Source organism: Delphinapterus leucas, chromosome X (genome assembly GCF_059928025.1).
Source record: "Delphinapterus leucas isolate spDelLeu-1000000601 "Yukka" chromosome X, BTC_Dleu_Yukka2, whole genome shotgun sequence".
Taxonomy (NCBI): domain Eukaryota; kingdom Metazoa; phylum Chordata; class Mammalia; order Artiodactyla; family Monodontidae; genus Delphinapterus; species Delphinapterus leucas.
Window position 1 is genome coordinate 90,620,842 of NC_143150.1, and position 72,089 is coordinate 90,692,930.

General features: G+C 42.0%; 1 protein-coding gene and 2 pseudogenes across 1 annotated transcript; 2 read left to right on the plus strand and 1 right to left on the minus strand.

The window, feature by feature from the left end:
* Positions 1–19,518: 19,518 nt before the first annotated feature.
* On the plus strand, positions 19,519–22,533 carry LOC149744332 (U3 small nucleolar RNA-associated protein 25 homolog pseudogene; annotated as a pseudogene).
* Positions 22,534–31,155: 8,622 nt separating this feature from the next.
* On the minus strand, positions 31,156–35,074 carry LOC149744333 (CXXC-type zinc finger protein 1-like). The gene is made up of 9 exons (XM_089904933.1): positions 35,037–35,074; positions 34,244–34,352; positions 33,992–34,155; positions 33,404–33,611; positions 33,192–33,302; positions 32,818–32,867; positions 32,506–32,602; positions 31,400–31,552; positions 31,156–31,302 (listed from the first exon to the last, which is right to left on the minus strand). Exons 1-9 carry the CDS (start codon positions 35,072–35,074, stop codon positions 31,156–31,158), a joined length of 1,077 nt encoding a protein of 358 aa, XP_089761059.1.
* A 16,602-nt stretch (positions 35,075–51,676) lies between these two features.
* Positions 51,677–56,172, plus strand: LOC149744334 (U3 small nucleolar RNA-associated protein 25 homolog pseudogene; annotated as a pseudogene).
* Positions 56,173–72,089: the final 15,917 nt, after the last annotated feature.

Sequence of the window (72,089 nt, forward strand, 5' to 3'; positions counted from 1 at the left end):
GGGTGTCCTGCTGTTCACGGTGGATGCGCTCGAGCATTTTCTTGCCATGCTCCTCAGCAATGCAAGGGCTCTTCTGCCACTGCTGGATGAGCTTGGGCAGGATCGCATAGATGCGGCTGGAAGGGGAGACAGCAAGAATGGAATGCGTATGTGGAGGCATCAAAATAAGAAGAAATGGATGAGTGACCGAATGGTGGATGTTTAGGATAATGAATGGTAGATGAGTGAATGTTGGTGAATGCGTGCTTGGATGGTGGATGGTTGGGTGGATGGCTAGACAGCTGGGTGGGTAAGTGACTGTTGAGGGTGAATGAGTGGGTTGGTGGATGGAACGTGGATGGGTGGTTCAGCGGGTCGGTGGATGTAAGGGTGGATGGATAGGTGGGTGAGTGGACGAATGGTGGAGGATACATAGGTAGCGGGGTAGATGGACTTACAGCTGGCATAGATCATGCCCTACTTTATTCCCTGTTGCTTAACCTCCAGGTGCACTCACTCAGCTGCCAGCTTCATGCCACAGTCGTCCGAGCAGTACTTGGAGCCTGGCCGGGTGGGGTGCACACAGTCAGGTCCCAGGCACTGCCGCAGTGAGGTTGGGTGCTCGGCATCTGACTGCTCTGGGTCTTCTGACTTTTCCATGAGCTTCTGCTGCTTCTCCTTCTGTGAGACAAGAGTGGTCAAAGCAGGGGCAGGGGAATCAGTGTCAGCCCCCTAACCCTGTACTACTACCTTGCATTCTGCCCCCAACCTCTGCCTCCATGCCCCCCATTCCACCATTTCTGTCACCTTCCACTCCACTTTTTTCTTCAAATTCTTCCTTTTCTTCGTATCCATTGCCTGCTTCTGCAGTGCAGAATCTAGGAATGGGAAGTCCTCAGTGTCATTCATCCAGGGCTGTAGGCTAGAAAAATGCTGACAGGTCTCCCCAATTTGTTTCTTAAATGATCTCTGGACACTCCGTGCCTCCTCTCTCTTCATTGCTGAGCCTCCCCGCCTTCAATGTCCTTATCCTTCCACGCAGGGGCCCTGCCATACACTCATCAGGCTTTGATTGTCAAGAATCTCGTATATAAAAGTCCTGGTATAAGCTTCAGTACTGAGGCAGGTCCTTTTCAGGCAACAGCTGGTGTATGGCCTCCTTTACTGCCGATGGCATTGCCCCCACCTGGTACTTCTGGGACAGCTCAGACTTCTGTAGTTGAGGCAGGTGTGATCGAGTGAGCAGTTGTCAGGGGGACTATGGCAAAGTCTCTGAGAGTATCACAGTTAAGAACTGACGGGCAGACCCTCGCACCAGCTCCATTCCCCCAACCACCCTGTGTCCTAGATTCACCAGAGACCAGGGATTATAAGTAGCGCTCCTGTGCTGATGGAAGGAGGGCTCTGTGTCAGCACTAAGTGGGAGCGGATGGGCTCACCCTGCCCCAACACTCCTGGCCTCACCCTCTGGCCACTGTGGCTGGGGCCCACAGCACCTGCCTGGATACACTAGGTCTTGCCTGCCTGGGAATGACTGGCACCACCTGGCCCTGCTTGCCCACCTTATCCAGACACACTTGGCTAGTCCATCTGGCGGCATCTTGCCCAGTCGAATTCGTAAGGCCCTGCATATCCACCCAGAAAAGCTAGACTCCACCTCCTTACACTTAGAGGGCTCAGCCTGCCTTGTCCACCCTCCAGGACACACCTGCTACCCTGCTTGCCCTACACCACGGTCCCAGACAAGCCTCCTCTGCCCAGAAGGCCCAGCCCCTCAGACATGCTCCGCCCACCTTTCTGTCCCGCCCACTCTGCCTAATCTCTCCAGGCTCCATATGCCTGACTCTGCCTTCTTGGACACATTCTGTCTTGCCTTAAGGCTCCCAGCCCTGTGGGTCCCATGCGCTGCCAGGCCCTGCCCGCCTCCCAGACTCTCAGCCTCATAGACCCCTCCCCACTTCCTGTACATACTCTGTTCTGCCTTACCTCTCACATGCTGAGCCATGCCAAGCCCTGCCCCCTCCCCCACTTGCACGTGCCACGCTGTGCGCTGTCTGCCCTGACTCACTCACCTAGAATAATTTCACAATCTTTATTCTGAAAACTACTCCTACCTGAACCCAGTAACGCCTACTAAAATATATAAATATACAAATGTTTTTAAATGTTTGCGTGCATTTGCACACACACGCAAATCATTACTCTCAAAGATTAAAAGAGCAAGCACACACACAAAGAATACACACGTTTTGGTTAAGACAGTTATCAACCAGAGAACACATACTAGTTTCGAGCTACAGATGCAATATTAATAAAAACTCACCCTGGCCTTAGTCTTAAAGGAAGTCTGAACACTTTCCAATGAATAAGCATCACACAGGGCACAGATAAGTTGCGTTAGAAACAAAAGCCTTAACTTTTGAAAATTGAAAAGGCATTTCTAAACTCTTGGCAAAAAAAAAAAATAATAACGGAAATTAGAAAATACTTAGAACTTAACGAAAACGAAAACAATACATACCCAACTGTGCTCTCAGCTGACAATATAAGAAGACCGAAAATAATGATCTGAGCGCTCAACTCAAATTCGAACAAGTCCCCATACTGACTCCAAAGACACCCATTATCAACCCCCAAATCCCCTTCGACGACCCCGTCACCCACCCCTCCGTCTTCAAAGCCCTCACAAGATACCTCAGCGCCCGGAAGGCGCTACACAGAGAGCTTCAAGGCAGCTGAGGTAAAAATGGCAGCAAAGCGACTTCCGCTCCGGTATCGACCTTAGCGCCACCCCTTCCCGAAAGTACTGCGTTTCCACTTGCTCCAGACCCTTAATAACGGAGCTGCTGTACAGCCCAAAGTTTGAAACAAATGGTTACAGAGAAACCATAGTTACGTGCACGCTGTTCTGTGCGCCATGAAGGATACACTTGTTTCTTTTGACACCAGCGCCTCACTGCTTCACACATCAGAGTGATCTTCACCGCATTAGTGTATGTGGCAGGAAAACTGATCCCTTTATCATTTCCAATTATTTTGAATAATTTCATATTAGTACCATTTTACTATCTGCTGTTTAAATCATGAGGTAGGCAATGAGAAAACCAAAGGAAAACAAGTAAATCAGCTTTTAGAAGTCCAGAAAGTAGAAAAAGATTTATGGAAAGGCAGGAAAAATAGAAAGAAAAATGTAAGAAGGTAGTAATAAGTTCATATTTGAAATTTATACTTTATTACATAATCAGTAATAAAAAATTGTTAATGGGGTAAACTCTCCAGTTAAAGTCAGAGATTGTCATTTTGGATGAAAATTAACAAGTCTAGCCATATGCTTTTTATGCCAAACCTGGCAAACATAAGGATACAGAAACGTTTGAAATAAAAGGATGGAAGAAAATTTGCCAGGTACATGCTAATCAAAATAAAGCAAGGTCAATTATATTAATATCAGACTAAAAATACTAAGACAAAAAGTATCAATTGGGGTTCAAAGGGTCATTCTATAATGATTTGATTCACCATGAACATGTAAAAATTCCAATCTTATATAATACATGATTAAAATGATGTAAAATGAAAATAAATAAAAATATATTAGTAAAAGCAAAACAAAAGTAAAATAGAAAAAAACATTATCATTGTGAAAGATTACAATCACACTGCTCACCTTTCAGGACTCAGCTTTGGCATCACCGTCTGGGAAGCTCTCTCTGCTTCCTTTCCATCTGGATGACCAGCCTCTCTTCTGAATGAATTTATGGACATAATTATATAGCAAGGATGTTTCTTTTATTTTAATCTTGAAATTAAGAAGTAAATGGAGGCATTGTCTGAACCCCTCACACCTGTTTTGTCACACCCATCTTCCTCAACTAGAAATGAAGGCAGGGACAATGTTGGTCTTGCTCACTACTGGTTGCGCAGTGCCCAGCTTACACATGACACACAAGAGTGTCCAGTAGCCACTGATGATCAGGTGCCTTGCCTGGTGTTGTTGCAAAGTGGCAAATTACTGCAATTTATCTGGCTGCATATTATTCCTTGAAGATAAGAGCAAATAAATGCTGTAATTTACACTAGAGTTGCATCTAACTAATCATCATGTAGAAAAGCAAAGTTCAAAAATGTTAAGATGTTGCTGTTAAGAAGCTATTGTCCTGGTTCGAGCCTAGCCTCTAAAGACAGTATCCCCTGCTAACTCTTTACAGTTTTTATCAAATCCAGTTTAGGGATTGGGGCAAGAGGTGAGAAATTCGAGCTGAACTAAGAAGCAGTCTGTGAGCTCGAAAGAAAGCATTACTACCTCTCTATGGCTGTGAATGTTTATAAGCACTACTTGTTTTGTCCCAGCTAAACTTTTAACTTCCCTTTGAGTTATTTTTCATCACTGTGGCTCATTCAAAGAATCTCGGACAGCGTTTTGCTCTTCACCTCTGACTACAGACCTACTTCTCCAATATCTCCTGTCTCTTTACTGCTGATTTCTTTCATTCCCAGTTCCAAAGCCCTAGTTCAGGTTTCCTGTATTTTACATTATAATGAACTCCCACCTCTGAGATGTGGCTGGCTAATCCACTTTGCCTCCAGGGTTGTCTTCCCAAAGGGCCACAGATGAAAAAATTATGTCACCATTCTCCTTGGGAATCTTCCCTGGATTCCCAGGGTATTCAGAATCAGTTCTCCACTCTATGGTGTGCCCATCAAAGTTCTCTATGACAGGGCCCCACTTTCCTGTGATAGACAAATCCTCTTCCCAGGCCCTCCAGGTGTCAAACACTCAGGACATCCTGGATAGTCACTCTCTTGTCAATCCAGCATGGGCTTCCACATTCCAGGCCTTTGCTCAGGCTTGTCCTTCTCTTTTGCTTAGTCCTGCTCACCCTTCAAGACTCAGCTTTGGCATCACCATCTGGGAAGTTCCCTCTACTTCCTTTCCAACCAAGTGACCTGCTTCTCTTCTGAATGCACTTGTGGAAATAGTTATAATAGTGAGTGGTGTTCCTCTTATTTTAACCTTGGAATTATAAAGGATGGGGGAGAGTTGCCTGTACTTGTCTGTTTTGTATTTGTCTGCTTTTGCCTGTCAACTTTCTGCTTATCTTTCAAGGTTAAGCTCAGGTGCCTGCCCCACTGGGAAGCCTTCACCAAACCCCTTGCTCCTCCTTTTTCAGTTTTCTCACAACACCTCTGTCATTCTGCTTTGGGTCACTGCGTGGGATGCAGGTTTCTCTCCTCTACTAGACAGTTAAGGCAATGCTGGAGTGTGAATGACTCCCAGCACAGTGTTCCTACAACAGTTGTTGGTGATTCATATATTGGATGTTATAAAAACCAAAGTTTTAAGGTTTATTTTAAGAAATAGTCTTCACAAAGTGAGAGAGTGGCATGGACATATATACACTACCAAACGTAAAATAGATAGCTAGGGGGAAGCAGCCGCATAGCACAGGGAGATCAGCTCGGTGCTTTGTGACCACCTAAAGGGGTGGGATAGGGAGGGTGGGAGGGAGGGAGACGCAAGAGGGAAGAGATATGGGAACATATGTATATGTATAACTGATTCACTTTCTTATAAAGCAGAAACTAACACACCATTGTAAAGCAATTATACTCCAATAAAGATGTTTAAAAAAAGAGAAATGATAAAGGGAGTCCTGAAGGTTGAAATGAAAGGGCAATAGAGAGTAACCTGAAGCCATATGAAAAAATAAAGATCTCAGTAAAGGTAAATACATGGGCAATTATAAAAGGCAGAATTATTGTAACAACGGTGCATAACCACACTGTTTGTTTTCTACATGATTTAAGAGACTACTACATTAAAAAAAGCAATTATTAATCTAGAAGCTAGTATTATTATAACTTTGGTTTGTAACTCCACATTTTGTTATCTACATAATTTGACAGGCTAATGCATTCTTTAAAAATTATTAGCTTAAGTTTTTGAACACACAATGTATAAAGAAGTAATTTTGTGAAATCAACAACTGAAAGAGGTGGGGATGGGGCTATTAAAGGAGAAATTTGTATATGTTACTGAAATTAAGCTGGTGTAAATTCAAATTAGAGTGTAATAACGTTAGGATGTTAAATGAAACCCCCATGGTAACCACAAAGAAAATTGCTATAAAATATACACCAAAGGAAATAAGAAAGGAATTTTAAAATTTCATTACCAAAAAAAAAAAAAAACCCAACAACTAAACACAAAGGAAGACAGTGTTGCAGGGAAGGAGGGACAGAAAGCTAAAAGACATACAGAAAACAAATGCCAAAATGGAAGTAAGTCCCTCCTTATCAGTAATTATTTTAATGTAAATGGATTAAACTCTCCAATCAAAAGATAGAGATTGGCAGACACGATTTTTTTCAAAAAAGTGATCCAACTGTATGGGGTCTACAAGAAATTCATTTTGGATCCCTGAACACTAATAGGCTGAAAGTGAAAGTATGTAAAAGGTTATTCCATGCATAATAACCAAAAGAGAGCAGGGATGGCTATACGAGTATCAGACTAATAAATTTTCAGTTAAAAACTCTTGACAAGAGAAAAGGAAGGACATTATCTATTAATAAAAAGTTCAAAACAGTGAGAATATATAACAATTATAAACATTTACATGCCTAATAACGGACCATCAAAATATATGAAGAAAAATTGACAGAATTGAATGGAGAAATAGATAGTTCTACAGTAATAGTTGGAGACTTCAACACTCTACTCGCAATAATGAATACAACAACCAGACAAGAGATAACTAAGGAAACAGAGGACATGAACAACACAGTAAACAAACTCGATCTAACAGACATATACAGAACACTCTACCCACTACAGCAGAATACACATCCTTCACAAGTGTACATGGGACATATTCCAGGATAGACCACATGTTAGGCCACAGATTAAATCTCAATATTTTCTAAAAGTTAGATATCACACAGAGTATCTTTTCTAAAAACAATGGGAATGGGCATCATCAGGAAGTCTACAAGCAACAAATGCTGGAGAGGATGTGGAGAAAACGGAACCCTTTTGCACTGTTGGTGGGAATGTAAATTGATACAGCCGCTGTGGAGAACAGTATGGAGGTTCCTTAAAAAACTAAACATAGAATTACCATATGGCCCAGCAATCCCACTACTGGGCATATACCCAGAGAAAACCATAATTCAAGAAGACACATGCACCCCAATGTTCATTGCAGCACTATTTACAATAGCCAGGGCATGGAAGCAACCTAAATGCCCATCGACAGACGAATGGGTAAAGAAGATGTGGTACATATATACAATGGAATATTACTCAGCCATAAAAAGGAACGAAATTGTGTAATTTGTAGAGACGTGGATGGACCTAGAGACTGTCATACAGAGTGAAGTAAGGCAGAAAAGAAAAACAAATATCGTATATTAATGTATATATGTGGAATCTAGAAAAATGGTACAGATGAACTGGTTTGCAAGGCAGAAATAGAGACACAGATGTAGAGAACAAACGTATGGACACCAAGGGAGGAAAGTGGGGTGGGGGCGGTGGTGGTGGGATGAATTGGGAGATTGGGATTGACATATATACACTAATATTTATAAAATAGATAACTAATAAGAACCTGCTGTATAAAAAATAAGAATAAAATAAAATATTAAAAAAATAAAAACAATGGGATGAAATTAGAGATCAATAAAAGAAAGAAAACGGGAAAGTTCAGAAATCTGTGGAAGCTAAACAGCACACTTTTAAGCATCCAGTGGATCAATAAAGAAATCACAAGGGAATTTAGGAAATACTTAAGAGACAAATGAAAAAGAAAACATAACATATAAAAGCTTATGGAGGACTTCCCTAGAGGTGCAGTGGTTAAGAATCTGCCTGCCAGTGCAGGGGACATGGGTTCAATCCCTGGTCCAGGACGATCCCACATGCCATGGATCAACTAAGCCCGTGCACCACAACTACTGAGTCTGCGCTCTAGAGCCCATTAGCCACAAATACTGAGCCCACGCACCACAACTACTGAAGCCCATGCACCCTAGAGCCCACATACCACAACTACTGAGCCCGCGTGCTGCAACTACTGAAGCCTGGTGCCTGGAGCCCCTGTCCTGCAACAAGAGAAGCCACCACAATGAGAAGCCTGTGCACTGCAACAAAGAGTAGCCCCTGATTGCCACAACTAGAGAAAGCCTGTGCACAGCAACAAAGACCCAACACAGCCGAAAAATAAGTAAAATTAAGAAAAAGAAATGCTTATGTGACACTGTGAAAGCAATGCTAAGGGACAATTTATAGCTATAAACACATTAAAAAACAAGAAAGATCTCAAGTCAACATCTAACTTTACAACTTAAGGAACCTGTAAAAGAGGAAAAAATTAAATCCAAAGCTAGCGGAAGGAAAGAAATAATAAAGATTAGAGATAAAATGAAATAGAGAATAGAAAAGTGATAGAAAAGCAACAAAACCCAAAGTTGATTCTTGAAAAAATCAGCAAAATGGATAAACATTTAGCTAGATGGACTAAAAAAGAAACAGAGGATTCAAATTATTAAAATCAAAAATGAAAGTGAGTACATTATACTAATTCTACAGAAATAAAAAGAATTAAAAGAGAGTACTCTGAGCAATTGTATGCCAACAAATTGGATAACCTAAATGAAATGGACAAATCCCTAGAAAAACAAAGCCTACCAAGACTAAACCATGAAGAAATAGAAAATCTGAAGAGACCAATAATTAGTAAAAAGATTGAATCGGTAATCAAAAATCTCCCAAGAAAGGAAATCTCTGGGCCTAATAGCTTTCCCAATGAATTCTACCAAACATTTAAAGAAAAACTGACATCATTCCTTCTCAAGCTTTTCAAAAAAAAATTGAAGAGTAGGGAATGTTCCCTAATTCATTCTATGAGGCCAGCCTTATGCTGATCCCAAAGCCAGACAGACACTACAAGAAAAAAAAAATCAATCACAGACCAAAATCCCTCATGAACATTGATACAAAAATCGTCAACAATCCAAATTAACAGCATATTAGGATTATACAACATGATCGAGTGGGATTTATTTCTGGAATGCATGGTTGGCTCAACATGAAAACTGAACAATGTAATGCACCAACTTAACAAAATGAAAGGTCGAAAGCCAAATGGCCATTTCAATTGATGGAGAAAAAGCATTTGACAAAATTTAACACTCTTTCATGATAAAAAAAATCGACAAACTAGGAATTGAAAGAAACTACCTCAACATAGTAAGATTGATGTATGAAAATCCCACAGAAAATACCATACTCAGTGGTAAAAGACTGAAAACTTCCTCTAAGATCAGACACAAGGCAAGGATGCCCACCTTTGCTACTTCTATTCAATATAATAGTGGAAGTCCTGACAAGAGCAATTAGGCAAGAAAAAGAAATAAAAGGCATATAAATTGGAAAAGAAGTAAAATGATCTCTGTTCACAGATAATATGCTCTTATATGTAGAAAACCCTACATTCCATAGAGACACCACAAAAAAACCCTGTTAGAACTAATATACAAATTCAGCAAAGTAGCAAGACGTAAGGTCAGCACACAAAAATCAGTTGCATTTGTATGCACTAACAATGAACAATCCAAAAAGGAAATTTAAAAACCAATTGCATTTATAATATCAAAAGGAATAAAAATATTTAGGAATTAACTTAACCAAGGGAGTTAAAAGACTTGTACAATGAAAACTACAAAACATTTCTGAAAGAAAATAAAGACATAAATAAATGGAAAAATAACCCATGTTCATAGATTAGAAAACATAGTTAAGATGTCAATACTCATCTAGATTCAATGCAATCCTTATCAAAATCCCAATTTTTTTTCACACAAAAAAATACTAAAATTCATATAGAATCTCAAGGGACCTTGAATAGCCAAAACAATCTTGAAAAAGAAGAACAAAACTGGACGACTCACATTTCCTGATTTCAGTCTTACTACAAAGGTACAGTAATCAAAACAATATGGTACTGGCATAAAGACAAACATATAAGCCAATGGAATAGAACAGAGAATCCAGAAATAAACCCTTGTATATATGATCAAATGATTTTTGAGAAGGCTATCAAGACCATTCAGTGGGGGAAAAACAGCCATTTCAACAAATGGTGCTGGGAAAACTGAATATCCACATGGGAAAGAATGAAGTTGGATCCTTACCTAACACCATATTAAAAAAATAACTCAAAATGGATCCATGACCTAAATGTAAGATCTAAAACTCTAAGAACATAGGGCAAACACTTCACAACATTAGATTCAGCAATGGTTTCTTGGGTATGACACCAAAAGCATAGGCAACAACAACAACCAAAAAATTTGACAAATTGAACTTCATGAAAATTAAAAATTTTTGTGCATCAAAAGACACTATCAGGTCTTCCTTGGTGTGCAGTGGTTAAGCATCCACCTGCCAATGCAGGGGACATGGGTTCAAGCCCTGGTCCAGGAAGATCCCACATGCCATGGAGCAACAAAGCCCGTGTGCCACAACTACTGAGCCTGCGCTCTAGAGCCTGCAATCCACAACTACTGAGCCCACGTGCCACAATTACTGAAGCCCGCGCCTAGAGCCCAGGCTCCACAACAAGAGAAGCCACCACAATGAGAAGCCTGTGCACCGCAACAAACAGTAGCCCCAGCTTGCCACAACTAGAGAAAGCCCACGCACAGCAACGAAGACCCAATGCAGCCAAAAATAAATTAATTAATTTTTAAAAAGACACTATCAATAGAGTGAAAAAGGCAACACACAAAATGGGTGAAAATAATTGCAAATTCTATATTTGATAAGGGATTAATATCCAGAATATATAGAGAACTCCTAAAACTCAACAACAAAACAACCCAATTAAAAAGTGGGCATGGGACTTCCCTGGCAGTCCAGTGGTTAAGACTTTGTGCTTCCAATGCAGGGGTCACGGGTTCGATCCCTGGTCAGGGAACTAAGATCCCGTAAGCTGCACAGTGCGGCCAAAAAACAAAAGTGGGCAGAGGACCTGAATAGACATTTTCCAAGGAAGACACACAGATGGACAACAGGCACATGAAAATACACTCAACATCACTAATTGTTAGAGAAATGCAAATCCAAACTACATGTAATACCGCTTCACACTCATTAGCAGAGCTACTATCAAAAAACAGAAAATAACTAGTGTTGGCAAGGATGTGGAAAAATTGGAACCCTTGTGCACTGTTAGTGGGAATGTAAAATGTACAGCCACTATGGAAAAAAGTGTAACAGTTTCTCAAAAAATTAACAGTAGAACTACCATATGATCCAGCAATTCCACTTCTGGATATATATTCAAAAGAATTGAAAGCAGGGTCTTAAAGAGATATTTGTACTCCCATGTTTATAGCAGCTCTTAGAAAGAGCAATAACTCTGTTCTGCTCCTACCAGTACCGGGAATGTGGTCTTTTCAAGTCTGCCACTGAACTGGGGAGTTGGGGGTGGGAGTAGGGTAAGGTAAAATGCCACAGAACTTGCTGTTCGTACTGAGAGTCAGTATATGTTCTTGACTAAATGTTTCCCAGGTAACTGAAAAACTTTGGTTAATTTCCAGAGTTGTGAAAAAGTTGATTTTGACAATATTTTGCCAGTTTTTTCATTGCTCTTATGGAAGGGTGAAATTCCAGGGGTCCTTACTCCTCCATCTTTGCTAATAGTGCTCCCTTTTATCCTTTTTTACATCTTTAGGACCTGCAGTGATTTCACCTCTGTCATTCTTAATCTTAGTGACTAGTGTCTTCTCTCTTTTTTTCCTGATCATTCTGGTTAGAGGTTTCACAATTTTATTGATCTTCTCAAAGAACTAGCTTCTCGTTTCATTGATTTCCTCTATAGATTTTCTGGTTTCTATTTCATTGATTTCTGCTCTGATCTTTATTATTTCCCTTCTTCTAATTACTTTAGATTTAATTTGCTCGTACGGCTTTTGTTTCTTAAGAAGGAAGCTGAGATTACTGCTTTAAGAGCATTCTTAATTTCTAATATAAATGTTTAGTGCTCTTAATGTACCTCTAAATATTTCTTTAGCTGAATCCCCCAATTTTTATATGCTGTGCTTTCATTTTCATTTAGGTCAAAATATCTTATAATTTCAAGTTTTATTTCTTCTTTAACCTACAGATTATTTAGAAGTATGTAATTTAGTTTCAAAACATTTGGGGATTTTCCAGGGATCTTTCTGGTTTTGATGTCTAATTTAATTCAGTTCTGGTCCCAGGCCATACTTTGTATGATATGAATACTTTTAAATGTATTTGATTGGTTTCATGACCCTGAATATGGTCTATCTTGGTAAATGGGTTACATGTGCTCTTGTAAAGGAAGTGTAGTCTGCTGATATGCTCTATAAATGTCAATGAGGGCAAGTTGGTTGATAGTGTTATCCAAGTCTTCTATATCCTTACTTCTTCTCTTCTGTTTACTTATTCTAGTGATTATTGAGAGAAGGGTGTTGAAATATTGGACTGTAATTGTGGATTGATTTATTTCTCCTTCCAGTTCTATCAGGTTTCTCTTGACATTTTTTGAAGCTCTGTTATTAGGTCCCTAAACATTCAGGATTGTTATGTCCTTTTGATGAATTAACCCCTTTATTATTACAGAATAAACCTGTCGAGAGAAAACTGTGACTCTAAGAGTACTTAAAGATTTTACTCAACGGATGTGCATCAGTTAGAAACTTAAGAACAATAAACTTCCCAAGCTGAGGCAGGATTAATTTATATAGGGAAAGAAGGGCATATGACTGTGGTCTGTCCCAGGCTGCAATTTTTCTTATCTGTGACTGCTGAAAATTTGTGGTTGGAACCGTTGAGAGACTGTTCCAGTTTTCCATGCCTTCTTCTCAGGATCATAGGTGCAATCTCATGCCTGCAGCTTTCAGAACAGTTTTTTTAAAAACTGTTTCTGTAATTCTTAAAGTTTTTCAAAGTTCAGGAGAACAGGAGATTGAAAAAAGGGGGAGGGAAGAGAGAAGGGGAGATCAAGATGGCAGAGGAAGTTAAGCAAAATGAGAAGGCAGAGGAATTTTTTCAGATGAAAGAACAAGAGGAAACCCCTGAAAAAACAACTAATGAAACAGAAATTATTTATTATTATTAAAGAGTTCAAAGCATTAGCAATAAAATGCTAACCGAATTAAGGAAACAAATATATGAACACAGTGAGAATTTTAACAAGGAACAAGAAAATATTAAAAAGAAACAGGTAGAACTGAAGAATAAAATAACTAAAATGACAAATACACTAGGAGGAATTAACAGCGGACTAGGTGATACAGAAGAACACATAACTGATGTGGAAGATAGAAAAATGGAAATCACCCAATTAGAACAGCAGAGAGAAAGAGAAATGAAAAAGAAAACGAAAGCAACATACGAGATCTATGGGATAATATAAAACATGCCAACATCCGCATTATAGGGCTTCCAGAAGGAGAAAAGAGAGGAAAGGGAATTGAAGTGTATTTGAAGAAATTATGGTTGAAAACTTCTGAAACCTAAAGAAAGAAACAGATATCCAGGTACAGGAAGCACAGAGGGTCCCAAACAAGATGAACCCATACAGACTCACACCAAGATATATCATAATTAAAATGGAAAAAGTTAAAGATAAAGAGAGGACTCTAAAGGCGGCAAAGAAAAATGGAGTCAGTTACAAGGGAACCCCCGTAAGGCTCTCAGCTGATTTCTCTTCAGAAACTTTGCAGGCCAGAGGGAGTGGCATGATATATTCAAAGTCCTGAAAGGGAAAAACCTGCAACTTAGGATACCTTACCCAGCAAGATTACCGTTTAGAATAGAAAGAAAGATAAAGAATTTCTCAGACAAGCAAAAGCTAAAGGAATTCAGCAATATTAACCTCCCTAAAAGAATTATTGAAGAGTTTTCTCTAAAAAGAAAAGAAGCAAGAATCTATTGGAAAGGAAAAATCACAATAGGAAAGGCAAATATATAAAAGGATTGATGATCACTTAAATAAGCCAGTACATAGATTAAAAAACAATCCAAAAATATTTGTAAAAGCAATTGTAACTACAATTAACAGCAAAAGGATAAGCATGAACATGTAAAGTAGAACATCAAAATCACAAATTGTGGGGGAGGGAAGTAAAAAATGTACATCTTTTAGAATGTGTGTGAACTTAAATGATTATCAGTTTATAGCAAGTAGATACAATTATGGGTCAACATATATGAATCCCACGGTAACCACAAATCAAAAATCAACAATAGATACGCAAAAAAACAAAAAGAAAGGAACTCAGGCATACTACAAAAGAAAATCATCAAACCACAAAAAGAAAAAGAAATGAACAAAGAACTACAAAAAAATGAGAAAACAAGGAATTAAATGGTAATAAATACATACCTATCAATAATTACTTTAAATCTCAATGGACTAAATACTCCAAACAAAACAGGGTGGCTGACTGGATAAAAAAACAAGACCCTTCAATATGCTGCCTACAAGAGACTTCAGGGTGAGAAAACACACACAGAATGAAAGTGAGGGGATGGAAAAAGTTATTTTGTGCAAATGGAAATGACAAGAAAGCAGGGCTAGCAATACTCGTATCAAAATACACTTTAAAACAAAGGCTATAATGAAAGACAAAGAAGGGCATTATATAATGACAAAGGGATCAATAGAAGAAGAGGATACTACACTCGTTAACATATATGTGCCCAATACAGGAGCACCTAAATATGTAAAGCAAATACTGACAGACATAAAGGAAGAAATTGACAATAGTACAATAAGAGTAGGAGACTTTAACACCCCACTGACATCAACGGGCAGATCACTGAGACAGAAAATCAATAAAGCAATAGAGGTCCTAAATGACACAATAGACCAGTTGGACTTAATTGATATCTACAGGGCACTACGTTCAAAGAAAGCAGAATACACATTCTTTTCAGGTGCAAATGGAACGCTCTCCAGGATAGATCACATACTAAGTCACAAAACAAGCCTCAACAAATTTACGAGGATAGAAATTACTTCAAGTATCTTTTCTGACCACAAAGGCACAAAGCTAGAAAATAACTACAGAAAGAAAAAGGGGGAAAGAACAAACACGTGGAGACTAAACAACATGCTATTAAAAAAAAAGTCAACAATGAAATCAAAGAGGAAATCAGAAAATACCTCAAGACAAATGAAAATGAAAACACAATTTTCCAAAATCTGTGGGATGCAGCAAAATCAGTTCATAGCAGTACAGACCATTCACAAGAAATAAGAAAAATCTCAACTAAACAACCTAGCCTACCACATAAAAGAATTAGAAAAAGAAGAACACACAAAGCCCAAAGTCAGAAGTAGGAAGGAAATAATAAAGATCAGAGAGGAAGTAAATAAAATAGAGATAAAAAAACCAAAAAGGTAAATGAAACCAAGAGCTGGGTGTTAAAAAGGATAATGAAACTGATAAACTTTTAGCCAGGCTCACAAAGAAGAAAAGAGAGAGGACCCAAATAAACAAAATAAGAAATGAAAGAAGAGAGATAATAATGATATCACAGAGATTTAAAAAATCATAAGAGAGGGCTTCCCTGGTGGCACAGGGGTTGAGAGTCCGCCTGCCGATGCAGGGGACACAGGTTCGTGCCCCGGTCCGGGAAGATCCCACATGCCACGGAGCGGCTGGGCCCGTGAGCCATGGCCGCTGAGCCTGCCCGTCCGGAGCGTGTGCTCCACAACGGGAGAGGCCACAACAGTGAGAGACCCGCGTACCGCAAAAAAAAAAAAAAAAAAAAAAAAAAAAAAAATCATAAGAGAATACTGTGAACAGTTATATGCCAACAAATTGGACAACCTAGAAGAAATGGACAAATTTCTAGAAACATACAGCCTGCCAAGACAGAGTCAAGCAGAAACACAGTTTGAACAGACTGATCACTAGAAGTGAAATTGAATCTGTAATTAAAAAATATAAAACTTCCAGGAGGACCTTCAAGATGGCAGGGGAGTAAGACATGGAGATCACCTTCCTCCCCACAAATACATCTAAAATACATCTACACATGGAACAACTCCTACAGAACACCTACTGAACGCTGGCAGAAGACCTCAGACTTACAAAAAGGCAAGAAAATCTCCACGTAGCTGGGTAGGGCAAAAGAAAAAAGAAAAAAACAGAGACAAAAGAATAGGGACAGGACTTGCCCCTCTGGGAGGGAGCCGTGAAGGAGGAAAAGTTTCCACACACTAGGAAGCCCATTCACTGGCGGAGATGGGGGGTGGCCGGGCGGAAGCTTCGGAGCCATGCAAGAGAGCACAGCAACGGGGTGCGGAGGGCAAAGCAGAGAGAACCCCGCACAGAGGATTGGTGCCAACCAGCACTCCCCAGCCTGAGATGCTTTGTCTGTTCAGGGCAGGTGGCGGCTGGGCACTGAGGCTCAGGCTTCGGAGGTAAGACCCCAGGGAGAGGACTGGGGTTGGCTGCGTGAACACAGCCTGAAGGGGGCTAGTGCACCACAACTGAGGGAGTCTGGGAAAAAGCCTAGGCCTTCCTGAGAGGCAAGAGACCATTGTTGCAGGGTGCTCAAGGAGAGGGGCAATCCCACCATAGGAGCTTCTACCTACATGCACTCACAGACAGCAGGGCATCACCCATGCGAGCCGCAGCTGCTACCTAGGATCCCAGAGGCGGGTGCGACGGCTGCCGCCGAGGGTCCTGAGAGCAAGTGCAGGTCACTGCCCACACCCTCCTGGGAGCCTGTGCTGCCCACCACTGCCAAGGGTCCCATTATCTGGGGCCAACTTCCCTGGGAGAATGCATGGCATGCCTCAGGCTGTAGCAACTTCCTACTGGCCTCTGCCACTGCAGGCACTCCCCACACACCCCAACTGTGACAGCTGTATCCCTCCCTCTCCCCGGCCTGAGTGAGCAAGTGAGCCCTAATCAGCCTCTGCTTTCACTCCTCTTGGCTGGGCAGGAACAGATGCCTGAGGGTGGCTGACAGGCAGAGGAAGGGCCAAAACCAAAGGTGAACTCCAGGGGCTGTGCGACCAAAGAAGAGAAAGGGAAATCTCTCCGTGCAGCCACAGGAGCAGCGGATTAAACCCCTGCAATTGGCTTGGTAAAACCTGAATCTGTGAAATATCCGAAGAGAAAACGAGTGTTCCCACAATCGAGACTGTGGACTTTGGGGGCAACTGTGGACTTTGGAGACAAGTACATGCAGGAGTAAGGCCAGATCAGAGTCTGAGCTGGCCCCACAGTGCCACAGCAGGTCCAGAGACCTACCTAGAAGTATTGGAGGACCATTGTTTGGGGGTGCGCAAGGAGAGGGGATTCAGAGCACCGCCTAAACGAGCTCCAGAGACAAGCGTGAGCCGCAGCTATCAGTGTGGACGTGAGAGACGGGCATGAGACGCTAAGGCTGCTGCTGCAGCCACCAAGAAGCCTGTGTGCAAGCACAGGTCACTATCCACACCTCCTCTCCCGGGAGCCTGTGCAGCCCGCCACTGCCAGGGTCCCGGGATCCAGGGACAACTTTCCCAGGAGAACACACAGCGCGCCTCAGGCTGTTGCAATGTCACGCCGGCCTCTGCCACCACAGGTTTGCCCCGCATTCTGTACCCCTCCCTCCCCCTGGCTCGAGTGAGCCAGAGCCCCCGAATCAGCTGCTACTTTAACCCTAAACTGTCTGAGCGAAGAACAGACACCCTCAGGCGACCTACATGCAGACGTGGGGCCAAATCCAAAGCCGAACCCCAGGAGCCATGTAAAAAATAAGAGAAAGGGAAATTTCTCCCAGCAGCCTCAGGAGCAGTGGATTAAATCTTCACAATCAACTTGCATCTCTGGAATACCTGAATAGACAACAAATCATGCCAAAATTGAGGTAGTGGACCTTGGGAACAACTGTAGACTTGGAGTTTGCTTTCTGCATCTAATTTGTTTCTGGTTTTATGTTTATCTTAGTTTAGTATTTAGAGTTTATTATCATTGGTAGATATCTTTATTGATTTCGTTACTCTCTTCCTTTTTATATATATATATATTTTTTTCCTTTTTCTCCTTTTGTGAGTGTGTATGTGTATCCTTTGTGTGATTTTGTTTGTATAGCTTTGCTTTTACCATTTGTCCTAGGGTTCTGTCTGTCCGTTATTTTTTGCTTTTGGTTTTGTTTTTAGTATAGCTTTTAGGGCTTCATATCATTGGTGGATTTGTTTTCTTGGTTTGGCTGCTCTCTTCTTTCTTTCTTTAAAAATTTTTAATATTTCTTTATTTTAATAACTTTATTTTATTTTTTCTTTCTTTTCTCCTTCCTTCCCTTCTCTCTTTCTTTCTTTCCTTCTTTCTCTCTCTCTGTCCCTCTTTCTTCCTCCCTCCCCCCCTCCTTCCCTGCCTCCCTCCCTCTCTCCCTCTCTCTCTCTCGCTCTCTCTCTCTTTCTTTCTTTTTCTTTCTCCCTTTAATTCTGAGCCGTGTGGCTGACAGGATCTTGGTGCTCCAGCCAAGTGTCAGGCCTGTGCCTCTGAGGTGGGAAAGCCAAGATCAGGACATTGGACCACCAGAGACCTCCCAGCTCCACGTAATATCAAACGGTGAAAGCTCTCCCGGAGATCTCCATCTCAAAGCTAAGAGCCAGCTCCATTCAACAACCAGCAAGCTACAGTGCTGGACACCCTACAACTAGCAAGGCAGGAACACAACCCCACCCATTAGCAGAGAGGCTGCCTAAAATCATAATAAGGTCACAGACACCCCAAAACACCACCGGACACGGTCCTGCCCACCAGAAAGACAAGATCCAGCCTCATCCACAAGAACACAGGCACCAGTCCCCCCCACCAGGAAGCCCGCACAACCCACTGAACCAACCTTAGCCACTGGGGGCAGACACCAAAAACAACGGGAACTACGAACCTGCAGCCTGCAAACACAGTAAGTTAAGCAAAATGAGAAGACAGAGATATACACAGCAGATGAAGGAGCAAGGTAAAAACCCACCAGACCTAACAAATGAAGAGGAAATAGGCAGTCTACCTGAAAAAGAATTCAGAGTAATGATAGTAAAGATGATCCAAAATCTTGGAAATAGAATGGAGAAAATACAAGAAACGTTTAACAAGGACCTAGAAGAATTAAAGCGCAAAGAAACAATGATGAACAACACAATAAATGAAATACAAAATTCTCTAGAAGGAATCAATAGCAGAATAACTGAGGCAGAAGAACAGATAAGTGACCTGGAAGATAAAATAGTGGAAATAACTACCACAGAGCAGAATAAAGAAACAAGAATGAAAAGAATTGAGCTCCCAGCCCCGCCCACCCCGGCGGGTGAGCAGACAAGCCTCACGGGCTGATGTTGAACTATCCTTGCGTCTCTGGAATAAACCCCACTTGATCACGACTTCTTTAGAACTACAAGCTCCTGAACTGCTTTCGTCCACTGATCTTCTTTCTAAGTTACAAGAGAAGACAGCTTTACCAAATCTTTTATTTCAAAACATTGAACTTCTGTTTTCCACCTTCCAAGGGTTTCCAGAAAGGAAGCAAAACCACAGACTTGTCAACTGTCAGAGAGTTTAGATACTTCAAGTTCTGAAAGTGAAGCAGAGAGTGAACCAGAACAAGTTTCTGGTTACAACAGACTACTTGCCACATTAAAGGATGTTTCCGAGGAAGATGAGGAGGAGGAAGAGGAAGAAGACCGTGTTATAGATGAGACAGAAATGAATCTTGAAGATGGCGATAGTGACATCAGTGTGGAGGAAGAGACGGCAGCAGCGTCTACTGACATGCAGAAGAATGCGGCCTTACCTGCTGACCCTAAGGGAAAAGATGGGCACGGGCCACCTGGCACATCAGAGGAATCCCCAGAGGAGTTTACAGATGCAAAACATGAGTCACTCTTCAGCCTAGAAACCAACTTTCTCGAAGAGGAAAGAGAAGGCAACTGTTCTCTGAAAGCATTACAAGATCCATTTGCACAACATGTAAACAAAGAACTGAAAGAAAAAGAAATCCAGGCTGTTGCCACAAATCCCAAAACTACCCACCAGCTAAAATGGCCCATCCTGGGCCAGCTTGTCTTTTCATCCAGGTTTCGACAGTTGGAAACCGGAAACCTTTAAACCCCCAAAGGACATTGACTTAAAGTCACTTCATCTCCAGAAGCCTCTGGAATCCACCTGGATCAAGACCAACAGCCAGTTCCTCTCTGGTCCCCCAAATTCAAGTAGCCCCTTCACACCCCTCCAGAAAGAGCTCTTCTTAATTATGAATTCTTACCGGGACCTGTTCTACCCAGAAAGGACTGCCCTGAAGAATGGGGAAGAGATCCGCCACGTGTACTGCCTGCATGTGATAAATCACGTCCTCAAAGCCAATGCCCAGGTGCTTACCAACAACAGCAGACGCCGAAGCCAGAGACCTGGGGTGGGTGATGATGATGACTTCAGGGACCAAGGGCTAACGAGGCCCAAGGTGCTGATAGTGGTGCCATTCCGGGAAGCTGCTTTGCGGGTGGTACAGCTCTTCATCAGTCTTCTTGAGGGCGACAGCAAGAAGAAAATAATTGTAAGCAACAAAAAGAGGTTTAATGGAGAGTATGGCTCAGATCCCGAGGAGAGACCACCCAACCTGAAGAGGCCTGAGGATTATGAAGCTGTATTTGTCGGCAACATCGATGACCACTTCACGACTGGAGTGGCAATACTGCAGAGAAGCATCCGACTTTATGCCCCCTTCTATTCGTCAGACATCCTCATTGCCTCCCCTCTGGGCTTGAGGACCATCATTGGTGGTGGAGGAGAGAAGAAGAGAGATTTTGACTTTCTGTCTTCTATTGAGCTTCTCATCATTGATCAAGCTGACATTTACCTGATGCAGAACTGGGAGCATGTCTTGCATTTGATGAACCACATGGACCTACTGCCCTTGGACTCACATGGGGTGGACTTTTCTCGAGTGCGCATGTGGAGCCTCAATAATTGGTCCAAGTACTATCGTCAGACGCTGCTGTCTGGGGCCCTGCAGGATGCCCAGATCAACTCTGTGTTCATCAAATACTGTGTCAATGTGCAAGGCCAGGTGGCTGTGAGGAACGTCCCGATGACAGGCTGCATCAGTCATGTCCTGGTGCAGCTCCCACATGTCTTCCAGAGGATGGAAGCTGAAAACCTAGCTTCAGTGATTGATGCCAGGTTTAACTTTTTCGTCAACAAGATTTTGCCTCAGTATCGTGATGCAGTCATGTCTCACACGCTTATCTATGTCCCCTCCTATTTTGACTTTGTGCATCTCCAAAATTATTTCAAGAAGGAGGAAGTGAACTTCACTCATATCTGCGAGTACGCCCAGAAGTCTGGTGTCTCCAGGGCCAGAGACTTCTTCCTTCAAGGAGAGCAGCAGTTCCTGCTCCTCACAGAGCGCTTCCATTTCTACAAAAGATACACAATAAAAGGCATCAGGAACCTGATTTTCTATGAACTGCCAACATATCCCCACTGCTACAGTGAAGTCTGTAACATGCTGCAAGCCACCACCAGAGGAGAGGAAGCTGCCTGGACCTGCACGTCCTCTACTCCAAGTACGATGCCCAGAGGTTGGCTGCTGTGGTCGGGGTGGAGCGGGCTGCACAGATGCTGCAGTCCAAGAAGAACGTCCACCTCTTCATTACTGGAGAGAGATGAGAATTGGTTGGACAGGAAATGGTGTTTGGTGTGATATGTCATGCTTGGTTCTGTGTCACTTGGACCTGATTCTGATCACTTACACAAAGAAGGGCTGCAACAAGGAAGGAGCACCAGGCAGGTTCTTATCAGATACTTCTTTCTTTTCAGATCATATATACCTGAAAAGTTCAGTGTAAACCAGATTTTGGTAAAACCCATCTTTCAGAGGCCAGGGGAGAGCTCATGGGACTCTGAGAAGTTGATAGAAGGAATCTTCTACTTGTGAATTTTTTTGGACGCCATAAATTCTTTTGTTGTGACTTCACCTCTAATTTATTACGCTTGGTAAATTCTTTAAAAAAAAAGAATGAAAAGAATTGACTCAATCTACACTACCAACTCTGCAGGGGTAGTGTGAAAGCAGCATAGACAATATGTAAACAAATGAGTGTGGCTGTGTTTCAATAAAACTTTATTTATAAAAACTGGTGGTGGGCCAGATTTGGCCTATGGGTTCTAGTTTGCTGATCCCTGATATAAAGAGCTCTTAAAAATTGAGAAACATGGGCCTAAAAACCTCATTTTAAAAATGTGGGAGCAACCTAAATGTCCATTGACAGATGAATGGATAAAGAAGATGTGGTACATATATACAATAGAATACTACTCAGCCATCAAAAAGAATGAGATAATGCCATTTTCAGCAACAGGGATGCAACTAGAGATTATCATACTGAGTGCAGTAAGTCAGAAAGAGAAAGACAAACACCACATGATATCACTTATATATGAAATCTAAAACATGACACGAATGCATCTACGAAACAGAAACAGACTCACAGACGTAGAAAACAGACTTGTGGTTTCCAAGGGGGATGGAGGGTGGGGGAGGGATGGAGTAGGGTGTTGGGGTTAGCATATGCAAGCTATTATATATGGAATGGATAAACAATGGAAAAAAATATTTAAAAAAGAATGCATGTATATGTATAACTGAATCACTGCTGTACAGCAGAAATTAACACAACATTGTGAATCAACTATACTTTAATAAAAAACAAATTTAAAAAATGGGAAGACATGAACAGGTAATTCACAAAAAGAGAAAGAGATGTACGATGGCCACCAAATATATTTTTAAAGTTCTAGCTTACTTACAATCAGCAAAATGCACATTAAAATAACACCGAGACGCCATGTCTCATCTATCAGACTGGTAAAAATTAAAAGTGTGACAATATATTATGTTGGTGAGGCTGTGGGGAGAAAAGCACTGTAGTATATTTCTGTTGGGAACACAAACTGGTTCGATCCTTCTGGCGAGGAATTGGGTAATATCTAACTAAACTACATTTGTTCTTACCTCTTGAGTCAGCAATCCTACATCTAGAAATCCACCTTAAAGATCTCCAACAAAAGGAAGACTATGAATGGATATGGAATGATTTCATATTGTTAAATGAAGAAAGTGAAGCTTTAAAGAGTGTCTAGAAAGAAGGGGATATAAGAAGACATACATGTCCTTGCAAAAGAAATACAGGAGGATACACTTGAAACTAAAGAGCTCACTTACCCACAGGGGATGGGTGGGAAAGGGACAGGATAGTAGGGACAAGGAGATAAGTGACGCTTCTCTGAATATACCTTTTTGTGTAGCTTTGACTCATGAAACCATACTGTTTCACATCCTCCAAAAAAATTAAAATTAACTACACTGTGGGGTGAACCCTAAATGACATATAAGCTAACAAATGAACATACCTATATTAAAAATGAATAGTATAACGGCACTGAAGAGGATGGGAAAGGAAAGAAATTAGCCTAAGTATTTCAGTTATCAGTAGAGGGCATAGAAAGACACTGGAGGAGGAAGAGACTTCTCTTCCTAGTTCTGGTGTGCTGCTCTCACCAAGTTCCTGCAGCACCCATGGCTTCTGCAGTGCATCCCTAGGTGGACAGCAGCACCCAGCGGCCATAGCATGTGGCACATCCCATAAACGTCTTCCTCCGTCATCCCAGAGGGCAGACTTCCATCAAGCCCTGCCAACGAGCTCAGCAAACTTCTCTGCCATCCAATGGGTCTTGGTCGTGCCCTTTCCAATTAGATCAAATTCTAAGTCGGGGTGGAGAGATGGGGAGTGGCCTCTTTCTCAGGTGCTTTATCTCAGCACTAGGGATAAAGGCTACTCCCTATATTTGCTATTCTTTGGAGTGCTCTTTACCTCTTAGTAGCCAATCTCCCATTACTCCAATTCCCTGTTATAGTTAATTACTTATATTAAACATGCTCTCTTCAAACTCCTGTGTGATTTCTGTCTCTTGATTGGGCTCTAAGAATATACTAGGTAACACTGGAGTGTTCTGACTAGTCAGTGAGCACATTTAGTGCCCAGATCCTGTTTCTCAATACCATTCTCCAATAAAAGGAGTTAGGGCTTCTTGGAGAAGTGGTTGAGTCCAGGGCTGGAGCAGGGAAACTACAAGATGAACCTGAAACATCTTGTGGTGCCAAAAAGTAAGAACGTACTCAAAAAAGGCAGGGCGTGTCAAAAAGATACAGAAGCCAACCCAGAGGAGCTCCTAATGGCCAAAGCTAGAAATCTGAGCAACAAAACATAAACAATAGTATTGGATTATAACCCATGAAATAAAAATGAATATCCATAAGTCCATACTGATATAAATACATGATTGAATAAATTAATAAATGGGAGAGATGAGACAGATAACTTGGAGAATTTCAAATAATGTGTGTAGATATTTCCCCGTCCAGGAGGTAGTGGTTAACATCCTCTCCCCATCCCTGGGTGTGCTTAGTGACTTGCTTCCTAAGAGTGGAGTATAGAAAGGGGGTGGGGCGTAACTTTATAGTAGAGAAAGCTGGCAAACCTCTGCCAAGGCAGTGATCAAGGTTAACATTATTGGGGATAAGTCAGGTTAATAGCATGTACCCCTGATATGAAGTGATGAGAATGGCACTTCACTTCTGTGGTATTCTTCCCAAAATCTCAAACCCTAGTCTGGTAATGAGAAAAATGTCAGATAAAACCAACTGAAGAATGTTCTATCAATCACTTGACCAGTACTCCTAAAAACTGTCAAGGTCATCACAAACAAGGAAAGTTTGAGAAACTCACAGTCTAGGGGAAGCCAAAGAGACATGATGAATAAATGTAATGTGGTGTCCTGGATGAGATCCTGCAACAGAAAAAAAAAACATTAGTTTAAAAGCAAAGAAATGCAAATAAAGTGTGTAGTTTAGTTAACAGTAATGTACCAATGTTGGTTCCTTAGTTGTGACAAACATACCATAGCAATGTAGGATGTTAACGATAGGGAAAACTATCTCTGAGACTTTTCTATAAATCGAAAGCTATTGTAGATTTTTTAAAGTTTATTTAAACAATAAAAAAAAGGACACAGGAGCCAACCTGAAGGAGCTCCCAATGGCCACAGCTGGGACAATGTGAGCAACACAATAAATAATGCTAGTTCAGTAGCTCACCCCTTATCCATGGGGGATATGTTCCAAGATCCCCAATGGATGCCTGAAACCCCATATTGTACCGAACCTTATACATACTATTTTTCCCTATACACATACATACCTATGATAAAGTTTAATTTATAAATTAGGCACAGTAGAGAATAGCCAAACTGCCAGCATCACTACTCCTGCACTTTGGGGCCATTATTAAGTAAAATAATGGTTACTTGAACACAATCACTGCTATATTGCAACAAACGGGTGGGATACACTGGATGAAGGGATGATTCACAGCCCCAGGCAGGACGAAGCGGGATGGCGGGAGATTTAATCACACCACTCAGAATGGCACACAATTTTAAAACTTATAAATTGTTGGTTTCTGGAATTTTCCATTTAATATTTTTGGACCACATTTGACCATGGGTAACTGAAACTGCGGAAAACTAAACTGCGGATAAGGAGGGGCTACTGTATTGGAGGATAACCCAGAGAATAAAATAAATATCCATGAGTCCATACTGATATAAATTAAAAAGTGAATAAAAAAACAATAAATAAGTGAGAGGGGAGGGACAGCTCTTTCTTAGAGAACAATCCCAATTAATAAATGTAGAAGGAATGAAGGAAATACAAAACCACTATTGGGCAAACACCACGGTAATAATTGTTGTAGGCAAGATCCACTGATAAATGCTAAAATTAGTGGGCAAAAGATTGAATAGAAACAGAATATTTGCATAGTCTCAAAGTATCTTCCCCAAGGTATTTATTAAGTACAATGCGAAAAATAGAAACTTTACAATGGAGAAACCAGCAGATATTACCTTAACCAAATGATCGAGGTTAACATCGACATCACGTACCTCCTCATGAAGTGCACTGAGGACATTTTTGTGGCATTCTTGCTGAAATGCAAAACCACAATCTAATCATGAGAAAATAACAGACAAACCTAAGTTGAGAGACATTCTACAAAATACCTGAACTGTACCTTTCAAAAGTGTCAAGGTCATTAAAGACAAGGATAGACAGAGGAACAGTCAAAGGTTGGGGAAGATCTTGAAACAAAAAGAACACTAGTGGGAAAAATGGTGAAATTTGAATTAGGTCTATAGCTTATTTAACAGTATTGTGCTGGGGGAAAGCAGCTCTGGTGGGGATCAACTGAGCATGTGCACAGAGCCAGTGAGGACTGAAGGGCCTGTGCGGGGCATCAGGGGGTAGCGTCTCCCTGGCTGGGGCCGATGGTCACCCCGACCCAGACCTCGCTCGCAGACACCCTGCATGGAGCTGCCTCCCCCTCCTCTAGGCTGTGGGGCTGACCCTCCCATCTCACCTTTCCTCCATCGGCTGCATCACATTTTTCACTGAAACAGAAAGGGCTCTGGATGTGGGACACCAGCCACGTGGTGCTCATGCAGCAGGAAGATGGTGACCTGTCTCAGGGACATCAAGTCTGGAATTTGCCTCTGCCCTGAGGCCCTGGTGATCAATATCAGGTACCTGATTTAATTTTCAGTGCAACCGTGTCAGCTACCTGACGATGATCATCATTAGGACCATTTGACAGTAGAAGCAGCTGAAGCACAGTGAGGTGAAGTCGGCTGCCCAAGGTCACACTGCTAGCAAGCAGAAGGACCAGGAAATACTTAAGCCAAGTGCCCATACTCAGTCATTCTGCGATTGTTTTGTTTTTTGGCCGAGCCACGCGGCATGTGGGATCTTCCCCAACCAGGGATCAAACCCATGCCCTCTACATTGGGAGCGCAGAGTCTTAACCACTGCACCACCAGGGAAGTCCCTGTCACTCTGCGATTCTGAACCCCATGCAGGGTTGGCTCCCAATAAACAATATTCCTATTTTCCATTGTCTTCAAAGTGCTCAGGCTGAGGGGAGACAACATCTTGTGTGCATAAACTGAGCTTCTGCATGTTTCAGTGCACATCCAGGGCAACCTACCTGGTCCTCCCTCTTCTGACAGAGATGAAAACTCAAACTCACCCTCCCCACCCACTTCTTAGACACTGAAAACCAGGTGTGCACCAGGTCCTCCAGTGATTGACGAACTCAGGAAAGTTGATCTCTGGTCACGTGAGGTCCCAAATCCCTGGGACCATGCCCCTGATTCCTCTGGCTGCCAATCATTTACTGACCAGCAGAAGCCACCTATGGTTGGACTACAGGGACTGCCAGAGGATACTTCAAAGTCCCCCGGTCACTGGCATGGCCCATGCTCCTCATATCATTAATCCATGATGACCACAGGAACCTCGAATAATGCCCAACATGGGCACACCAGTGCCACACCCCCAGCCGGCTTCCAATCATCCGTATTCCCAGACTGCCAGTTACTGACCCGCATAGTTTCCAAAACTGACTTACGGAGCAGCTAAACACTGACCATTCCTGAAAGATGTTATGGCTTTCATTCCAGAAGTCCCTCACAAAGCCACTGACCCTCCAGTCCCTAATGGCCTGGCTCTACATCCCCATAAACTTAGTGGCCTAAAAAAACACACATGTATTATCTCATAGTTTATATGAGTCTGGAATCTGGGCACAGCTTAGCTTGGTCCTCTGTTTTAGGGTCTCTCATGAGGCTGCATTCAAGGTCTCAGCTAGGCTTGGGGCCTCATCTGATGGCTCAACTGGGGAAGGATCTGCTTCCAAGTTCACTTATATGGTTGTTTACAGGATTCAGTTCATTTTGGCTGTTGGACTGGGAGCCTCAGTTTCGTACCGACTGTTGGTGAAAGGCCACCCTCAGTTCCCTGCTATACGGCCTCCCCAACATGGCAAGTTGGTTCACTAAATCCAACAAGGGAGACAGCCTGTTAGCAAGACAGAAGCTACAATCTCCTGTAATCTAATCATGAAGGTGGCATCTCCTCAGTGTTAAAGGTATGCTATTGATTAGAAGCAAGTTACTCAAATGGAGGGAATTACACAAGGCCATGAATACCAGGAGGCAAGGATCATTGGGAGCCATTTTAGAAGCTACTTCCCATAGACCATGGAGAAATAAACAGCTTCAGACATTAAATAATATGAACACTATTCTACCAATTTACTCTATTTGAGGAAAACACTAAAGGAAGTATTCTAAATAAATGAATACTAAATCAGAAGATAGATCTCAAAATAACAGAGCAAGACAATGGTTAGCAATGACTGTTGTGGTAAAATACACACCCTCAAGTACACATTCATATAGCTATAGTTAAATTATGACAAATAAAGTGACTGGGGACTTTGAATAAAAATGTTAAGTAAGTTTTCTTGAAGCAGAATTGACTTAACCTAAGAAAAATACAGTCTCATAAAAGCAGTTTAAATGTTTCTAGAAAAATCCGGAAATAATACTGTCTACCTTGCTGAGGCAGATATGGAGGATAGAGTATCTTTCTCTACCAAGAAAGGTTAATTATATTCTGATCAAATAATAGAAAAAACATAAATCATGCCTGTTAGAGAGGACCAAATATATAACCGGACAATTAGTAAACATAAAAATTACCAAACTAATGAGGTATGGGGGGGGGGACAAAACTGAACAGAAATGTCATAAAGGTGTTAGGAAGGAGAAAAGAATGAAAGTTATATTTAGGAAGTAGTAAAATTGATAATAAGCATAATATAATACAAAAAAATAAGGTTATCATCATTATACAAATTTAAATGGACTGAACCTCAAGACACAAATGTGGGATTAGAGCAAAAAATACTCTTATATGCAGTTAAAAGAAGTATATCTTAAACAAAGAGGAAAATGCAAAATAAAGGTTTAGGCAAAGACACACCAGATTAGTGGCAGCAAAATAAAAGCAGCAGTGATGATGTACTTACCAAAGTAAATTCAAGGTCAAAAGGACTCAACAAGCAAAACAAAGAAAACACATAGTGGCATTGTGAAAAATGGCCAAAGATATATACTTTAGGATCCCCCCACCCACCTGCCAAAAACAGAACTATAAGGAGAAATTTGTTTTAAAATATAACATTTATTCTATCTTTTGATAATATAACAGATGGAGTAGACAAAAAGACAAAAAATCAGAGTAAAGAAATGTTAATCCTCAAACTAGATTGAAAAGTCCTAATGAGTAATCTGTACCTAACCGAGAATATAGTTTCTTCTCTTATATCCATGAAAGTTTTACAAAATTCAATTGAGTAATCTGGCCCACAGAGAAAATCTTGAGTAATGTTTACAAGTTCAGATTCAACAGGCTACATTCTCTGATCACAGTAAAACCATAATTACAAAAAAAGAAAGAAAAGATAACCAAACTACTTTAACCAGTTAGAAACTAAGAAACGTTCCTCAATAGCTAGGATCAAAGTGAGAAATCAATTCTGAAGTTGCACCTTTCATACCAGAGTTTATGAGACACAGCTACATTTAGAAAAAAGTGTATAGTCTCAAATCCTTTACTATTAAAAAAAAGACTGGGAAACAAAAAAATAATCGTTAGGAATTTGACTCAAGAAGGTAGAAAAAGAACAAAATGAAGCAAACACATAGAAAAATGAAACACAAAACAAAAAAATCAAGGTGGCAGTTAATAAAAGCTTAAGTACATAAAGCTTAAGTAAAGTATATAAATATAAATTTAGGGAGTATAAATAAAACAAAAGGGTAAGCCTTTCTAATAACTGACTATATGGCTTAGCTCCTGGAAAATCTGATGAAGTTTAAAAGAAAAAAAAGTACAATACTAGTAATAAAAAAGGAGATATTGCACCAGATACGTAGTGCATTAGAGAACTAATATACTAGTTATCGTGGAATATGAGGTATAAGTCTAGAGCAACATACTTGAACATTTAGGTGAAATATGTGAGTCCCCGGGGAAAAATGTAACAGTGAAAATTAATGAAAATATCCCTAAGGGGCCCGTGAATATAAAAAGAATAGGAAGAGTAGTTCAAGTCCATCATTTGAGACATACCAGTACCCACAGGCAGCACTGCTTGACACACCTCTACTGGCACAGGAGGCCTGGCTGGGGCTGGCAAAGGCAGATGTGGCAGAGGTCCCAGTCCTCTTCCGGCAACCCTATAGGCTTGAAATGGGCAGAGCCAGCTGGAAAGGGCAGACCCAGAGCAGGGTAGTGGGAGGAGGAGGACAGGACAGGATGGGCAGGTTTGTGGGGGAGACAGATAGACCAGGACTGGACTGGCAGGGGCCAAGGCTGACAGAAAAGGCTGGGACCTCGTGGTATGGTAAAGGGTGGAACAAGGTGGGTGGGGGCAGGGACATAATTGCCATGACACCCTGAACTCTCCTCAGTGTCCCAAAGTGGAATCACCAAGGAGGACTATCCCACACTCACCTATTCCCTCCATTGCAACGTTTCCCCAGCACCTCTGGCCTGGGGAATATTAACAATTATACAGAAGTTGGTCAAGGTACACTTAATCAGGTGCCAACCACATATTTGATGGACTGGGATGCGGGACTTAGGAGAACAAGAGTCACTGGCATTCCCTTCATAAGATCACATCTCCGTTGACAGAAGAGGATGCACCGAGCACAGTGGGCATCACAGGCACCCCCAAATGTGCACTGTAGCCCACCCCCCAAGTAAAGCTGCACTGTCACCCACCACCACTGGAGGTTCGGAATTGGGTTTGTGGCCAGAGAGAACGGCTTAGGGGCCACCAGAGGATATTAAAATCTCTTGTTCTAAAGTTTTTAAACAAAACTCTGGATGGTGGGAGATGAGGGCAGGGCAGATCTCCTGGCCCCGCCCAGATTCAGGAAAGAAAGAGACGGGGGGTACAGGAACAGACAGAAAGAGGGGGATTTTGAGGACCACCCCACCTCAAGGAGGCGTAGACCGAGACAGGAGACTAAATGGGGAACAGAGAAGCACAGAGAAACTCTGAGATGCCCTGAGAAAGATGTTAGAGGAACAGGTGTGTGAGGAATTCGTAGAGTGTCTCCCTTGCACAGGGTGTTGAGTACAGGACCTCAGCTGAGCAGAGCTCAGCTGTCTACTCTGGAGCGTAGGTCAGTGGTGAGCGGGTCATGCTGGATTGTCTGATGAAGCATCAGGGCCAGCAGCCCTGCCCGATTCTTCATGGCTGTGCGCACCTTGTGCTCCTGCTCAACCAGCTCTTCCAGCTTGAGCAACTGTGGGGGGCAAGCATGAGAAGGGGCTTCTAGGATTCCATCCCGCCTCTCAGCCCCTAAGGGGCATACCATGTAACGTACCATGTAACGTACGTACCATGCGCACGCGCTCTAGGTCCACCTCGGCGCGTCTCAGCTTCTCCCAGCAGTAGTGGTGATTGCACAAGCGTTTGGGGAGGCAACAGAAATTATCGGTGGGCTCAAAGACGTTTTTCACTAGTGGGCAACCACACACTTCTTCATCCGGTACCTGTGGGGAAGAATGAAAGATGATGAGGTACGTGAAGGGTGGCAAATGGAGGGTGATCAGGCAGGCAGGATGCAAGGAAGAGGGGAAGAGAGGGCAGGCAGGCAGGAAGGAGAGGAATGCGGAGTGGTGACCTAGCAGGGGGGAAGAGAGGAATTCGGTGATTAGGTAAAGACGAGGGGGCCAAAGGGGGATGATCAATCATGGAGAATGGAGGAAGAAGTTAAGCAGGGATGTAGGAATGGAGGTGATCAGGCAGGAAGGACGGAAGAACAGAAAGAGGTCAAACAGGAAGGAGAGGAAGGATGGAGGGGAGGTCTGGCAGGGAGAAGTAGATGAATGAGGGTTGGTAAAGCATGGGGGAGGTGAGGAATAAGGCTGGGAGGGTGAAAGGGATGGGGGCTGATCAAACAGGGAAGAAGAAGGGATTTAGGAGATGACAAGCAGTGAGAAGGCGATTGGGGAAGTGAGGCAGGGAGAATAAGAATGGAAGGAAGTCAGCAAGTGAGAAGAGAGGAATTGAGGGTAACCATGCAGGGAGAGAGGGGGGATTGTGGGGTGGTCAGGCAGGGGCTAGGAAAAGAAGGGAGATGAGCAAGCAAGGAGAAGGGAAGAATGGGGAATGGTTATGCAGTGAGGAGCAGAGGAACGGAGGCTGGTCAGGCAGAGGGAGAGAGAAATGTTGGGCTGCGGGGTTAGGCAAGGAGATTATGAATAAATGAACAGGCAGAGAGAAAAGTAAAACTAGAAAGTGATTGGGCAGTGAGGAGGGGGATGTAGGGGAGGTCAGGAAAGGAGGAGGGGATACATAGGGATTGGTCAGGAGGTATGAAGGCAGTCAGGCAGAAGGAAGAAGGAATAGGAGGCAATCAAGCACTGGAGGACGAGAGGAAGGTGGTCAGGTAGGGAGAAGGGGAGGAATGGAGGGCGATGAGGTAGAGAAAGAAAAGTCTCACCTTGGGGTCCTTCGAGTGCTCAGGGCATAACACCTGGAGTCGCTTACAGTAGCTCTTACTCCGTGGGTCGTAAACATCACAGAAGAGCCTTGTGGCTCTGGGGACAGGTGAAAGTGAGGTGCTAAGGGTCAGGAGGCGGGTGGTCCCACCCTGAACCCTGCCCACACTTTGTCCCCAACCCCACCTACACCCTGCCGCTAATCTGCCCACCTCTGTCTCTGAGCCTACCCACATCCTGCCCTTGATCTTGCCCACCCTGCTCCTGACCTCGTCCACATCGTGCCTTTGACCCTGAGTAGCACTCACACTCACCCCTCAATGCGAGTGGGGTACATGGACGTGAAGGGCGATTTGCGCTCATACTGGGGAAAAAAGAGTACAAATGGGAGGAACTATAGACACACACTGCATACCCTCCCACGAAAAAGCCCCAAACAACACATTTGCTCCCTGTGGACCCTACGCTCCTGTCTGCTCAGCCATGTCCCCCCCCTCACCAGTGGCTGATGCCCAAATCTTGGCCCCTTTACTGGGGATGGAAGAAAAGCACAAATGGGTAGAGCCATGGATGTGTGTTGTATTCTCTTCTACAACAAATACCCGGGCACCAAACCTGGCCCCCTTCTCATGGACCCCAACCAGTCAAAAACATCCTTGCCCCATCTTCCCCCAGCCAAAGCTCCAACCTTGGCGAAGCAGTGCTCCATGTGGCGCAAGGCAACCTGCATTTTGATGGGTTGCCCGCAGGAGACACAGAAGATCTGCAGGTTGACGCTGTTCCTGCCACGTTTGTCACTCTGCATAGGACAGTAGAAGGGCCAGTAAAGCAGTGCAGGGTGGGGACGGCAGGGCAAGATATCAGGCACCTTTCTGCTCCACCCCACGCATTCCCACTCACCTCTTCATCTTTGCACACAGGCTGCTGCTTGCCACGCTGAATGATGGCCTCAAGTTCATGGAAATGGCACTCTATGTCCTTCAGGCGGGTGTGGGTGTCCTGCTGTTCACGGTGGATGCGCTCGAGCATTTTCTTGCCATGCTCCTCAGCAATGCAAGGGCTCTTCTGCCACTGCTGGATGCGCTTGGGCAGGATCGCATAGATGCGGCTGGAAGGGGAGACAGCAAGAATGGAATGCGTATGTGGAGGCATCAAAATAAGAAGAAATGGATGAGTGACCGAATGGTGGATGTTTAGGATAATGAATGGTAGATGAGTGAATGTTGGTGAATGCGTGCTTGGATGGTGGATGGTTGGGTGGATGGCTAGACAGCTGGGTGGGTAAGTGACTGTTGAGGGTGAATGAGTGGGTTGGTGGATGGAACGTGGATGGGTGGTTCAGCGGGTCGGTGGATGTAAGGGTGGATGGATAGGTGGGTGAGTGGACGAATGGTGGAGGATACATAGGTAGCGGGGTAGATGGACTTACAGCTGGCATAGATCATGCCCTACTTTATTCCCTGTTGCTTAACCTCCAGGTGCACTCACTCAGCTGCCAGCTTCATGCCACAGTCGTCCGAGCAGTACTTGGAGCCTGGCCGGGTGGGGTGCACACAGTCAGGTCCCAGGCACTGCCGCAGTGAGGTTGGGTGCTCGGCATCTGACTGCTCTGGGTCTTCTGACTTTTCCATGAGCTTCTGCTGCTTCTCCTTCTGTGAGACAAGAGTGGTCAAAGCAGGGGCAGGGGAATCAGTGTCAGCCCCCTAACCCTGTACTACTACCTTGCATTCTGCCCCCAACCTCTGCCTCCATGCCCCCCATTCCACCATTTCTGTCACCTTCCACTCCACTTTTTTCTTCAAATTCTTCCTTTTCTTCGTATCCATTGCCTGCTTCTGCAGTGCAGAATCTAGGAATGGGAAGTCCTCAGTGTCATTCATCCAGGGCTGTAGGCTAGAAAAATGCTGACAGGTCTCCCCAATTTGTTTCTTAGATGATCTCTGGACACTCCGTGCCTCCACTCTCTTCATTGCTGAGCCTCCCTGCCTTCAATGTCCTTATCCTTCCACGCAGGGGCCCTGCCATACACTCATCAGGCTTTGATTGTCAAGAATCTCATATATAAAAGTCCTGGTATAAGCTTCAGTACTGAGGCAGGTCCTTTTCAGACAACAGCTGGTGTATGGCCTCCTTTACTGCCGATGGCATTGCCCCCACCTGGTACTTCTGGGACAGCTCAGACTTCTGTAGTTGAGGCAGGTGTGATCGAGTGAGCAGTTGTCAGGGGGACTATGGCAAAGTCTCTGAGAGTATCACAGTTAAGAACTGACGGGCAGACCCTCGCACCAGCTCCATTCCCCCAACCACCCTGTGTCCTAGATTCACCAGAGACCAGGGATTATAAGTAGCGCTCCTGTGCTGACAGAAGGAGGGCTCTGGGTCAGCACTAAGTGGGTGGGGATGGGCTCACCCTGCCCCAACACTCCTGGCCTCACCCTCTGGCCACTGTGGCTGGGGCCCACAGCACCTGCCTGGATACACTAGGTCTTGCCTGCCTGGGAATGACTGGCACCACCTGGCCCTGCTTGCCCACCTTATCCAGACACACTTGGCTAGTCCATCTGGCGGCATCTTGCCCAGTCGAATTCGTAAGGCCCTGCATATCCACCCAGAAAAGCTAGACTCCACCTCCTTACACTTAGAGGGCTCAGCCTGCCTTGTCCACCCTCCAGGACACACCTGCTACCCGGCTTGCCCTACACCATGGTCCCAGACAAGCCTCCTCTGCCCAGACGGCCCAGCCCCTCAGACATGCTCCGCCCACCTTTCTGTCCCGCCCACTCTGCCTAGTCTCTCCAGGCTCCACATGCCTGACTCTGCCTTCCTGGACACACTCTGTCTTGCCTTAAGGCTCCCAGCCCTGTGGGTCCCATGCGCTGCCAGGCCCTGCCCGCCTCCCAGACTCTCAGCCTCATAGACCCCTCCCCACTTCCTGTACATACTCTGTTCTGCCTTACCTCTCACATGCTGAGCCATGCCAAGCCCTGCCCCCTCCCCCACTTGCACGTGCCACGCTGTGCGCTGTCTGCCCTGACTCACTCACCTAGAATAATTTCACAATCTTTATTCTGAAAACTACTCCTACCTGAACCCAGTAACGCCTACTAAAATATATAAATGTACAAATGTTTTTAAATGTTTGCGTGCATTTGCACACACACGCAAATCATTACTCTCAAAGATTAAAAGAGCAAGCACACACACAAAGAATACACACGTTTTGGTTAAGACAGTTATCAACCAGAGAACACATACTAGTTTCGAGCTACAGATGCAATATTAATAAAAACTCACCCTGGCCTTAGTCTTAAAGGAAGTCTGAACACTTTCCAATGAATAAGCATCACACAGGGCACAGATAAGTTGCGTTAGAAACAAAAGCCTTAGCTTTTGAAAATTGAAAAGGCATTTCTAAACTCTTGGTAAAAAAAATAATAATATCGGAAATTAGAAAATACTTAGAGCTTAACGAAAACGAAAACAATACGTACCCATCTGTGGTCTCAGCTGACAATATAAGAAGACAGAAAATAATGATCTGAGCGCTCAACTCAAATTCGAACAAGTCCCCATACTGACTCCAAAGACACCCATTATCAACCCCCAAATCCCCTTCGACGACCCCCTCACCCACCCCTCCGTCTTCAAAGCCCTCACAAGATACCTCAGCGCCCAGAAGGCGCTACACGGAGGAGAGCTTCAAGGCAGCTGAGGTAAAAACGGCAGCAAAGCGACTTCCGCTCCGGTATCGACCTTAGCGCCACCCCTTCCCGAAAGTACTGCGTTTCCACTTGCTCCAGACCCTTAATAACGGAGCTGCTGTACAGCCCAAAGTTTGAAACAAATGGTTACAGAGAAACCATAGTTACGTGCACGCTGTTCTGTGCGCCATGAAGGATACACTTGTTTCTTTTGACACCAGCGCCTCACTGCTTCACACATCAGAGTGATCTTCACCGCATTATTGTATGTGGCAGGGAAACTGATCCCTTTATCATTTCCAATTATTTTGAATAATTTCATATTAGTACCATTTTACTATCTGCTGTTTAAATCATGAGGTAGGCAATGAGAAAAACAAAGAAAAACAAGTAAATCAGCTTTTAGAAGTCGAGAAAGTAGAAAAAGATTTATGGAAAGGCAGGAAAAATAGAAAGAGAAATGTAAGAAGGTAGTAATAAGTTCATATTTGAAATTTATACTTTATTACATAATCAGTAATAAAAAATTGTTAATGGGGTAAACTCTCCAGTTAAAGTCAGAGATTGTCATTTTGGATGAAAATTAACAAGTCTAGCCATATGCTTTTTATGCCAAACCTGGCAAATCATAAGGATACAGAAACATTTGAAATAAAAGGATGGAAGGAAATTTGCCAGGTACATGCTAATCAAAATAAAGCAAGGTCAATTATATTAATATCAGACTAAAAATACTAAGACAAAAAGTATTAATTGGGGTTCAAAGGGTCATTCTATGATGATTTGATTCACCATGAACATGTAAAAATTCCAATCTTATATAATACAGGATTAAAATGATGTAAAATGAAAATAAAGAAAAATATATTAGTAAAAGTAAAACAAAAGTAAAATAGAAAAAAACATTATCATTGTGAAAGATTACAATCACACTGCTCACCTTTCAGGACTCAGCTTTGGCATCACCGTCTGGGAAGCTCTCTCTGCTTCCTTTCCATCTGGATGACCAGCCTCTCTTCTGAATGAATTTGTGGACATAATTATATAGCAAGAATGTTTCTTTTATTTTAATCTTGAAATTAAGAAGTAAATGGAGGCATTGTCTGAACCCCTCACACCTGTTTTGTCACACCCATCTTCCTCAACTAGAAATGAAGGCAGGGACAATGTTGGTCTTGCTCACTACTGGTTGCGCAGTGCCCAGCTTACACATGACACACAAGAGTGTCCAGTAGCCACTGATGATCAGGTGCCTTGCCTGGTGTTGTTGCAAAGTGGCAAATTACTGCAATTTACCTGGCTGCATATTATTCCTTGAAGATAAGAGCAAATAAATGTTGTAATTTACACTAGAGTTGCATCTAACTAATCATCATGTAGAAAAGGAAAGTTCAAAAATGTTAAGATGTTGCTGTTAAGAAGCTATTGTCCTGGTTCGAGCCTAGCCTCTAAAGACAGTATCCTGTAGTGGAATAACTGAGGACATGGAAAGGAGACGTGACCCATGAACCGCCCCCCCAGCAAACTAGGGGGTGGCGAATAAGCCAGAACTGCAAACATTCCTGATCGCTTTGAGCCCCCCACCGCCCGGCAAACTGGGGGCATGCGAATAAGCCAGAGCTGTGAACAGTCCTGATTGCTTTGAGCCCCCCCCCCACCCCGGCAAACCGGGGGCCTGCGAAGAAGCATTGAGTGCTTTGGGCACTGATCCATGAGATGTCCTCAGTATAATCAGACTGGTGGGAACGCAAGGAAATGTCCTTGTGCTACTTCAGTATAATCAAAATAATGGTGGGAAATTTGTGCTGCTTTTGCGCTCAAGGACGAAGCACGGCATGTTTTCAAGAAAGCCACTTATTGCTTGTATAATTAATAAAAACGTAGGTTGCTGCTTTGGCATTTCTGAAATGTTAAGAAAACAAGTCTTAAAATGTAAACGTAGATAATGCTTTAATAAAAGCTATCACAGCAGGATAGACGGGGCTGTTTTGCCTGAGCGAGCGGCAGCCCTCTACTGCTGTGCTTCGGCACAATTCATCTCGTGTGATGAGCTTACTTTCGGCCCTGTCATAAGATAAACTACAACAGTATCCCCTGCTAAATCTTTACAGTTTTTATCAAATCCAGTTTAGGGATTGGGGCAAGAGGTGAGAAATTCGAGCTGAACTAAGAAGCAGTCTGTGAGCTCGAAAGAAAGCATTACTACCTCTCTATGGCTGTGAATGTTTATAAGCACTACTTGTTTTGTCCCAGCTAATGTTTTAACCTCCCTTTGAGTTATTTTTCATCACTGTGGCTCATTCACAGAATCTCGGACAGCGTTTTGCTCTTCACCTCTGACTTCAGACCTACTTCTCCAATATCTCCTGTCTCTTTACTGCTGATTTCTTTCATCCCCAGTTCCAAAGCCCTAGTTCAGGTTTCCTGTATTTTACATTATAATGAACTCCCACCTCTGAGATGTGGCTGGCTAATCCACTTTGCCTCCAGGGTTGTCTTCCCAAAGGGCCACAGATGAAAAAATTATGTCACCATTCTCCTTGGGAATCTTCCCTGGATTCCCAGGGTATTCAGAATCAGTTCTCCACTCTATGGTGTGCCCATCAAAGTTCTCTATGACAGGGCCCCACTTTCCTGTGATAGACAAATCCTCTTCCCAGGCCCTCCAGGTGTCAAACACTCAGGACATCCTGGATAGTCACTCTCTTGTCAATCCAGCATGGGCTTCCACATTCCAGGCCTTTGCTCAGGCTTGTCCTTCTCTTTTGCTTAGTCCTGCTCACCCTTCAAGACTCAGCTTTGGCATCACCATCTGGGAAGTTCCCTCTACTTCCTTTCCAACCAAGTGACCTGCTTCTCTTCTGAATGCACTTGTGGAAATAGTTATAATAGTGAGTGGTGTTCCTCTTATTTTAACCTTGGAATTATAAAGGATGGGGGAGAGTTGCCTGTACTTGTCTGTTTTGTATTTGTCTGCTTTTGCCTGTCAACTTTCTGCTTATCTTTCAAGGTTAAGCTCAGGTGCCTGCCCCACTGGGAAGCCTTCACCAAACCCCTTGCTCCTCCTTTTTCAGTTTTCTCACAACACCTCTGTCATTCTGCTTTGGGTCACTGCGTGGGATGCAGGTTTCTCTCCTCTACTAGACAGTTAAGGCAATGCTGGAGTGTGAATGACTCCCAGCACAGTGTTCCTACAACAGTTGTTGGTGATTCATATATTGGATGTTATAAAAACCAAAGTTTTAAGGTTTATTTTAAGAAATAGTCTTCACAAAGTGAGAGAGTGGCATGGACATATATACACTACCAAACGTAAAATAGATAGCTAGGGGGAAGCAGCCGCATAGCACAGGGAGATCAGCTCGGTGCTTTGTGACCACCTAAAGGGGTGGGATAGGGAGGGTGGGAGGGAGGGAGACGCAAGAGGGAAGAGATATGGGAACATATGTATATGTATAACTGATTCACTTTCTTATAAAGCAGAAACTAACACACCATTGTAAAGCAATTATACTCCAATAAAGATGCTAAAAAAAAAAAGAAATGATAAAGGGAGTCCTGAAGGTTGAAATGAAAGGACAATAGAGAGTAACTTGAAGCCATATGAAAAAATAAAGATCTCAGTAAAGGTAAATACATGGGCAATTATAAAAGGCAGAATTATTGTAACAAGGCTGCATAACCACATTGTTTGTTTTCTACATGATTTAAGAGACTACTACATTAAAAAAAGCAATTATTAATCTAGAAGCTACAATTATTATAACTTTGGTTAGTAACTCCACATTTTGTTATCTACATAATTTGACAGGCTAATGCATTCTTTAAAAATTATTAGCTTAAGTTTTTGAACACACAATGTATAAAGAAGTAATTTTGTGAAATCAACAACTGAAAGGGGTGGGGATGGGGCTATTAAAGGAGAAACTTGTATATGTTACTGAAATTAAGCTGGTGTGAATTCAAATTAGAGTGTAATAACGTTAGGATGTTAAATGAAACCCCCATGGTAACCACAAAGAAAATTGCTATAAAATATACACCAAAGGAAATAAGAAAGGAATTGAGAAGCCTGCGCACTGCAACAAAGGGTAGCCCCTGCTTGCCACAACTAGAGAAAGCCTGTGCACAGCAACAAAGACCCAACACAGCCCAAAAATAAATAAAATTAAGAAAAAGAAAAGCTTATGTGACACTGTGAAAGCAATGCTAAGGGACAATTTATAGCTATAAACACATTAAAAAACAAGAAAGATCTCAAGTCAACATCTAACTTTACAACTTAAGGAACCTGTAAAAGAGGAAAAAATTAAATCCAAAGCTGGCAGAAGGAAGGAAATAATAAAGATTAGAGATAAAATGAAATAGAGAATAGAAAAGTGATAGAAAAGCAACAAAACCCAAAGCTGATTCTTGAAAAGATCAGCAAAATGGATAAACATTTAGCTAGATGGACTAAGAAACAAACAGAGGATTCAAATTATTAAAATCAAAAATGAAAGTGAGTACATTATACTAATTCTACAGAAATAAAAAGAATTAAAAGAGAGTACTCTGAGCAATTGTATGCCAACAAATTGGATAACCTAAATGAAATGGACAAATCCCTAGAAAAACAAAGCCTACCAAGACTAAACCATGAAGAAATAGAAAATCTGAAGAGACCAATAATTAGTAAAAAGATTGAATCGGTAATCAAAAATCTCCCAAGAAAGGAAATCTCTGGGCCTAATAGCTTTCCCAATGAATTCTACCAAACATTTAAAGAAAAACTGACATCATTCCTCCTCAAGCTTTTCAAAAAAAAATTGAAGAGTAGGGAATGTTCCCTAATTCATTTTATGAGGCCAGCCTTATGCTGATCCCAAAGCCAGACAGACACTACAGGAAAAAAAAATCAATCACAGACCAAAATCCCTTATGAACATTGATGCAAAAATACTCAACAATCCAAATTAACAGCATATTAGGATTATACAACATGATCAAGTGAGATTTATTTCTGGAATGCATGGTTGGCTCAACATGAAAACTGAACAATGTAATGCACCAACTTAACAAAATGAAAGGTCGAAAAGCCAAATGGTCATTTCAATTGATGGAGAAAAAGCATTTGACAAAATTTAACACTCTTTCATGATAAAAAAAATCAACAAACTAGGAATTGAAAGAAACTACCTCAACATAGTAAGATTGATGTATGAAAATCCCACAGAAAATACCATACTCAGTGGTAAAAGACTGAAAACTTCCTCTAAGATCAGACACAAGGCAAGGATGCCCACCTTTGCTACTTCTATTCAACATAATAGTGGAAGTCCTGACAAGAGCAATTAGGCAAGAAAAAGAAATAAAAGGCATATAAATTGGAAAAGAAGTAAAATGATCTCTGTTCACAGATAATATGCTCTTATATGTAGAAAACCCTACATTCCATAGAGACACCACAAAAAAACCCTGTTAGAACTAATATACAAATTCAGCAAAGTAGCAAGACATATGGTCAGCACACAAAAATCAGTTGCATTTGTATGCACTAACAATGAACAATCCAAAAAGGAAATTTAAAAACCAATTGCATTTATAATATCAAAAGGAATAAAAATATTTAGGAATTAACTTAACCAAGGGAGTTAAAAGACTTGTACAATGAAAACTACAAAACATTTCTGAAAGAAAATAAAGACATAAATAAATGGAAAAATAACCCATGTTCATAGATTAGAAAACATAGTTAAGATGTCAATACTCATCTAGATTCAATGCAATCCTTATCAAAATCCCAATTTTTTTTCACACAAAAAAATACTAAAATTCATATAGAATCTCAAGGGACCTTGAATAGCCAAAACAATCTTGAAAAAGAAGAACAAAACTGGACGACTCACATTTCCTGATTTCAGTCTTACTACAAAGGTACAGTAATCAAAACAATATGGTACTGGCATAAAGACAAACATATAAGCCAATGGAATAGAACAGAGAATCCAGAAATAAACCCTTGTATATATGATCAAATGATTTTTGAGAAGGCTATCAAGACCATTCAGTGGGGGAAAAACAGCCATTTCAACAAATGGTGCTGGGAAAACTGAATATCCACATGGGAAAGAATGAAGTTGGATCCTTACCTAACACCATATTAAAAAAATAACTCAAAATGGATCCATGAACTAAATGTAAGATCTAAAACTCTAAGAACATAGGGCAAACACTTCACAACATTAGATTCAGCAATGGTTTCTTGGGTATGACACCAAAAGCATAGGCAACAACAACAACCAAAAAATTTGACAAATTGAACTTCATGAAAATTAAAAATTTTTGTGCATCAAAAGACACTATCAGGTCTTCCTTGGTGTGCAGTGGTTAAGCATCCACCTGCCAATGCAGGGGACATGGGTTCAAGCCCTGGTCCAGGAAGATCCCACATGCCATGGAGCAACAAAGCCCGTGTGCCACAACTACTGAGCCTGCGCTCTAGAGCCTGCAATCCACAACTACTGAGCCCACGTGCCACAATTACTGAAGCCCGCGCCTAGAGCCCAGGCTCCACAACAAGAGAAGCCACCACAATGAGAAGCCTGTGCACCGCAACAAACAGTAGCCCCAGCTTGCCACAACTAGAGAAAGCCCACGCACAGCAACGAAGACCCAATGCAGCCAAAAATAAATTAATTAATTTTTAAAAAGACACTATCAATAGAGTGAAAAAGGCAACACACAAAATGGGTGAAAATAATTGCAAATTCTATATTTGATAAGGGATTAATATCCAGAATATATAGAGAACTCCTAAAACTCAACAACAAAACAACCCAATTAAAAAGTGGGCATGGGACTTCCCTGGCAGTCCAGTGGTTAAGACTTTGTGCTTCCAATGCAGGGGTCACGGGTTCGATCCCTGGTCAGGGAACTAAGATCCCGTAAGCTGCACAGTGCGGCCAAAAAACAAAAGTGGGCAGAGGACCTGAATAGACATTTTCCAAGGAAGACACACAGATGGACAACAGGCACATGAAAATACACTCAACATCACTAATTGTTAGAGAAATGCAAATCCAAACTACATGTAATACCGCTTCACACTCATTAGCAGAGCTACTATCAAAAAACAGAAAATAACTAGTGTTGGCAAGGATGTGGAAAAATTGGAACCCTTGTGCACTGTTAGTGGGAATGTAAAATGTACAGCCACTATGGAAAAAAGTGTAACAGTTTCTCAAAAAATTAACAGTAGAACTACCATATGATCCAGCAATTCCACTTCTGGATATATATTCAAAAGAATTGAAAGCAGGGTCTTAAAGAGATATTTGTACTCCCATGTTTATAGCAGCTCTTAGAAAGAGCAATAACTCTGTTCTGCTCCTACCAGTACCGGGAATGTGGTCTTTTCAAGTCTGCCACTGAACTGGGGAGTTGGGGGTGGGAGTAGGGTAAGGTAAAATGCCACAGAACTTGCTGTTCGTACTGAGAGTCAGTATATGTTCTTGACTAAATGTTTCCCAGGTAACTGAAAAACTTTGGTTAATTTCCAGAGTTGTGAAAAAGTTGATTTTGACAATATTTTGCCAGTTTTTTCATTGCTCTTATGGAAGGGTGAAATTCCAGGGGTCCTTACTCCTCCATCTTTGCTAATAGTGCTCCCTTTTATCCTTTTTTACATCTTTAGGACCTGCAGTGATTTCACCTCTGTCATTCTTAATCTTAGTGACTAGTGTCTTCTCTCTTTTTTTCCTGATCATTCTGGTTAGAGGTTTCACAATTTTATTGATCTTCTCAAAGAACTAGCTTCTCGTTTCATTGATTTCCTCTATAGATTTTCTGGTTTCTATTTCATTGATTTCTGCTCTGATCTTTATTATTTCCCTTCTTCTAATTACTTTAGATTTAATTTGCTCGTACGGCTTTTGTTTCTTAAGAAGGAAGCTGAGATTACTGCTTTAAGAGCATTCTTAATTTCTAATATAAATGTTTAGTGCTCTAAATGTACCTCTAAATATTTCTTTAGCTGAATCCCCCAATTTTTATATGCTGTGCTTTCATTTTCATTTAGGTCAAAATATCTTATAATTTCAAGTTTTATTTCTTCTTTAACCTACAGATTATTTAGAAGTATGTAATTTAGTTTCAAAACATTTGGGGATTTTCCAGGGATCTTTCTGGTTTTGATGTCTAATTTAATTCAGTTCTGGTCCCAGGCCATACTTTGTATGATATGAATACTTTTAAATGTATTTGATTGGTTTCATGACCCTGAATATGGTCTATCTTGGTAAATGGGTTACATGTGCTCTTGTAAAGGAAGTGTAGTCTGCTGATATGCTCTATAAATGTCAATGAGGGCAAGTTGGTTGATAGTGTTATCCAAGTCTTCTATATCCTTACTTCTTCTCTTCTGTTTACTTATTCTAGTGATTATTGAGAGAAGGGTGTTGAAATATTGGACTGTAATTGTGGATTGATTTATTTCTCCTTCCAGTTCTATCAGGTTTCTCTTGACATTTTTTGAAGCTCTGTTATTAGGTCCCTAAACATTCAGGATTGTTATGTCCTTTTGATGAATTAACCCCTTTATTATTACAGAATAAACCTGTCGAGAGAAAACTGTGACTCTAAGAGTACTTAAAGATTTTACTCAACGGATGTGCATCAGTTAGAAACTTAAGAACAATAAACTTCCCAAGCTGAGGCAGGATTAATTTATATAGGGAAAGAAGGGCATATGACTGTGGTCTGTCCCAGGCTGCAATTTTTCTTATCTGTGACTGCTGAAAATTTGTGGTTGGAACCGTTGAGAGACTGTTCCAGTTTTCCATGCCTTCTTCTCAGGATCATAGGTGCAATCTCATGCCTGCAGCTTTCAGAACAGTTTTTTTAAAAACTGTTTCTGTAATTCTTAAAGTTTTTCAAAGTTCAGGAGAACAGGAGATTGAAAAAAGGGGGAGGGAAGAGAGAAGGGGAGATCAAGATGGCAGAGGAAGTTAAGCAAAATGAGAAGGCAGAGGAATTTTTTCAGATGAAAGAACAAGAGGAAACCCCTGAAAAAACAACTAATGAAACAGAAATTATTTATTATTATTAAAGAGTTCAAAGCATTAGCAATAAAATGCTAACCGAATTAAGGAAACAAATATATGAACACAGTGAGAATTTTAACAAGGAACAAGAAAATATTAAAAAGAAACAGGTAGAACTGAAGAATAAAATAACTAAAATGACAAATACACTAGGAGGAATTAACAGCGGACTAGGTGATACAGAAGAACACATAACTGATGTGGAAGATAGAAAAATGGAAATCACCCAATTAGAACAGCAGAGAGAAAGAGAAATGAAAAAGAAAACGAAAGCAACATACGAGATCTATGGGATAATATAAAACATGCCAACATCCGCATTATAGGGCTTCCAGAAGGAGAAAAGAGAGGAAAGGGAATTGAAGTGTATTTGAAGAAATTATGGTTGAAAACTTCTGAAACCTAAAGAAAGAAACAGATATCCAGGTACAGGAAGCACAGAGGGTCCCAAACAAGATGAACCCATACAGACTCACACCAAGATATATCATAATTAAAATGGAAAAAGTTAAAGATAAAGAGAGGACTCTAAAGGCGGCAAAGAAAAATGGAGTCAGTTACAAGGGAACCCCCGTAAGGCTCTCAGCTGATTTCTCTTCAGAAACTTTGCAGGCCAGAGGGAGTGGCATGATATATTCAAAGTCCTGAAAGGGAAAAACCTGCAACTTAGGATACCTTACCCAGCAAGATTACCGTTTAGAATAGAAAGAAAGATAAAGAATTTCTCAGACAAGCAAAAGCTAAAGGAATTCAGCAATATTAACCTCCCTAAAAGAATTATTGAAGAGTTTTCTCTAAAAAGAAAAGAAGCAAGAATCTATTGGAAAGGAAAAATCACAATAGGAAAGGCAAATATATAAAAGGATTGATGATCACTTAAATAAGCCAGTACATAGATTAAAAAACAATCCAAAAATATTTGTAAAAGCAATTGTAACTACAATTAACAGCAAAAGGATAAGCATGAACATGTAAAGTAGAACATCAAAATCACAAATTGTGGGGGAGGGAAGTAAAAAATGTACATCTTTTAGAATGTGTGTGAACTTAAATGATTATCAGTTTATAGCAAGTAGATACAATTATGGGTCAACATATATGAATCCCACGGTAACCACAAATCAAAAATCAACAATAGATACGCAAAAAAACAAAAAGAAAGGAACTCAGGCATACTACAAAAGAAAATCATCAAACCACAAAAAGAAAAAGAAATGAACAAAGAACTACAAAAAAATGAGAAAACAAGGAATTAAATGGTAATAAATACATACCTATCAATAATTACTTTAAATCTCAATGGACTAAATACTCCAAACAAAACAGGGTGGCTGAGTGGATAAAAAAACAAGACCCTTCAATATGCTGCCTACAAGAGACTTCAGGGTGAGAAAACACACACAGAATGAAAGTGAGGGGATGGAAAAAGTTATTTTGTGCAAATGGAAATGACAAGAAAGCAGGGCTAGCAATACTCGTATCAAAATACACTTTAAAACAAAGGCTATAATGAAAGACAAAGAAGGGCATTATATAATGACAAAGGGATCAATAGAAGAAGAGGATACTACACTCGTTAACATATATGTGCCCAATACAGGAGCACCTAAATATGTAAAGCAAATACTGACAGACATAAAGGAAGAAATTGACAATAGTACAATAAGAGTAGGAGACTTTAACACCCCACTGACATCAACGGGCAGATCACTGAGACAGAAAATCAATAAAGCAATAGAGGTCCTAAATGACACAATAGACCAGTTGGACTTAATTGATATCTACAGGGCACTACGTTCAAAGAAAGCAGAATACACATTCTTTTCAGGTGCAAATGGAACGCTCTCCAGGATAGATCACATACTAAGTCACAAAACAAGCCTCAACAAATTTACGAGGATAGAAATTACTTCAAGTATCTTTTCTGACCACAAAGGCACAAAGCTAGAAAATAACTACAGAAAGAAAAAGGGGGAAAGAACAAACACGTGGAGACTAAACAACATGCTATTAAAAAAAAAGTCAACAATGAAATCAAAGAGGAAATCAGAAAATACCTCAAGACAAATGAAAATGAAAACACAATTTTCCAAAATCTGTGGGATGCAGCAAAATCAGTTCATAACAGTACAGACCATTCACAAGAAATAAGAAAAATCTCAACTAAACAACCTAGCCTACCACATAAAAGAATTAGAAAAAGAAGAACACACAAAGCCCAAAGTCAGAAGTAGGAAGGAAATAATAAAGATCAGAGAGGAAGTAAATAAAATAGAGATAAAAAAACCAAAAAGGTAAATGAAACCAAGAGCTGGGTGTTAAAAAGGATAATGAAACTGATAAACTTTTAGCCAGGCTCACAAAGAAGAAAAGAGAGAGGACCCAAATAAACAAAATAAGAAATGAAAGAAGAGAGATAATAATGATATCACAGAGATTTAAAAAATCATAAGAGAGGGCTTCCCTGGTGGCACAGGGGTTGAGAGTCCGCCTGCCGATGCAGGGGACACAGGTTCGTGCCCCGGTCCGGGAAGATCCCACATGCCACGGAGCGGCTGGGCCCGTGAGCCATGGCCGCTGAGCCTGCCCGTCCGGAGCGTGTGCTCCACAACGGGAGAGGCCACAACAGTGAGAGACCCGCGTACCGCAAAAAAAAAAAAAAAAAAAAAAAAAAAAAAACATAAGAGAATACTGTGAACAGTTATATGCCAACAAATTGGACAACCTAGAAGAAATGGACAAATTTCTAGAAACATACAGCCTGCCAAGACAGAGTCAAGCAGAAACACAGTTTGAACAGACTGATCACTAGAAGTGAAATTGAATCTGTAATTAAAAAATATAAAACTTCCAGGAGGACCTTCAAGATGGCAGGGGAGTAAGACATGGAGATCACCTTCCGCCCCACAAATACATCTAAAATACATCTACACATGGAACAACTCCTACAGAACACCTACTGAAAGCTGGCAGAAGACCTCAGACTTACAAAAAGGCAAGAAAATCTCCACGTAGCTGGGTAGGGCAAAAGAAAAAAGAAAAAAAACAGAGACAAAAGAATAGGGACAGGACTTGCCCCTCTGGGAGGGAGCCGTGAAGGAGGAAAAGTTTCCACACACTAGGAAGCCCATTCACTGGCGGAGATGGGGGGTGGCCGGGTGGAAGCTTCGGAGCCATGCAAGAGAGCACAGCAACGGGGTGCGGAGGGCAAAGCAGAGAGAACCCCGCACAGAGGATTGGTGCCAACCAGCACTCCCCAGCCTGAGATGCTTTGTCTGTTCAGGGCAGGTGGCGGCTGGGCACTGAGGCTCAGGCTTCGGAGGTCAGACCCCAGGGAGAGGACTGGGGTTGGCTGCGTGAACACAGCCTGAAGGGGGCTAGTGCACCACAACTGAGGGAGTCTGGGAAAAAGCCTAGGCCTTCCTGAGAGGCAAGAGACCATTGTTGCAGGGTGCTCAAGGAGAGGGGCAATCCCACCATAGGAGCTTCTACCTACATGCACTCACAGACAGCAGGGCATCACCCATGCGAGCCGCAGCTGCTACCTAGGATCCCAGAGGCGGGTGCGACGGCTGCCGCCGAGGGTCCTGAGAGCAAGTGCAGGTCACTGCCCACACCCTCCTGGGAGCCTGTGCTGCCCACCACTGCCAAGGGTCCCATTATCTGGGGCCAACTTCCCTGGGAGAATGCATGGCATGCCTCAGGCTGTAGCAACTTCCTACTGGCCTCTGCCACTGCAGGCACTCCCCACACACCCCAACTGTGACAGCTGTATCCCTCCCTCTCCCCGGCCTGAGTGAGCAAGTGAGCCCTAATCAGCCTCTGCTTTCACTCCTCTTGGCTGGGCAGGAACAGATGCCTGAGGGTGGCTGACAGGCAGAGGAAGGGCCAAAACCAAAGGTGAACTCCAGGGGCTGTGCGACCAAAGAAGAGAAAGGGAAATCTCTCCGTGCAGCCACAGGAGCAGCGGATTAAACCCCTGCAATTGGCTTGGTAAAACCTGAATCTGTGAAATATCCGAAGAGAAAACGAGTGTTCCCACAATCGAGACTGTGGACTTTGGGGGCAACTGTGGACTTTGGAGACAAGTACATGCAGGAGTAAGGCCAGATCAGAGTCTGAGCTGGCCCCACAGTGCCACAGCAGGTCCAGAGACCTACCTAGAAGTATTGGAGGACCATTGTTTGGGGGTGCGCAAGGAGAGGGGATTCAGAGCACCGCCTAAACGAGCTCCAGAGACAAGCGTGAGCCGCAGCTATCAGTGTGGACGTGAGAGACGGGCATGAGACGCTAAGGCTGCTGCTGCAGCCACCAAGAAGCCTGTGTGCAAGCACAGGTCACTATCCACACCTCCTCTCCCGGGAGCCTGTGCAGCCCGCCACTGCCAGGGTCCCGGGATCCAGGGACAACTTTCCCAGGAGAACACACAGCGCGCCTCAGGCTGTTGCAATGTCACGCCGGCCTCTGCCACCACAGGTTTGCCCCGCATTCTGTACCCCTCCCTCCCCCTGGCTCGAGTGAGCCAGAGCCCCCGAATCAGCTGCTACTTTAACCCTAAACTGTCTGAGCGAAGAACAGACACCCTCAGGCGACCTACATGCAGACGTGGGGCCAAATCCAAAGCCGAACCCCAGGAGCCATGTAAAAAATAAGAGAAAGGGAAATTTCTCCCAGCAGCCTCAGGAGCAGTGGATTAAATCTTCACAATCAACTTGCATCTCTGGAATACCTGAATAGACAACAAATCATGCCAAAATTGAGGTAGTGGACCTTGGGAACAACTGTAGACTTGGAGTTTGCTTTCTGCATCTAATTTGTTTCTGGTTTTATGTTTATCTTAGTTTAGTATTTAGAGTTTATTATCATTGGTAGATATCTTTATTGATTTCGTTACTCTCTTCCTTTTTATATATATATATATTTTTTTCCTTTTTCTCCTTTTGTGAGTGTGTATGTGTATCCTTTGTGTGATTTTGTTTGTATAGCTTTGCTTTTACCATTTGTCCTAGGGTTCTGTCTGTCCGTTATTTTTTGCTTTTGGTTTTGTTTTTAGTATAGCTTTTAGGGCTTCATATCATTGGTGGATTTGTTTTCTTGGTTTGGCTGCTCTCTTCTTTCTTTCTTTAAAAATTTTTAATATTTCTTTATTTTAATAACTTTATTTTATTTTTTCTTTCTTTTCTCCTTCCTTCCCTTCTCTCTTTCTTTCTTTCCTTCTTTCTCTCTCTCTGTCCCTCTTTCTTCCTCCCTCCCCCCCTCCTTCCCTGCCTCCCTCCCTCTCTCCCTCTCTCTCTCTCGCTCTCTCTCTCTTTCTTTCTTTTTCTTTCTCCCTTTAATTCTGAGCCGTGTGGCTGACAGGATCTTGGTGCTCCAGCCAAGTGTCAGGCCTGTGCCTCTGAGGTGGGAAAGCCAAGATCAGGACATTGGACCACCAGAGACCTCCCAGCTCCACGTAATATCAAACGGTGAAAGCTCTCCCGGAGATCTCCATCTCAAAGCTAAGAGCCAGCTCCATTCAACAACCAGCAAGCTACAGTGCTGGACACCCTACAACTAGCAAGGCAGGAACACAACCCCACCCATTAGCAGAGAGGCTGCCTAAAATCATAATAAGGTCACAGACACCCCAAAACACCACCGGACACGGTCCTGCCCACCAGAAAGACAAGATCCAGCCTCATCCACAAGAACACAGGCACCAGTCCCCCCCACCAGGAAGCCCGCACAACCCACTGAACCAACCTTAGCCACTGGGGGCAGACACCAAAAACAACGGGAACTACGAACCTGCAGCCTGCAAACACAGTAAGTTAAGCAAAATGAGAAGACAGAGATATACACAGCAGATGAAGGAGCAAGGTAAAAACCCACCAGACCTAACAAATGAAGAGGAAATAGGCAGTCTACCTGAAAAAGAATTCAGAGTAATGATAGTAAAGATGATCCAAAATCTTGGAAATAGAATGGAGAAAATACAAGAAACGTTTAACAAGGACCTAGAAGAATTAAAGCGCAAAGAAACAATGATGAACAACACAATAAATGAAATACAAAATTCTCTAGAAGGAATCAATAGCAGAATAACTGAGGCAGAAGAACAGATAAGTGACCTGGAAGATAAAATAGTGGAAATAACTACCACAGAGCAGAATAAAGAAACAAGAATGAAAAGAATTGAGCTCCCAGCCCCGCCCACCCCGGCGGGTGAGCAGACAAGCCTCACGGGCTGATGTTGAACTATCCTTGCGTCTCTGGAATAAACCCCACTTGATCACGACTTCTTTAGAACTACAAGCTCCTGAACTGCTTTCGTCCACTGATCTTCTTTCTAAGTTACAAGAGAAGACAGCTTTACCAAATCTTTTATTTCAAAACATTGAACTTCTGTTTTCCACCTTCCAAGGGTTTCCAGAAAGGAAGCAAAACCACAGACTTGTCAACTGTCAGAGAGTTTAGATACTTCAAGTTCTGAAAGTGAAGCAGAGAGTGAACCAGAACAAGTTTCTGGTTACAACAGACTACTTGCCACATTAAAGGATGTTTCCGAGGAAGATGAGGAGGAGGAAGAGGAAGAAGACCGTGTTATAGATGAGACAGAAATGAATCTTGAAGATGGCGATAGTGACATCAGTGTGGAGGAAGAGACGGCAGCAGCGTCTACTGACATGCAGAAGAATGCGGCCTTACCTGCTGACCCTAAGGGAAAAGATGGGCACGGGCCACCTGGCACATCAGAGGAATCCCCAGAGGAGTTTACAGATGCAAAACATGAGTCACTCTTCAGCCTAGAAACCAACTTTCTCGAAGAGGAAAGAGAAGGCAACTGTTCTCTGAAAGCATTACAAGATCCATTTGCACAACATGTAAACAAAGAACTGAAAGAAAAAGAAATCCAGGCTGTTGCCACAAATCCCAAAACTACCCACCAGCTAAAATGGCCCATCCTGGGCCAGCTTGTCTTTTCATCCAGGTTTCGACAGTTGGAAACCGGAAACCTTTAAACCCCCAAAGGACATTGACTTAAAGTCACTTCATCTCCAGAAGCCTCTGGAATCCACCTGGATCAAGACCAACAGCCAGTTCCTCTCTGGTCCCCCAAATTCAAGTAGCCCCTTCACACCCCTCCAGAAAGAGCTCTTCTTAATTATGAATTCTTACCGGGACCTGTTCTACCCAGAAAGGACTGCCCTGAAGAATGGGGAAGAGATCCGCCACGTGTACTGCCTGCATGTGATAAATCACGTCCTCAAAGCCAATGCCCAGGTGCTTACCAACAACAGCAGACGCCGAAGCCAGAGACCTGGGGTGGGTGATGATGATGACTTCAGGGACCAAGGGCTAACGAGGCCCAAGGTGCTGATAGTGGTGCCATTCCGGGAAGCTGCTTTGCGGGTGGTACAGCTCTTCATCAGTCTTCTTGAGGGCGACAGCAAGAAGAAAATAATTGTAAGCAACAAAAAGAGGTTTAATGGAGAGTATGGCTCAGATCCCGAGGAGAGACCACCCAACCTGAAGAGGCCTGAGGATTATGAAGCTGTATTTGTCGGCAACATCGATGACCACTTCACGACTGGAGTGGCAATACTGCAGAGAAGCATCCGACTTTATGCCCCCTTCTATTCGTCAGACATCCTCATTGCCTCCCCTCTGGGCTTGAGGACCATCATTGGTGGTGGAGGAGAGAAGAAGAGAGATTTTGACTTTCTGTCTTCTATTGAGCTTCTCATCATTGATCAAGCTGACATTTACCTGATGCAGAACTGGGAGCATGTCTTGCATTTGATGAACCACATGGACCTACTGCCCTTGGACTCACATGGGGTGGACTTTTCTCGAGTGCGCATGTGGAGCCTCAATAATTGGTCCAAGTACTATCGTCAGACGCTGCTGTCTGGGGCCCTGCAGGATGCCCAGATCAACTCTGTGTTCATCAAATACTGTGTCAATGTGCAAGGCCAGGTGGCTGTGAGGAACGTCCCGATGACAGGCTGCATCAGTCATGTCCTGGTGCAGCTCCCACATGTCTTCCAGAGGATGGAAGCTGAAAACCTAGCTTCAGTGATTGATGCCAGGTTTAACTTTTTCGTCAACAAGATTTTGCCTCAGTATCGTGATGCAGTCATGTCTCACACGCTTATCTATGTCCCCTCCTATTTTGACTTTGTGCATCTCCAAAATTATTTCAAGAAGGAGGAAGTGAACTTCACTCATATCTGCGAGTACGCCCAGAAGTCTGGTGTCTCCAGGGCCAGAGACTTCTTCCTTCAAGGAGAGCAGCAGTTCCTGCTCCTCACAGAGCGCTTCCATTTCTACAAAAGATACACAATAAAAGGCATCAGGAACCTGATTTTCTATGAACTGCCAACATATCCCCACTGCTACAGTGAAGTCTGTAACATGCTGCAAGCCACCACCAGAGGAGAGGAAGCTGCCTGGACCTGCACGTCCTCTACTCCAAGTACGATGCCCAGAGGTTGGCTGCTGTGGTCGGGGTGGAGCGGGCTGCACAGATGCTGCAGTCCAAGAAGAACGTCCACCTCTTCATTACTGGAGAGAGATGAGAATTGGTTGGACAGGAAATGGTGTTTGGTGTGATATGTCATGCTTGGTTCTGTGTCACTTGGACCTGATTCTGATCACTTACACAAAGAAGGGCTGCAACAAGGAAGGAGCACCAGGCAGGTTCTTATCAGATACTTCTTTCTTTTCAGATCATATATACCTGAAAAGTTCAGTGTAAACCAGATTTTGGTAAAACCCATCTTTCAGAGGCCAGGGGAGAGCTCATGGGACTCTGAGAAGTTGATAGAAGGAATCTTCTACTTGTGAATTTTTTTGGACGCCATAAATTCTTTTGTTGTGACTTCACCTCTAATTTATTACGCTTGGTAAATTCTTTAAAAAAAAAGAATGAAAAGAATTGACTCAATCTACACTACCAACTCTGCAGGGGTAGTGTGAAAGCAGCATAGACAATATGTAAACAAATGAGTGTGGCTGTGTTTCAATAAAACTTTATTTATAAAAACTGGTGGTGGGCCAGATTTGGCCTATGGGTTCTAGTTTGCTGATCCCTGATATAAAGAGCTCTTAAAAATTGAGAAACATGGGCCTAAAAACCTCATTTTAAAAATGTGGGAGCAACCTAAATGTCCATTGACAGATGAATGGATAAAGAAGATGTGGTACATATATACAATAGAATACTACTCAGCCATCAAAAAGAATGAGATAATGCCATTTTCAGCAACAGGGATGCAACTAGAGATTATCATACTGAGTGCAGTAAGTCAGAAAGAGAAAGACAAACACCACATGATATCACTTATATATGAAATCTAAAACATGACACGAATGCATCTACGAAACAGAAACAGACTCACAGACGTAGAAAACAGACTTGTGGTTTCCAAGGGGGATGGAGGGTGGGGGAGGGATGGAGTAGGGTGTTGGGGTTAGCATATGAAAGCTATTATATATGGAATGGATAAACAATGGAAAAAAATATTTAAAAAAGAATGCATGTATATGTATAACTGAATCACTGCTGTACAGCAGAAATTAACACAACATTGTGAATCAACTATACTTTAATAAAAAACAAATTTAAAAAATGGGAAGACATGAACAGGTAATTCACAAAAAGAGAAAGAGATGTACGATGGCCACCAAATATATTTTTAAAGTTCTAGCTTACTTACAATCAGCAAAATGCACATTAAAATAACACCGAGACGCCATGTCTCATCTATCAGACTGGTAAAAATTAAAAGTGTGACAATATATTATGTTGGTGAGGCTGTGGGGAGAAAAGCACTGTAGTATATTTCTGTTGGGAACACAAACTGGTTCGATCCTTCTGGCGAGGAATTGGGTAATATCTAACTAAACTACATTTGTTCTTACCTCTTGAGTCAGCAATCCTACATCTAGAAATCCACCTTAAAGATCTCCAACAAAAGGAAGACTATGAATGGATATGGAATGATTTCATATTGTTAAATGAAGAAAGTGAAGCTTTAAAGAGTGTCTAGAAAGAAGGGGATATAAGAAGACATACATGTCCTTGCAAAAGAAATACAGGAGGATACACTTGAAACTAAAGAGCTCACTTACCCACAGGGGATGGGTGGGAAAGGGACAGGATAGTAGGGACAAGGAGATAAGTGACGCTTCTCTGAATATACCTTTTTGTGTAGCTTTGACTCATGAAACCATACTGTTTCACATCCTCCAAAAAAATTAAAATTAACTACACTGTGGGGTGAACCCTAAATGACATATAAGCTAACAAATGAACATACCTATATTAAAAATGAATAGTATAACGGCACTGAAGAGGATGGGAAAGGAAAGAAATTAGCCTAAGTATTTCAGTTATCAGTAGAGGGCATAGAAAGACACTGGAGGAGGAAGAGACTTCTCTTCCTAGTTCTGGTGTGCTGCTCTCACCAAGTTCCTGCAGCACCCATGGCTTCTGCAGTGCATCCCTAGGTGGACAGCAGCACCCAGCGGCCATAGCATGTGGCACATCCCATAAACGTCTTCCTCCGTCATCCCAGAGGGCAGACTTCCATCAAGCCCTGCCAACGAGCTCAGCAAACTTCTCTGCCATCCAATGGGTCTTGGTCGTGCCCTTTCCAATTAGATCAAATTCTAAGTCGGGGTGGAGAGATGGGGAGTGGCCTCTTTCTCAGGTGCTTTATCTCAGCACTAGGGATAAAGGCTACTCCCTATATTTGCTATTCTTTGGAGTGCTCTTTACCTCTTAGTAGCCAATCTCCCATTACTCCAATTCCCTGTTATAGTTAATTACTTATATTAAACATGCTCTCTTCAAACTCCTGTGTGATTTCTGTCTCTTGATTGGGCTCTAAGAATATACTAGGTAACACTGGAGTGTTCTGACTAGTCAGTGAGCACATTTAGTGCCCAGATCCTGTTTCTCAATACCATTCTCCAATAAAAGGAGTTAGGGCTTCTTGGAGAAGTGGTTGAGTCCAGGGCTGGAGCAGGGAAACTACAAGATGAACCTGAAACATCTTGTGGTGCCAAAAAGTAAGAACGTACTCAAAAAAGGCAGGGCGTGTCAAAAAGATACAGAAGCCAACCCAGAGGAGCTCCTAATGGCCAAAGCTAGAAATCTGAGCAACAAAACATAAACAATAGTATTGGATTATAACCCATGAAATAAAAATGAATATCCATAAGTCCATACTGATATAAATACATGATTGAATAAATTAATAAATGGGAGAGATGAGACAGATAACTTGGAGAATTTCAAATAATGTGTGTAGATATTTCCCCGTCCAGGAGGTAGTGGTTAACATCCTCTCCCCATCCCTGGGTGTGCTTAGTGACTTGCTTCCTAAGAGTGGAGTATAGAAAGGGGGTGGGGCGTAACTTTATAGTGGAGAAAGCTGGCAAACCTCTGCCAAGGCAGTGATCAAGGTTAACATTATTGGGGATAAGTCAGGTTAATAGCATGTACCCCTGATATGAAGTGATGAGAATGGCACTTCACTTCTGTGGTATTCTTCCCAAAATCTCAAACCCTAGTCTGGTAATGAGAAAAATGTCAGATAAAACCAACTGAAGAATGTTCTATCAATCACTTGACCAGTACTCCTAAAAACTGTCAAGGTCATCACAAACAAGGAAAGTTTGAGAAACTCACAGTCTAGGGGAAGCCAAAGAGACATGATGAATAAATGTAATGTGGTGTCCTGGATGAGATCCTGCAACAGAAAAAAAAAACATTAGTTTAAAAGCAAAGAAATGCAAATAAAGTGTGTAGTTTAGTTAACAGTAATGTACCAATGTTGGTTCCTTAGTTGTGACAAACATACCATAGCAATGTAGGATGTTAACGATAGGGAAAACTATCTCTGAGACTTTTCTATAAATCGAAAGCTATTGTAGATTTTTTAAAGTTTATTTAAACAATAAAAAAAAGGACACAGGAGCCAACCTGAAGGAGCTCCCAATGGCCACAGCTGGGACAATGTGAGCAACACAATAAATAATGCTAGTTCAGTAGCTCACCCCTTATCCATGGGGGGATATGTTCCAAGATCCCCAATGGATGCCTGAAACCCCATATTGTACCGAACCTTATACATACTATTTTTCCCTATACACATACATACCTATGATAAAGTTTAATTTATAAATTAGGCACAGTAGAGAATAGCCAAACTGCCAGCATCACTACTCCTGCACTTTGGGGCCATTATTAAGTAAAATAATGGTTACTTGAACACAATCACTGCTATATTGCAACAAACGGGTGGGATACACTGGATGAAGGGATGATTCACAGCCCCAGGCAGGACGAAGCGGGATGGCGGGAGATTTAATCACACCACTCAGAATGGCACACAATTTTAAAACTTATAAATTGTTGGTTTCTGGAATTTTCCATTTAATATTTTTGGACCACATTTGACCATGGGTAACTGAAACTGCGGAAAACTAAACTGCGGATAAGGAGGGGCTACTGTATTGGAGGATAACCCAGAGAATAAAATAAATATCCATGAGTCCATACTGATATAAATTAAAAAGTGAATAAAAAAACAATAAATAAGTGAGAGGGGAGGGACAGCTCTTTCTTAGAGAACAATCCCAATTAATAAATGTAGAAGGAATGAAGGAAATACAAAACCACTATTGGGCAAACACCACGGTAATAATTGTTGTAGGCAAGATCCACTGATAAATGCTAAAATTAGTGGGCAAAAGATTGAATAGAAACAGAATATTCACATAGTCTCAAAGTGTCTTCCCCAAGGTATTTATTAAGTACAATGCGAAAAATAGAAACTTTACAATGGAGAAACCAGCAGATATTACCTTAACCAAATGATCGAGGTTAACATCGACATCACGTACCTCCTCAAAAAGTGCACTGAGGACATTTCTGTGGCATTCTTGCTAAAATGCAAAACCACAATCTAATCATGAGAAAATAACAGACAAACCTAAGTTGAGAGACATTCTACAAAATACCTGAACTGTACCTTTCAAAAGTGTCAAGGTCATTAAAGACAAGGATAGACAGAGGAACAGTCAAAGGTTGGAGAAGATCTTGAAACAAAAAGAACACTAGTGGGAAAAATGGTGAAATTTGAATTAGGTCTATAGCTTATTTAACAGTATTGTGCTGGGGGAAAGCAGCTCTGGTGGGGATCAACTGAGCATGTGCACAGAGCCAGTGAGGACTGAAGGGCCTGTGCGGGGCATCAGGGGGTAGCGTCTCCCTGGCTGGGGCCGATGGTCACCCCGACCCAGACCTCGCTCGCAGACACCCTGCATGGAGCTGCCTCCCCCTCCTCTAGGCTGTGGGGCTGACCCTCCCATCTCACCTTTCCTCCATCGGCTGCATCACATTTTTCACTGAAACAGAAAGGGCTCTGGATGTGGGACACCAGCCACGTGGTGCTCATGCAGCAGGAAGATGGTGACCTGTCTCAGGGACATCAAGTCTGGAATTTGCCTCTGCCCTGAGGCCCTGGTGATCAATATCAGGTACCTGATTTAATTTTCAGTGCAACCGTGTCAGCTACCTGACGATGATCATCATTAGGACCATTTGACAGTAGAAGCAGCTGAAGCACAGTGAGGTGAAGTCGGCTGCCCAAGGTCACACTGCTAGCAAGCAGAAGGACCAGGAAATACTTAAGCCAAGTGCCCATACTCAGTCATTCTGCGATTTTTTTTTTTTTGGCCGTGCCACGCGGCATGTGGGATCTTCCCCAACCAGGGATCAAACCCATGCCCTCTACATTGGGAGCGCAGAGTCTTAACCACTGCACCACCAGGGAAGTCCCTGTCACTCTGCGATTCTGAACCCCATGCAGGGTTGGCTCCCAATAAACAATATTCCTATTTTCCATTGTCTTCAAAGTGCTCAGGCTGAGGGGAGACAACATCTTGTGTGCATAAACTGAGCTTCTGCATGTTTCAGTGCACATCCAGGGCAACCTACCTGGTCCTCCCTCTTCTGACAGAGATGAAAACTCAAACTCACCCTCCCCACCCACTTCTTAGACACTGAAAACCAGGTGTGCACCAGGTCCTCCAGTGATTGACGAACTCAGGAAAGTTGATCTCTGGTCACGTGAGGTCCCAAATCCCTGGGACCATGCCCCTGATTCCTCTGGCTGCCAATCATTTACTGACCAGCAGAAGCCACCTATGGTTGGACTACAGGGACTGCCAGAGGATACTTCAAAGTCCCCCAATCACTGGCATGGCCCATGCTCCTCATATCATTAATCCATGATGACCACAGGAACCTCGAATAATGCCCAACATGGGCACACCAGTGCCACACCCCTAGCAGGTTTCCAATCATCCATCTTCCCAGACTGCCAGTTACTGACCCACATAGTTTCTAAAACCGAAACTATCGAGCAGCCAAACACTGAGCTTTCCTGAAGGATGTTATGACTTTCATTTCAGAAACCAACTCATTGCCCTTCATGGATGTGCATAGCAACATTATTCATAATAGCTCCAAACTATCCAACAACAGGTGACTAGGTTAACAACCGCTGGTACATCCATACAATGAAATACTATTCAGCAATAAAAAGGAACAAAAAACTGATACATGCAACAGCATGGAGGAATCTCAAAAGCAATATGCTGTGTAAAAGAAGCCACAAAGAAAAGAGTACAATCTGTATGATTCCATTTCCTTGAAGTTTTAGAAAAGCAAAACTAATCTATTGTGATAGAAGTCAGAATAATGGTTACTAATGGGTGGGGAGGATTGACTGGGAAGAGATCATGATGAAACTTTCTGGAGTGATAGAAATATCTTGGTAGGGGTTGAGGTTACATGGGTCTATATATTTGTGAAAACTCAACACCCTACATACCCTAAGATGGTAGCATTTTATTGTATGTAAATTATACCCCAATAAAGAAAATAATCAGAAATACTGTGGGAATGTTTATTTTGGATCTGTTTGTACCAGCAAGATAGTTACTTGTATGCACGTCTATGTAAAATCCGCTGGATACTGACTCTTGGGAAAAGATCTGCTGGGAACCAACGGAAATGGAGATCATGGGAAGAGACTGACAAACAGCTCCCACTGTTCCACCTTATTGCAGCCCTCTCTCCTTGAGTGAGGATTTTTCTTGCACACAAACCAAGTAAGTTGTGGGGAACCATGCACCTTAAAAAGTTCACGAGATGAAATGTCCTCTCAGTTACTGTAGGAGGCTTTCCAGTGTCATTCATTCAGCACATATTTATGGCACTAACCCTGGTCCAGGCATTGTTGAGGTGTGAGGAAGACAGCATCAAACAAAATGGAGGGCTTCCCTAGTGGCAGCGCAGTGGTTGAGGGTCCGCCTGCTGATGCAGGGGACGCGGGTTCGTGCCCCGGTCCGCGGGGATCCCACGTGCGGCGAAGCGGCTGGGCTCATGAGCCATGGCCGCTGAGCCTGCGCGTCCGGAGCCTGTGCTCCGCAACAAGAGAGGCCACAGCAGTGAGAGGCCCGCGTATCGCAAAAAAAAAAATACAAAAAACAAAAAATACAAAATGGATCCATCCCCTCTACTCAGGCAGCTATCACTCAGTCCCCAACGCCTTCAGGTGAGACTTCAGGCAGGGAGAGGACCACAGAGGAAGATCCCATGGGTGCAAACGTTAGAAAATTAGAATCTGTCAAAGCATCAATATGCTTGGGAAAAACAGACCTATGCCTCTTGGAAAAGGTGTGGGTTAGTATTATTCTGAGGTAAATCCTGTGTTCTAAGTTTTGTTGTTTTTTAAAAAACTTTTCTTTTATTGAGGGATAATATACACAGTAAGGTATATAATGTGCTCACATATTAAGTGTACAATTTGATGAGTTTTGACAACTCATTCAAATCAGAGTATAGAATAGTCCCCAGAAGTCTCCCTCATGATACTTCTCGTCTATACAACGCCTCCAACCTGAGGTAACCACTGACCTTCTTTATGTCACCATGGACTAGATTTGCCTGTTATAGAGTTTCAGGTAAACATACAGTACAGAGGCATGCATATGGAGTTATAGAGTGATATGGAGTTTAGATATATGGGGTCACACAGTATGGTCTTTTGCGTCTGGCTTCTTTCACTCAGCATAACACTTTTGAAACTCATTTGTATTGTATGTCAGCACTTTTGCTTCTTTTTATTGCTGAGTAATTAGCCACTGTATGGATGTATCACAATTTGTTTATCCATTCACCAGCTGATGGATATTTGGACTGTTTCCTGTTTTGCCCTATTACGAATGAATTCTAAGACTTACCAGATGCATTATAACTCCATCCTTGACTTCTTTCTTGCATTATAGATGGTCGGGAGGAAAAACAGGAAGCCCAAAGTCACTGAAAGAGAAAGAAAATGCAACTTGGAAAGGAATGTGGTTGTGAAGCTGGCCATGGTCCTCATGGCTAATACAGGGGAGCTAGAAAGATAAACAAACTAATAAAAAAGTTTCAACAGGGTTTTAAAAAATTTTTTTACCAACTTCAGGAAAGGAGAGTGAGAGCTTTCCAGAACAAGTCCCCCCAACAAGGTGTCAAAGTGAAGGGATTTCTGCACCCCACAAAGCAGGGCTTTTCTGTGATATATTATGGGTAGGTTGGACAGGGAGAGATCCTAGGTCCAGTTACATGTTCAGCTGATGAGAATAGAAAATGTTAGGAAAAGACAAAGAGGCAGAGGACCTAGGCACAAGCATTCCAGATCCCAATTAGGGCATAATTATGTTCAGTCTTTCCCAGAGCTTATGGGACATAACTCTTGGGGTGGCAATGAGGAAGAGAGAAAACACTTGGAGTACCTCATCCTACATAATTGGCCACAAGTGAACGTAGTGTCCACATTCTGCTATGATAAATATGTCATTCCTGTTGCACATATTATGAAAACTTCATGTGACAGCTCTGTTTTCCATGGCCCAGGGCACTCATAAGCCCCTCACAGAATAACAGTGACCTGCTGAGAGCCTAGAAAGGTAATGGGATTTGGGAAGGGAGATCCCGCTGAACCTTGGCATTTCATCTAGGCAGAACCAGCGATGGAAGTGCTGGGCAGAAAAACTTTCCAACACATGCACTATATAGTTTATTCCCAACTATATCCCCAAGGGATAAAGATTTTTATTGCCGTTTTACTAATGAGAAAACTATAGCTTATAACTGAACCACTTTTCTGTACACCTGAAAATAGCACAACATTGTTAATCAACTGTACTCCAATATAAAATTAAAAGTTTATAAAAATAGGACTACCATATGACCCAGCAATCCCACTACTGGGCATATACCCTGAGAAAACCATAATTCAAAAAGAGTCTTGTACCACACTGTTCATTGCAGCACTATTTACAATAGCCAGGACATGGAAGCAACCTAAGTGCCCATTGACAGATGAATGGATAAAGAAGATGTGGTACATATATACAATGGAATATTACTCAGCCATAAAAAGGAATGAAATTGAGTTATTTGTAGTGAGGTGGATGGACCTAGAATCTGTCATACAGAGTGAAGTAAGTCAGAAAGAGGAAAACAAGTATCACATGCTAACACATATATATGGAATCTAAAAAAAAATAAATGGTTATGAAGAACCTAGGGGCAGGACAGGAATAATGTAATGACGCAGATGTAGAGAATGGACTTGAGGACACAGGGAGGGGGAAGGGTAAGTTGGGACGAAGTAAGAGAGTGGCATGGAGTAATATATACTACCAAATGTAAAATAGATAGCTAGTGGGAAGCAGCTGCATAGCACAGGGAGATCAGCTCGGTGCTTTGTGACTACCTAAAGGGGTGGGATAGGGAGGGTGGGAGGGAGACGCAAAAGGGAGGAGATGTGGGGATATACGTATATGTATAGCTGATTCACTTTGTTATAAAGCAGAAACTAACAAAACATTGTCAAGCAATTATACTGCAATAAAGATGTTTAAATAAATAATAAAAGATGAGGAAACTGAAATAAACAAATAAATAAAATTAAAAGTTAAAAAAAGAAAAGAAAACTATAGCTTAGAGAGATTAGATTAACATGTCTGAATTCACATAAATTCTGTGGTAGAGTCAAATATCTCTCAGCGCTGGAGTGATATCTGAAGGTGCTCAGTAGAGACATCTCGTCTGAGTTGTCCCCCGACATCCTAGCCAAGTACAAGTGATAGTTGAGAGCAGTAATGTATGATATACATTAGATTTCTTTTCTTTTTCCCTAGTAGTACTATCAACTTCTGTCTTGTATGTCTTGAGACTATTTTCTTCATTTTTTAAAAATTTTATTGAAGTACAGTTGATTTACAATGTGTTAATTTCTGCTGTACAGCAAAGTAACTCGGTTATACATATATATATTCTTTTTCATATTCTTTTCTATTATGATTTATCACAGGATATTGAATATAGTTCCCTGTGTTATGCAGTAGGACCTTGTTGTTTATTCATCCTATATATAACAGCTTGCATCTGCTAATCCCAAACTCCCAATACTTCCCTTCCCCACCACCTTCCCCTTGGCAACCACAAGAGACTATTATATATTAATGCATATGATTTTAGAATTAAAACTTCTTAGTGAATTGAACTTTTTATCATTATGCAGTTATTCTCTTTATTTTTAGTATTTTTTGCCTTAAAGTCTGTATTGTCTGCTATTAATATAACCACACCATCCTTTGACTTTCCACCTTTTCTGTCCTTATGTTTTAGATGTCTCCTATAAACAGATGGTAACTTGCATTTTTTATCCCAGTGACAAAATTTAATCTTTTAGCTGGCGAATTTCTTCTATTATATTTATTGTGATTATTAACATATTTGCATTTATTTCTACCATCTTATTGCATGCTTTCTATTTGTCTTATTTTTTCTATAGTTTTAAAAATTTTATTTTTGGTTGTGTTCAGTCTTCATTGCTGCACGCGGGCTTTCTCTAGTTGTGGCGAGCAGGGGCTGCTCTTCGTTGCAGTGCATGGGCTTCTCATTGTGGCGGCTTCTCTTGTTGCAGAGCATGGGCTCTAGGCATGTGGGCTCCAGTAGTTGCAGCACACAGGCTCAGTAGTTGCAGCATGTGGGCCCTTAGAGTGCGTGGGCTCAGCAGCTGCGGTGCTTGTGCTCTAGGGCACGTGGGCTTCAGTAGCTGTGGCGCGAGGGCTCAGTAGTTGTGGCTCGTGGGCTCTAGAGCACAGGCTCAGTAGTTGTGGCGCAAGGGCTTAGTTGCTCCATGGCATATGGGATCTTCCCGGACCAGGTATCAAACCAGTGACCCCTGCCTTGGCAGGCGGATTCTTAACCACTGCACCACCAGGGAAGTCCCTTTTCTATTTTTGTTTGTTTATTTTTCTTGCTTTCTAGCTCTTTTTTAAGACCAAAGTTTTTTTGTTCTCAATTTTCTGTCATTCCATTTTTCCTGCTCTGACTTGTAAGTTGTTCATGTCTATTCTTCTAAAGGCTATTTGAACTACTAAGCATCCATAACTACATAAATGTCTGTGAGTACTTTTACCTATATCAAAATAGTAAAAAGGACTAGAAAATTTTAAATCCAGCCTGACTTTTCACCTGTTTACAAAAGGCACAATAAAAACCTAAATTTCCAGAAAGATTGAAAGTAAAAGAATGGAAAAAGTAAACATGGTTAAAATGGCACATTTTATGTTATATATATTTTACCACAATAAAAAAGAATGGAGATGTACCAAATAAACAATAACAAAAAAGCTGATATAGTATATTGATACTAGACAAAACAGACATTAAGGGCAAAAAGAAATGCTGTCTTTCCTGACTGTCTCCAATTCCTGTCCTTCCACTTTCTCTCTAATCCACTCCAATCAAGATTTTGCCCCTATCACTACTTAGACAAAGTCACCAATGACCTTCACAATTTTTTTTTTTTTTTTTTTTTTTTTTTTTGCGGTACGCGGGCCTCTCACTGTTGTGGCCTCTCCGGTTGCGGAGCACAGGCTCCGGACGCGCAGGCTCAGCGGCCATGGCTCATGGGCCCAGCCGCTCCGCGGCATGTGGGATCTTCCCGGAATGAGGATCCTCCCGGACCGGGGCACAAACCCGTGTCCCCTGCATCGGCAGGCGGACTCGCAACCACTGCGCCACCAGGGAAGCCCGACCTTCACAATTTTCAGTCCAAAACTAATTCCTCATCTTACCTGACCCTATCAGTATTTGATAAAGTTGATCCCTCTCTTCTTGAAACATGTTAATCACTAATTTCCTAGATATGATTTTCTTATTTCTCCACTCTCTCAGTCTCCTTTGCATGTTACTCCTCATCTCCCCAAGCTGTAAAAGTTGAAGTATCCCTGGGATCAGTCCCCAGATCTTGTCTCTTTCCTATCTATACTCACTCTCTAGGTGATAACATCTAGCCTCATGGCTTTGAGTACCACTTATAGGCCCAAGACATTCAAATTTATATCTATAGCTTTACCTCTACATCCAGACTCATGGAAAACTGCACACAGACATTCTCCACTTAGATGCCATCTAGGCATGTCTAATTTAACATGTTAACAACCAAACTCCTTTGTCCTCACCGCTGCCACCCATGCCTACTGTTCTCACAGCCTTTCCCCCTGAGGAACTAGAAACTATGATATTCTGATTTGCTCATGTCAGAAATACTTAGCTGCTACTTTTGTGTCATTTTTTACTTCTATTTTTCTCTCACATACCACATCCAACCCATCAGAAAATATTGTCAGTTCTATCTTAAAAATATATCCAGAATCTGACAACTGCTGCCACCCTAGTCCAAACCACTATTATCTCTCACCTGGATTTCATAAAAGCCTTCTAACTGGTCTTCCTGCTTCTGCCTTCAGCCCTCTACAGTTGATTCTAAACATAATAGCCATAATTATCCTTTAAAACCATATGTGATATCATTGATATCTCTGCTCAGAACCGTCTAATGGATCCCCACCTCATTGAGAGTTAAAAGGCAAAGTTCTTATGGCAACTTATAAGGCCTTATATGGTCAGGACCCGCTACATCTCTGATTTTACTTCCTTCCACCCTTGCCTTTATTTGCTCAAATTCAGGCTCACTGTCCTCCTTGCAATTGCTGGAACACCCCAGCCCAGCTTCAGAAACTTTGCTCTCTCAATTCACTTTGGTCTCTTTTCAAATCCCTTAACTGGGAGGTTTTCCTTGCCCATCCTCTACAGAATATAAACCTCAACCTCCCCACTCTCTATCTCCCTCTGCATGCTCTTTCACTGCATTTACTGGTTTATCATCCATCTTCTCCCACCCCACCCCACCCCCGGCACTATAATGTAAGCACCATGAGGGCAAGATGAATGAATGAAAATTCACTGTTAGTGCAAAAAGATGATTGCTACATAAGAATAAAAGGAACAATTAACCAGAAAGAAATGAAATGTCCAAACTTCTTTGTACTTAGTAACACGGCCTCAGGAAAAAGAAAAGAGAAAAAGATATCAAGATTACAAGGAGAATTTAACAATCCATAATCATAAAAGAAGATTGCAACACGTCTAGCAGCAAGTGACAGGTTGAAATAAAAATTCAATAGTACAGGGCTTCCCTGGTGGTGCAGTGGTTGAGAGTCCGCCTGCCGATGCAGGGGACACGGGTTTGTGCCCCTGTCCGGGAAGATCCCACATGCCGTGGAGCGGCTGGGCCCGTGAGCCATGGCCACTGAGCCTGCATGTCCGGAGCCTGTGCTCCGCAACGGGAGAGGCCACAACAGTGAGAGGCCCGCATACCACACACACACAAAAAATTCAATAGTACATATCATACTTGAAAACACATTTAAGTGTGTTTAACACAAGCACAATCTAATAGACATATATATGAAGTTTTGTAATAAAATTATAGAATATACATTTTTTTCAACTACACGTGGTTAATTTTTTTTAACCTATTCCGGGGTTTTATTCAGCTGTGATAGACACCATCCTACACACAAAATGGTGACTTAAACCGAAAGCAAGTTTACTTTTACCATGTCACAAGAAGTGCAGAAATAGGCAGTCTAGGATTGATGCAACCACTCAAAGATGGCATTGTGGAGCCAAGATGTGTTTTTTGTAACTCCATCCTTAGCCTGTAGTTTTAATCCTTGTCATGGACCAAATATTTGTGTCCTCCCAAAAGTTGTATATTGAAACCCTACCTCCCAATGTGATGGTATTAGGAAGTGGGGCCTTTGGGAGGTAACTAGGATTAGATGAAGTCATAGGGTGGAGCACTCATGAATGGGATTAGTGCCCTTATAAGTGTCACAAGAGAGTTTGCTTCTTCTGGTCCGCTCTCAACCATGTGGGGATACAACTAGAGGTTGACAGTCTGCAACCCAGAAGAGGGCTCTCACCAGAACCCAATGTGCTGGCACCCTGATCTCAGACTTTTAGCCTCCAGAACTGTGAGAAATAAATATCTGTTGTTTATAAGCCACCCAGTTTATGGTATTTTGTTATAACAGCCTGAGCAGACTAAGATAATCCTTGTGGCTATAAAAGGGCTCCTCCAACCCTAGGCATTGTGCCTACTTTCCTGACAGGAACAATGGGAAGAGGCAAAGAGAAAATTGTGAAGAGAGTAAGCCTGATGACACACTTCCCTTTTCAGAAGTTTCTTTGAAGCACCACCCAGTGATTTTTTTTAAAAAATTTTATTGGAATATAGTTCATTTACAATGTTGTGTTAGTTTCAGGTGTACAGCAAAGTGAATCAGTTATACATATACATATATCCACTTTTTTTTTTAGATTCTTTTACCACCCAGTGATTATGCCAACTTCCCACTGGCCAGGCCTATGGATTTTAGGCTGCAAAGAAATGGCTGGGATAGAGATTATATTTTATAGTACGTGTTACTAAGCTAAGAAAAATCAGGGTTTCCTAAGCACAGAAGAAGGGGGGAATGGATAATAAGTAGTTAGAAGTATTTGCTACTTTCAGCTATGACAGAAAACAAGTCCCAACAAATATCAAAGAATCGATTTAATAAAGGCAGTGTTCTTTGTACAAAATTTGATGTTACAAAACAAAAATGTTATTGAAATATCCACATACTAATATTACATAAAATACCCGTAAATAATCCACGGATCACTTAAATTGCCATTATGGAGATTTGACGATATTTATAATGAACTCTTAATGCAAATGCTATATAAGCCTTGTGTGATGTAATGAAGGACTTACTTAAAGGGACACTTATAGTCTTAAAAGTTTACATTGCAAAAGAACAAAAATTAATGACTTTAGTGGTCCACTCTGAAGATGAGACCCTGACAAAGGCAATTACATATCCATAATATTTATAAAGTCTTGCTCCCATTTTAACTCCTTTTATGCACAGTAAGTGAAAACATCCACAGTTTCCCTCCAGCATGAGTCCTCACATGTTTCCTAAAGGAAGAATAATCACCAAAGACTTTCCCACAGAACTTGTGTGGATGGAACGAATCAATAAACAATCTGTAATAGGAATAGAAAAGAGTTTCATTTGAGCCAAACTGAGGACAATAGCCTGGGAGACACAGATTCAAGAAGCACTGAACTGTGTTCTACAGGACTACAAAATGGGAGAAGGGGGTGTTATAAAGGCAAAAAACACAAAATTTCATAAGTTGTTTGTTAAGAATTAGGATTGGAGCTAGCAAGAACTAAGTGTGCTTGTTAAGTAAGGATTTGTTGGGGTCTGAAATGGTTGCATAGTTACAAGAGACCTTGAAACCATAAGGTTGCAGCTGGCAGCTGCTAGCAGGATATTATTTTGAGGACGGCTGGTGGTGTCCTTGAGTCTGACGCAGTTCAGAAAATTCAAGTTCTCAGTGATGCAAGAATGTGTCTGAAACCACATCCACAGTGGCCACTAAGCTTCATTTTGGATTCCTGAACCACAGTTACTCCATTTTGATTTTTAAATGCATTCTTTTCTTTAATGGTTAAAACAGATATACAATGTATGTTTGACAGGCCACAAAACAGGCTGTAATAATTAACATAAATTTAAGTTAAGTCATGTATAAGCCAGAACGACTTCCACATACCTCAATATGTGAAAATTTCTTCCATCACTTGCATTCATAGAGGTTTCTCCCCAGTATGTATTATCCTGAGCTCTCAGACGGAAGTCTTTTCTACATTGATTATACTCATAAGATTTTTCTCCAGTGCAATCTTCATGTGACTCCTAAGGGAAGTAGAACAACTAGAGGCATTTTCAGGATAACTTTCATAGAGTTTCTCCTCATTATATATTCTCTTCTGCTGTTTAAGGTAAGAGTTTGTGCTGGAGGCTTTCCCACATTGATTTCACTCATACCATTTTCTCTTTTGTGAATTCTCATGCATGCCTTAATGGATATACTTACACCAAAGGTCTTTCCACACAGAATTCATCCAAAGGATTTCTCTCCAGTGTAAGGGGTTTTTTTTTTAATAAATATTAAAAAGTTATTTATTTTTGGCTGTGTTGGGTCTTTGTTGCTGTGCGTGGGCTTTCTCTAGTTGCGGCAAGTGGGGGCTACTCTTCATTGCAATGTGTGGGCTTCTCATTGCGGTGGCTTCTCTTGTTGCGGAGCATGGACTCTAGGCGTGGGCTTCAGTAGTTGTGGTGCGTGGGCTCAGTAGTTGTGACTCGCAGGCTCTAGAGTGCAGGCTCAGTAGTTGTGGCACACGGGCTTAGTTGCTCCACGGCATATGGGATCTTTCTGGACCAGGGATCAAACCTGTGTCCCCTGCACTGGCAGGTGGATTCTTAACCACTGCGACACCAGGGAAGTCCCTCTCCAGTGTAAGTTTTCACATGCTTCCTAAGAGAAGGGAGATCCCTGAAGGCTTTCCCAAAGTCATTGCATTCATAGATCTTTACCCTGATATGTATTCTCCTGTGCTGAGTAAGGTTAGCCCTCATGTTGGAAATTTCAAAAGAAATATTATATTAATTGGGTTTCTCTCCAGAATACACTCTCCTGTTAATGAAGAGATGAGCTATGACTGAAGAAATTCTTCTATTCATTACCTTCATTGGAATTCTCCCCTTCTGTTATATATACAGTAGACATTATATTTTTTAATGATTTCCTGTGGGTGTATATGGTTCCTGCCTTAAGTTTTTTTCTTTTTCAGGTTGAAAGGGTGACTCTTCTGCAATAAGGCTCTATCATGCTCATTATCTTCATATGGAGATTTTCTGATAATTGTTTAAGGCTGAATTATTTTATAAACACTCAATATCTGAGTCAAATTAATGGAAATATGTATGTATGAATTCCCAGTGAAAAACATGTTTTGAGCTAAGTTAATAATATTTATAGTATCTTTCCTGAGATACTGCTTTCTCCTGTGTGAATTCCACTTGCCTAAATGACTTTCCCAGTTCTTAGATTGCATATTAGTTTCCTGTTGCCTCTTTAAGAAGTTACTACAAATTTAGTGGCTTAAAACAACACAAATTTTTAATCTCACAGTTCTGGAGGTCAAAATCTGAAATCAGTTTCACTGGGCTAATGTCAAGGTGTTGGCAGGGCTGGTTCTTTCTGGAAGCTCTGAGGAAAGAATCTGTTTCCTTACCTTTTTCAGCTTGTAGTGGCCACCTGTATTCCTTGAGTATGGGTCTTCCCTCCCTCTTCAAAACCTGATTCTCTCATCACATTGCCTTCTCTTCTGTAGTCAAAACTCTCTCAGCTTCCCTTGTATAAGGACACTTGTGATTACATTTAGGGCCCACCTGGATAGTCCAGCATAGTCTCTCTGTCTCAAGATCCTTAGCTTAATCACATCTGCAAAGTCTTTTTTGCCATGTAAGGTAACATTCACAGGCTCCAGGGATTAGGACCTTGATATCTTTGGGGGTGCTATTATTTAGCCTTCCACACATGGCTTTTCTAATTCAGGGCCTTTTCAATATTCTCTTAATGTAAAGGACAAAGAATCATCCCTTGTGACTCTTACCATGACAGTTCAGGTCATTGCATGGCTGTTCCCCCAAACATCTCCCACTGAAAAGTTGACCCTGGGTGTTTAAGTAAACTCCCAATCAGAAACAAACTTGACAAATATTTAAAATGTGGAGAAAGAAACACCAGAATAAAGGTTTAGATAGTCAACATGGGGGGTCAAAAGGTATAAACTTCTACTTATAAAATAAATAAGTCATGGGGATGTAATGTCCAAAAAAGTCAGTACAGCCAATACAGCTTTCTTCCAAATTCAAAATACAGACCCTTAATTGGAAAAGAATGCAATCATGAGCAAAGACATACTTTGAGAACCTTGGCTATATGAACGTGTTGGCAATTACAGGGATAAGGTGTAGACGTTTAGTTAATTTGCTAACAATAATTCTATGACAATTGAGACTGATGTTGACAAAAAGAAGTTATTATCAGAAATCCCCAGTGGAGGGACTTCCCTGGTGGCGCAGTGGTTAGGAATCCTCCTGCCAATGCAGGGGACACGGGTTCGATCCCTGGTCCGGGAAGATCCCACATGCCACAGAGCAAGTCAGCCTGTGCGCCACAACTACTGAAGCCCGAGTGCCTAGAGCCTGTGGTCGGCAACAAGACAAGCCACCGCAATGAGAAACCAGCACAACACAACAAAGAGTAGTCCCTGCTCGCCACACTAGAGAAAGCTCACGTGCAGAAATGAAGACCCAATGCAGCCAAAAATAAATAAATAAATTTATTTTAAAAATTAAAAAGAAAGAAAGAAATCCCCAGTGGAGAGAAATTAAGAGCCCATATTAAGTGCAGAGCCCTAA

Excerpts from the sequence above, each read along its gene's own strand:
- LOC149744333 (XM_089904933.1), bottom strand. The coding sequence starts at position 35,074 with ATGCCGCCAGATGGACTAGCCAAGTGTGTCTGGATAAG. Across the intron at positions 34,353-35,036 it reads GCCAAGTGTGTCTGGATAAG|ATTCTGCACTGCAGAAGCAG; the intron begins GTGGGCAAGCAG and ends TCCCATTCCTAG. Across the intron at positions 33,612-33,991 it reads GGCATGAAGCTGGCAGCTGA|CCGCATCTATGCGATCCTGC; the intron begins GTGAGTGCACCT and ends CTCCCCTTCCAG.